At 42.2% G+C, this 72,089-nt stretch overlaps 3 protein-coding genes across 4 annotated transcripts; 1 reads left to right on the top strand and 2 right to left on the bottom strand.

Annotated features, from left to right (window-relative positions):
- Positions 1-24,227: 24,227 nt before the first annotated feature.
- rnf144aa (ring finger protein 144aa) lies at positions 24,228-57,220 on the bottom strand. 2 transcript variants are annotated; one of them, XM_085768453.1, is made up of 9 exons: positions 57,098-57,220; positions 56,551-56,796; positions 38,428-38,578; positions 37,327-37,431; positions 36,262-36,322; positions 34,292-34,508; positions 31,639-31,786; positions 31,115-31,204; positions 24,228-28,214 (listed from the first exon to the last, which is right to left on the bottom strand). In XM_085768453.1, exons 3-9 carry the CDS (start codon positions 38,560-38,562, stop codon positions 28,083-28,085), a joined length of 888 nt encoding a protein of 295 aa, XP_085624579.1. In that variant the 5' UTR covers positions 38,563-38,578; positions 56,551-56,796; positions 57,098-57,220; the 3' UTR covers positions 24,228-28,082. The 2 variants fall into 2 exon arrangements, with proteins under 2 accessions (XP_085624579.1, XP_085624578.1); XM_085768452.1 differs by lacking the exon at positions 57,098-57,220 and having other exon boundaries at positions 56,551-57,034.
- Positions 57,221-59,318: 2,098 nt separating this feature from the next.
- On the bottom strand, positions 59,319-61,694 carry rsad2 (radical S-adenosyl methionine domain containing 2). The gene is made up of 6 exons (XM_085767508.1): positions 61,358-61,694; positions 61,109-61,270; positions 60,783-61,012; positions 60,547-60,696; positions 59,727-59,759; positions 59,319-59,489 (listed from the first exon to the last, which is right to left on the bottom strand). The coding sequence occupies exons 1-6, from the start codon at positions 61,665-61,667 to the stop codon at positions 59,325-59,327; spliced, it is 1,050 nt and encodes a 349-aa protein (XP_085623634.1). The 5' UTR covers positions 61,668-61,694; the 3' UTR covers positions 59,319-59,324.
- Positions 61,695-62,613: 919 nt separating this feature from the next.
- Positions 62,614-66,342, top strand: cmpk2 (cytidine monophosphate (UMP-CMP) kinase 2, mitochondrial). The gene is made up of 5 exons (XM_085767567.1): positions 62,614-63,245; positions 63,531-63,645; positions 64,041-64,242; positions 64,468-64,701; positions 65,977-66,342. Exons 1-5 carry the CDS (start codon positions 62,640-62,642, stop codon positions 66,095-66,097), a joined length of 1,278 nt encoding a protein of 425 aa, XP_085623693.1. The 5' UTR covers positions 62,614-62,639; the 3' UTR covers positions 66,098-66,342.
- The last annotated feature ends 5,747 nt before the right edge of the window (positions 66,343-72,089 follow it).

Raw genomic sequence — 72,089 nt, 5'->3', positions numbered from 1 at the left:
TTTGCAGGATTTGTGCGAGTTCTTTCAAGAATGGAGGCTTGCGCTAAGTAACATTTAATCTGTGGGAGGTTGAAGTAGGCCTCAGGTTTGTGCCAACAGACCATGTAGTCTCTTCAACAGAACCAGCATGCCAAGAGTCTCCAAACGCCGTCTCTAAGTAGGACTGTCTTCCAGCAGCTCATTACGGGTTGGTCTGGATAAGCATGATGGGTGACTCCTGGCTGTGGCCTCGGGGGACAGGTACCACAATGCCAAACTCAGCAGAAAGACAGGTCTTAGGAGTGTTGCTACATCGTTTTCCAGGCCTGACCTTGATTCCAGGCCCACTCCTGCATGTTTCCGTATGCATGGCAGAGTACGGAGGGCTGCCAAAATCTGAGCCAGACAGGGAAGAGAAGCCCCCTGTGATTCACACACACACCAACACTCAGACACATGAGTAAACACACACACAGACATTGGCCAAATCCCATCACGAAGGTTAACTTTCATGGAAAGGGAAAGCTGAATTACTGATAAATGCAGTCTGTGATATATATAATCAATGTTTTTATTCTTTTTTATCTATCTATCTATCTATCTATCTATCTATCTATCTATCTATCTATCTATCTATCTATCTATCTATCTATCTATCTATCTATCTATCTATCTATCTATCTATCTATCTATCTATCTATCTATCTATCTATCTATCTATCTATCTATCTATCTATCTATCTATCTATCTATGAGGATAATTTATGACTTTACATAAAGTTAAATGCATGATTTAGTACGTAATACTATAATTTTTGGGGCATTTTCCCATTTCCTTTCAAGTCTGTGAGCACTGCATTTCAACCTGGGTTAAGAACATTTTGTAATGTGACGGTCTCACTCTCAGTTATTTTATTACAAAGCAACGTTTCGGTCAGGAATATGACCTACATCAGGCATTTCTTCTGAATTTTGCAGTTTGGGTTATGCCCTCCTCCTACGCACCTGTACATGTATCTTCAGGTGTGCTGAGACCTTTCACTTGTTTTAGTTTATTATAAAATTCTGACTTGTTTTTACATTCATGAAAAGAAGTGTCTCCTTTCATGCACCTCAACCGTGGCTTTAGATGTGTTACAGTTTTTCTCCATTGGTTTGGCTTATTCAGAAATGACATTTTCAAAACTCATCAAGATCATTTGGCAAAACGGTCTTACAGTTCAGCACAACACCATAGCTCACTTGCAAAAGCAGATATATATCTCCCAAAACAGTTCACAATTCCTTTCTCATATAAATAGTTAGTGCCCCCAAAATGCATCGTCCCTTTGGCATTGTTTAAGCACAGCAAGTCAAAATGTTTAGATGTTTTGTCACTATGGTAGAGGACCATTGAAATATCCCTCATGTCCACCTCTCAGTCTTAGCCCAGTCCTTCATTGACAATGGTTACTGTACTAGTTTTTTTGTCTTGCTAACAAAATACAATTGCGTATAAAACTGGAAAAAAGTAGCCTCCATGGTTTGACATCACACATTGCACTCATACTGCCAAGGAAATTGTAACCATTTTTATTCACACACACATAAGTAACTTCCATTCATCAGAGTAAAAAGAAAATGTATACAGCATATATACTGTAATGTAAACACATAAACAAAAAACAGGGACAATTATATGTAGCCTACAGTGCTGTAATAAATATATGGTATTCATATTCATGGTATTATTCTTGACTAATTTTGACAATTGAACAGACTATTTTGCATGTGATGACTTTGGAGAGATCAACCATTAGACTGAGAATCAACAATCAGTTAGATCAACAAGATCTATTCAATTGGAAATTGTGCTAAATGTAGGCTACAGTACCTGTACTTAATAATTTGCAAAGATGTACTAAGACATTTGCAATGTGATGAAATGAATGAGACAATTCTGTTGTGAACAATTGCCAAGTGGTTTGGAGGTTTGTCCATGTTGTTTTGAGAATGTAATTTCTGTTTTAAGAAATGAGCCAAATCAATAGAGAAAAACTGTAATACCCCTCAAGTGAAAAATGTCTCTTGAAGCATTTTGATTTGCACCTCTCAGAGGATGAATATCCCTGTAAGAACCTTTTGGGTAAAAGCTGTCAGACACTTACAGCAGCCTGTAGGCAGAATAAAGCTTCACTGGTCAGTGAACTAACTGAATCCTGTCTCAGGCCAGGGAGGCATAGTGACATGAATATGAATGTCAGCAGGTGATAAACAGAGTGGATTTCTGGGACGTGTGACTGTTTGCGACACATACCCCTCACACCCCAGATGTAGGCGAGCTGTGGAGACTGTCACTCAATTTGACGACATCTGAGCAGTTAACAGCGGCATTGGCTGCGACAGCCTTATTGGATGGAAGCAAGTCTCAGGGAAAACTTTAAAAATGCAGAAATGATACACAACACTCACACACATTGATGTTATTATATAATTCTGAAAGTGCAATACTGTTGTTTACCTGAACTGAAACTTTTGACAGATAAGATTATTTTTACACTCATAGTGAAAGTACTGAAATGGAATCACTCCAGTTCAATAATTTAAATCGCATCTCTTATGGCTTTTGCTTAACATTTGGATCTTGAAAGAATGGAAACTCTTTATAGACTAGTGTTTCTTAGAGACTTTTTATCAGGTAGAAATCTGGGCATAAAACTGTCCAACTAACTACAGCCATTTGGGTGCAGGCCAATCCGGGATCATTAACTTTAAGGGTAATCAATTCCAGAGCCTATTTGTGAGGGCAAATCACACAATCTTCATACACTGTAAGATGTTAAATGACCTCAAGTAATGACATCAGTGCAGAGAGTTAGCAGATGTAATTCTGGTGAAGCAGTTTGACCTGAATTGAAGGCTGCATGTTGACATAAGAAGCAGAAGAAAGGACAAACCACTGGTTAGAATTACTGCCTTGTGGTTGTATGTGTCTGCCACTATAGTTTCAGGTTACCTCCCGGCTCACCCAGTGTCATAAAATATGAACCATTTGTGTGAAATTGTCATAATTGTTGGGTGAAGTCTTAAGTAAGTGTTTTGTGAGGTCACATTGACCTTTGACCACCGGAGTCTAATCAGTTCATCCTCAAGTCAAAGTGAGGCTTTTGTTCCAAGTTTAAAGAAACTCCCTCAAGGCGTCATGGAGCTACTGACTTCACAAGGCCACGACAGACCATGACCTTTGATCTTTCTCTGCCAAATTTTAATCAATTCTCTCTTTAATCCACGTTAATCCAAATTTGTAGAAGTAGAAATGTTACAGAGATATCGTGCCCACCAGAATGGGATGGATAGACAAACTCTCTGAAAACCAACATGCTTCCAGCTCGGGCATAAATATTTGTGAGCTAAATAATTAGGACTTATTAAAATGGGAATCAACACAACACCATTGTCTTATATTTAATAGCAACTAGCAATCCAGATGTCCTAATACTTCTGATAACAGGCCATAGTTCCTGCATCTAGTAGGCAGCTTTACCTCATTGTTATTGTTATCATTAAATTGTAAAGGAGAAATGCCATGATCCCTAGGTACAAATAATGTTATGTCGCCCTCCATGCCACAGGCAACCAACAAAGACTTGTATTCAGTATACACAAGACATAGACAATGGAAATGACATCTGAAAGGCTGCCAGTGGGCATGTAGTAATAGAAAAGTGAACTGAACAGTGTGAGCCTTATGTAATGCAGTGTACAATGGTGCTCTGCAGCAAGATTTCCCTTTCAACTTTTACTTTACTTTAGTTTTTTTTCATTTTCATTTTATTTATGAATTTCATTCAGATGCTTCGGAACCAAAATGAAATTCACAGCATCTCCACTCACCGTATAATGTATCTCAGAGTGGCACAGTTTATTTCAGTCAGTCTTCCACATGAGTGTAAGCTACATACTTGTGCATCAGAGGACTGAAAGCGTATAAAATATGCCTGTGAAGTGAAATACTGGAACAAGTTTATCTCATTTTTACAACATATTTATGTGTAATATCTTTCAATAGGCAGACGTAGTTTAAAAAAAAAAGAAAAAGCAAAGAAAACAAATTCAGGATTTTGGAGCAATGTGCGCTCATTGTTCCACAACTTAGATTATATGAGAGAAAAGGCTGGAGGATTTTGGGTGATTTACACTCCTCTGTATGAAAAACAGGTAGGAATCTCCTTTTCTTCTCATCTCTATCAGGCTGGAACACCTTGGGCTGATAGAAGCTCAGAGGTACATAGCCACAAGCTGCAGTGAAATTTTACATGTTAAAAATGTGTGTATATGCGCGCACGTATCTTTTTCTACGCACCTGTGTGAGTGTGGATGAGCGTATGTTCACGCGCGCGTGTGTGTGTGTGTGGGTATGGCATATAGTAGTGGTGGGAGATATTTTCCAATCACCGCTCTGCCGGTTCCTCATTGTTCTGGGAAGCTGTTTGCCACTCTGCACGATTAACAGTATTATCTGTATGTAGCCCAGTCAGCCAGCCAGTCCTTGGGCCATTGTGTTCCCGTCAGGGGTGAGTGCTCTCGGCGCTGCGTGTCACGCCTGCCCCCCGACAGTAGGGACAGGCTTGGCTAGGCCCAGGTGGGACGTGCTGGCATTTGGGCGCTGTCCGCTGCAGGAGGGAAGGGAGAGACGGGAGATTTTTTTTTTTTTTGGTGGGGGGGATAGCCACCACCGGCAGGCATGAGGCAGAAAACTGGTCCCTTTGTGCAGCCAGAGTGCCAGTTCAAGGGTGAGGCAGGGTGAGGGAGGGGGGGTGAGGATGGGAGGCCCCCGGGGGCCACCTTCGTGTGCCCTGAGCATCAAGCTCCATCTGGTCACTCTGCAGAGAGGACAGCGTCTGTGACAAGCCTGCTTTTAGAAAACAGAGTTGCCACAGACTTTTTGGGTTTGGCTCTGGCGGACCTCTCTGTCATGTCGTCACTCTGATGTCTCTAACGTTTCCTGGTAAACATAATGAACTGATTATACTTAAAGTACATTTTCTTGACACAATCCTGAAAATACTCCCGCAAACTGTTTACACTTGCAATAGGTCATTGATTTATCCAGAAAACACGACATTTTCAATCCCCAATCAGACTACCTGATGAACGTCTGACGACTGAAATGTCATGTTTTCTTAACAAATCAACGACCTATTACAAGTGTAGACAGCAGCATTTCCTGTTTCACTTTGTCAGCCGTTGGTCCGCTCCTACACACCTGTCCATTTTTAAAAGGTGTGCATATGTTTTTCTTGCTTGATATGATCCTAACACCAAGAAGCCAAATGTAAAAAAAAACGTATTTACTTCGCAGCCAACCCAGCTAATGTCCAGTCATGACTATAAACAACAATAAACCGTAGTAGAGGAAATCCAGGAGGAAACACTCATTTGTAGCCTTTCAACCAAATATGTGTCTTATTTGATTTGGTGATGTAGTCTCCTTCCTCTGATGTAAATGCCGTATTAGCATACCATTGACAACATACGGGACTGAAGCTCTCCATCTCTGTCCCTCTTTCTCTCGCTTCCTCCCTGCCTGGCGGCCTCTGTCACCGCTGACCCCCTCTGCCTTCTCCTTTGATGAACTCATGAATTCATTGCCCCTGTTCTAGGGGGCCTTCTCTTTCCTCTGCTGCTCTTTACCCCTCTTCCCCATGCTGTATAATTGACTCAGCTGCAGCCTTTGTGATATAATAGCTAGTTTACCTGGCAGAATGACATTTCACAGGCTCTGAGCCACCATAAAGCTAATTGTTCTAGAGCGAGAGAAGCGAGTGTATGTGTGTGCAGCTGATGATAAGAGAGCGGTCGTTCCATTTGTGCTGTAGAGGCCAACAGAGGGTTAGAAGTGACATTTATCTCCACATTGGGCCTTAGACCCAGCCGTGGCCTGATGTACTCTCTGTCTCTACCTCCTGCTCTTTCTTGCTCAAATTTTCTCTCTTTTTCCTTTCGCAGACTTTTTGTAGTTTTTGCCTTTGAATAACTGTTGTGTGGATGTGTGTGCATGCAAATAGTTTAGTACATACCAACCTTAGACTTCAACCAGTCACCCTGCATATAAGAAAGATATGGTTTTTAATTAGGCCTGGTCGCTCTATTTCTCCACTCAATTTTCAGCCTAATTGTAGAAGGGAAAACATAAGTTGGTTCCTACACAGTGTTTTTCTGTCATGTTGTTCTGGTCGCTCTGTGCTGTTTGCTCTGTCCATCTGTCTTCTCAAAAATGAATATATGGTTTAAGTGAATCTGCTCTAAACAATGTCAGCCACCAAATAAGGCAGTGCTGTTTGACTGAAAGGTATCACAACATGGTTCACGGCACAGATGCAATGGATTTTTTTTGTCATGCAAAACATAACCCCCAAATTGAAAGAAATCACTTTGTGTATTATGCAATTTCTGTATGAGTCTTTTAAGGGGATAAATATTTAATTTTGCAAGTTGCTTTGTGAACGGGTTGTGGTCTTGATTTATCCTACCAAACTAGAAAACAGGGACAGTAATCCATATTGGCTAATATTTCAGATGATCCCATCATAAAATATCCCACGCTAACTAAAGTAACTCTAAAGTTTGATTTTAATTAGTGATCATTAAAGAGCAACTTAACAGAAGCAACTTCTCAGCTTGTTGCAGTGTCACTTCACTGTGACATCAGTGACAGAGGGTGATGTGGGCGATGAACATATTAGAGATGTCAACCATCATATCTGACATTGCTTATAAGTAGAAGGTTAATAAGAGTCATCTTTGGTTATGGGGAATGGCAAAGTTTCTCAAGAAGCTGCCAACACTATGGCTCAAACACACCAATTTAGAAAGATTAGATTGTTTTTGTTCCACACTTGAGATCAGTCACAGTGCCCTATAAAAGTTGTTGCTTTAATTGCAGAGGAAAACTCAGAAACTCAGAAACTTGACTAAATCTAATTGTTTTTTGATTAACATTTCAGTTTTAAATATTGTTAGCATCATTTTTGTGTTTTTATCATTATTCTGTAAATGCATCATTCTTTTGGTTACTTTATTGTCACTCTGTCTACTGTATGTTGCTTTAGTTTTACTTGGGTAAATGTGCTTGTAGATAATACTGTTTTGAAGTACAATAGTGCATCTTGTGGGGCACAGGAATTGAGATGCAGCAGTCTGACTGAGCCCATCATTCCACTGAATCAGATCCTTTATATAGAGTCTGACAACACACTCAGACCTGCCGCTGACATGTTTTGTATCGATTCTGTCTGTCTGATATTCAGATAGCCATTGTCTGGAGTTTCAGCAGAGAGAGAGAGAGAGAATGAGATGGAGGGACGGAAAGAGACCGAGAGGGGAGAAATCTCCCAGAGGGAGAGCAGCTGCTCAGCACTGCAAGAAGATACATTTCATAATGACAGCATATTGCTATTGATTCCTAGTTTGAATGGGAGCATTGATTTGATTGAACAGTCATTACATCTTGGCCGGTAACAACCATAATGTGATCAGACTAAAAGCATGTCTAATGTTATTTGCCGGGGGGACATTTTTTTCAGTGGGCTTGTTGAAATATACAAGAGTTCAACATTTCGAGAAATGCATTTACTTCCTTTCTTGCCAGAGTTAGAGTAGACCAATACCAAAGCTATGTCTGCTTCAGATTTAGAGGAAAGGAAGTGTCAGCTAACAGTACGGGAAAACAGTTAGTCTGACCCTTTTCAAAGTTTAAAAAAAACTTTTTGAGCTGACTAATTGACAGTGGCGAGCACTCATAAGCTATAAATACAGTGCATTCCCAAGCCCTTCAATAAAAATCATTGAAATGTACAGTAAGTCTCTCAGTGTGTTCTATTATAATATACCTTCGATCATTTTGGTTTCAAACCGCTAATCTATCCCATTCTGCTAGCGAAATGCTGGAAAGTTGACAGCTTGACGCGCACATGTGCTCTGTGATACCGAGTAGAACAGTTAGAAAACTACTACGTAGCTAGCTTGCTTGAATTTTTCAGCAGTCACTCACTTGACAGCTAACGTTTGCCAGTGGTTCATGTAATCACCATTGTTATAGTCAAAATGAGTGAAAATATCAATTAAATCAAGTCTTTGCTTTCAGTGCCATTTTCCCGGTCACCATTCACCACTGCTAATTGATGTGTGTTTGTGTGAACAGCAAGGCACATCTCCATTGTCAAGGTTAGCATAATCAGCTGCTTATATAACGAAGAATATTCAGCATCTAACTTTACTCAACAAAAGATGTCTCGAAGTGGTGAAAAGTAATGCCCTGTTAAAAGGTCAGCACACTAACCAGCTAGCCTTTCTTGTGAATTTCTTTCTGCAGTTTAGTGTTACCTAAAAGCCATAATGCTGATTCACAAAGAAAAAAATCATCACAGGGATAATTGAGCTGCAAGGACCTGCACTTATACCAAGGGGAGCACGTTGTTGTCTGCTTCTTTTTTTTTTCTTACAACACATAGCCCTCATCCTTACTGCTCATTGATTAACTTCTCCAATACACTCGCTACAGCTGGTTTACTTGACATTACATTAGTCACAGCACTTTGACGGCATAATGTGCACAGAAATATGGTTACAGTATTTTAAACATGAGAAGATCATGTATTATACAGGATGGTTGGCCACCTTAACTTCCACATTATCCCAGTGAAAAACTTGTTTGGTGGCAGGACAAACTTAGAAATAGCTCCTTTAATGTTAGTATACCCAGTTAGACTGATGTTTTGAACTGGCAGTGTTTCTGTAACAACACCTTGTTGCTAATATAAAGGATTTCACTGCATTTCATGTTTTGTTATTGTCTCCAAAAAAATATGGAATATAGATCAAAAATAGACCAGAAACATAATACCGTAAATTTAAAAAACTGGTTAACAGTGAGAATTTTGAGAGAAATAAAACATCAACAGCGATGGCACAACTTTACATTCTCAGGTTTAGTCATGCTCCAAGTAAACATCCTTTGATGTCATGCTAAATAATATGGCAACACATCCATCTATGCTGGCAGGTTGCAGCATGTCCGCCTGCCTCTGTGTTGAACAGACTGTGGGATGTCGCTGTAGCATCACGAGGTTTCTTCTGCTCTGTTCCTGTCAAAAAACCCACAGGCCCACCCATCCAAGATGGCCTCTCTGCTTCCCACTTAGAGAAATAGATGGAGTGTTTAAGTGTTTTTGTCGAGTCAAATGGCACCAAGCAGATGACTGCATGCCATTACCATAATTTACCCTGATCCAGGCTGTCAGGGTGTATCATCAGCAGGTCTGTTTCCTGCCCTGTGGAGCTTCCTGGAGCTTATAGACAGGTGTAGCTCTCCATAGTTACGCTCCGCGCAGGTTCAGACTGTGGCTTAGTTTGGCAAAGTTTTGTTTGTTTGTCTGCCACAGCTTGTCACGGGTAAAGTTAGCTCCACTTCCTCTTCTCTGGTGACAGCTGAGGGGTGCTGAGTGGCACTCGTCCTTCAGTCTGTCTGTATGTCCATCCCCACCTGTCTCTCTCTGCTAAAGCTTTCAGGGTCTGCCCGCGCAAATCTGTCAGGCAGATGGGGGGCCGGCTTTTTACATGTCACTTGAGGGATGCCCAGGCAACACAATCTGCGGCCCACAATGCAATGTGTTTGAACCTTGTGAAACCCAAATGGAGGATGGATGCAGAGCCATACACGGCTGAGATTCTCTGAAGAATCCCTTCGTATCCTGCCTGTCTGTGTCTACCTTCTGCCGGGTTCCTTTAGAAGAACTCTGCATCTTTTATTTATCCCTTGAAATAAGGCTGGACCCTGACGAGAGCATAGGCTGCACACGCAGACACACTCTCTCTCACACACATATACACACTCGCACACAAATGGGCCTCCTTCTGTTACTGAAAAGTCGGCAATTATGGAGAGAGAGGGGAGGGACAGTTGGGATTTGCATATGTCGCTGAGAGAAGAAACTACATCTCCCACAAGGCCCGGCGGTGGAAATGAACCAGCTGTCCATGGTTTGTAGATCAGATCCCATCCTCTTGATTACGAAATCACAGAATAATAAGGACCAAAAAGTTGTGGGCCACGCTGTTTGTTCCTCCTTTGTTGTTCCCTAGAACAGAAGTTATTTTGCTTCCGCTGCCTCCGAGCTGTTTGCCATGTGCCAATGTTTGGTGCACGGTGCTCCACTTGTTCTGCTTCTCACACAGAAAATCAGAAGGCTCCAGCCCTGCCCCTCCAAAGCTGTCATGTGAACTCCCGCCTTTTGTTTAATTTACATTTTGAGGCACAGCCCATCAATTCCCCCTCTTCCCCGCTGCCCCCTGCCAACACCGCCACCACACCACACCAACTGGCTTCATCAAAAATGCAGAGTTCAAACTAATTAGTGACATTTGGCCATTTGTGAAACTTTTCCCTCTCTAAGCTCGGCTTCTGTCAAACACAGCCTCATAGCTCATGGAGTACGGGAATACTTTTCATCAGAATGACAAATCTGAATATTATATATCAGTGACAGAAAGCTATTTCTACCTCAAAATGTCGGCATATTTGAATAGAAATCTAATACATATTCATTCAAATTAAAAGAAACAAAGGAATAAAAAATGGTGTTATATCCCTTAGTGTGATTTCAGCAGTAGGTTGTGGTGGCTCACTTTACACTTTCCATCCCTCAAAATTCAACAGCCTGGAATAAAGACTGTGAGAAACAATTGGACTCATGAAGCAAATCTAGAGAAATTAAAAATTGTCATGGAAATTGTTTGCATGTACGAGCACAAGTACACTGTGTGGGTGCCTTTCAGCAAATTTAAAGGATTGCTTTTGTCACAAGAGACATCTGTCTCACTGATTAAAAATAGCTCTTGATATGAAGGCAAACATCTGTAGAGACAGAAATAAATAAATGATGTGATAAAGTGATGACATGAAAGCTTAATTACACAGATAAGTATTGAAGTTCTAATAGCAGCTTGTGCAGAAGTGTAGAATCTGGGGACTGGAGATGTAACACACACACACACACACACACACACACACACACACACACAAACGCACGCAGGCCTATTCAATGTGACTTGGCCAGTGCAGTGATATTTTCAAAGGCCTGGTGGTTAGGTGTCTCTGTACTGCCAGCTGTTCTTCAGTGAGGGTGCAAACAGGTGCTGTGCATATAATTTCTTCTCCATAAACAGGCGTCTTTTTAGCTTGACCACCATTTATTGATGCACTGAAACGGTCGGCTATCTCTGTCTGTAAATTAATCATACCATCTAAAGTGAAATTAAAGCTCGAAAAATGAATACTTTGATATTAACACAGAATCATCTAGTGACTTGAATGTGACAAGACTTGCTGACAGTGAACCTACAGTTAACCTTACCTATACAGTTTCCCTCAGTGGTCAGCTTTTGCAATAGTGGTTGAAGGTACGGCAGTATGGGGACTTGATGATGATATATATATATGTAATGGAGGTCCCCGGGTATAGTCACAGTCACGAGGTACCAGTAAGGAGAAGTGACAGTGTGTGGCGGATAGTGGCACTGAAGTGAAACTCACTCACCCATAAAAGACATGCTAACCCACCTGCCAAGTGGCCATTGTCCTCTTGGCGTAACGGTTAGCATCGTCACCCGCGGTGCAGGAGACTAGGGTTCGAAACCTGCTCAGGGCAGGTCACAGAACAACATTGCTCATATATACAGTATATATTATATGGACACTTCCTAGCATTGCAGCCCAATACAGAAGAGGGACTGATTGGCCATAGAAGATAGAGAATCGTGCCGTCCCTTCAACTCTTGCTGCTTAAAGTCTCTATTATTGTCACCAGTGCTTCAGAATCCAATTACATGACTGCACAGTCTAGTCCTACTGTCTCAGCTCAAAGCGGGCCAGACGACCAGCTTGGTTGGAGTGAGTTCAAACACCCGAGACTGGACGGATACACAGGTTCTCTAAGCTATGAGGCTCATACTCTTTAGTAAAGCAGTGGAGAAAACATTCAGCTGCACCTACTAACTAACGCTAACGATGCTGAGCGTTGCTTTCAGTTGTTAAAATGACAAACATCACTGGTACTACATCATATCGGCTGTCACTAATTAATGTTAATTTTTTTAACAACTTGATGTCAGGCCAGACAGATACGAAAAACCTCATGTACTTCGATTTGTCATCAGTTTGGGTTTTTAGTCTGTAAATGTGTTAGGTTGAATATCTGCGTCAGGCATGGACATCCTATGAAAAGATGCTATTTGGCATTTGAATGTAATATATATCAAACAACATTTTTGGAGCTTGAGCTGTTTTGGAAGTTTCATCAGAAATTACTTGGGTAAAATTATGAATAATTGGTGAAGTTATCCATACAAATATTAAGGGAGTGATCTTTTGTCTTCCGAGGGGAGCCGAGCACACAGTGTGTAATGTCACATGTACCGGACCAACAGCCAATCAAGATGCCATGGTGACTCGACATGGATTTATACGACTCACAGTATCGGTTCCAGAGCGCACAGCGCTGCTCTTTACTCACCTCCAGCTCACGCTGTAACGCATACAGCCACACATTCCTGCCCTCTCCATGACTTTTTCCATAGTTGTTTTGTTTTTTGTGTGTTTTTTCAGACATTAATAGGCTGAAAACCACGACCATTGCATCTTTCTGTTTGTCCGCCATGTTTGTTTACACTGCAGTCACGTTTGACCACACGGGATTTGGAATATTGAGCCTAAAGACCGTGATACTCTGCTGGTTAGTGTGTGGTGTGCTCCGTAGTGCACACCACACACTATAAGATCAGAAGAGAGATATTTGTGCGATCTGTCTTTTGTTATCATCAGGTGTGTGGTCTCCAAATCTGTGAAGGTTTGAAGAATCCTGCAATGTGTGCCAGCCTAGAGTGTGTGCACCTCTGACCTCATCAGTGCTCTGCTGAAACACACGTTGCCGCTAGCTTTGTTTCCATGTTAGCTTGTTAGTCATTTTGATCCAGAACTTTAGAAATGAACAGAAAAAAGCATCGCTGCAAGGCCGACAGTTTCTGCCAAACTTTGTTCCAGCGCTGTTTCCTGTAGAGTCTCGGTGAGTGGGGAGCATTTGAAAATGAGCAAACAGCAGAACGTGGTGAGGAATGGAGCGGCACAGGTGAGGAGAGGGGAGGTAAAAAGCTGACAACGTTAATATGGAACCAAAAGGAGAGTGCAACCTGGCAGTCACTCAAATCCTGCACCTGCACCTTTATAAAACAAGCTCTCCGGTGTGCCTCTCTGGCTCCCCCTCTCTCTTTTTTTCCCCCTCATTTCTCTCCTCTCCTCACTCCCTCTCTCTCTCTTTCCTTTCCATGTGCTGTGGCTCGGGGCGTTGTCATTTTCGGCATGTTTTCTCTATACTGTGCACTCTGTGTGTGTTAATTGCGGCCATCCTTGGGGAAGGAGAGAACGATGAGGAGGACCTGTTTGAGAGTAGTCGTGCCAGGTTCTGTGGTACGACTCAGCATGGAGCTACAGACACCTGGTCTGCCTGAAGGGCAAGAGGAAGGTAGACTTGCTTTTTCTCTTCTCCCTCCTTCTGCCCACCCTTCGCTTTCTGTTCGACCTCTCTCTCTCTCCCTATCTCTGCCTCTCCCCCACTTTCACACACTCTCTGTCTCTGCTCTCCTCGAGCTTGGAGAAAACAGCTGCTGTACAGCCTGTGCACAGGCATCCCACCTTACCAGCCCAACCTATCCCATCAATCATGGCACACTACTCACCGCTGTTTGTACGGATGCAAGTGTGCTAGAATAGGAGAAACTGGAGAACTTTGTGGGTCAGTGACTTTGAAGCAGTTTATCCAGAACGCCTGAAGCCACCATACCAGCTGATAATGCCTCATAATCTGCAATAATACATCAGTGACCAACCTCAACAACTCATGGACAGTAAATCGCTTGGGAGCACCTGCACCTGCATCACTTAAGGGTGTTATTGTTGTTTGATCACCATTTCTTTCAGCCACGATGAAAACTGTACTCAGCAAAGTAATTCCGCAGATTTGGGAACATGAATCCCTGCAATGAAGTTGGACAATGCAAATGGTCACATGATCAGACAGTTTATAAACTAAAGCAAACAATTCATCTGGAGCTAAAACTGACAGAGGGTTCTGTCTGAACCCATCTTCACATAGAAAAACATTGTCAGTAAATTCCTAAATTTCAGAAGTTCAGTCAAATAGTTTTTTGAGCTGCCATGATGGTTTTGTTGCATCTAATTCTGAAATGAACCAGGCTAGTTGTTTCCATGTGTTTACAGCCTTAATGCTAAGCTATGCTAACTTACCGATGGTAGTTTCCTTCCTTTTCACCATAGAGAAATGTGACAATAGACTTGACGACTCTAAAACTGGACTGTGATCTGCGTCTGCCACCAAAGCGCGGTCTGGATTTCTAATCTGCATCTGCTTTGTTGCGTTGTCACCGCTCCTTGGCCTTTCCACTCAACTTTGACATTCACCATCAGCTTTGTGGCCATATGTGCACATGGTGGTTGAGTGATGAAAAAGTTGCCCGTTTTCATATTCAAGTCTGACATATTGAGGAATGGAAAGATGCTCGATGAGCGCTTGTGGGCAAAGACAGTGACATACGGACACAGTCTCTCTCTCACTCACACTCTTTCTCTCACTCTCTCAGTCACTCTCTCACCCTCTCGCGCTGTCTCTCTCTCCGATACACACACATACACACACAACTCTTGGTCAGCAGCACAGATGAGTTCTGGGAAAACAAGCAGCTGCAGGAGGAGGAAAGGACCATAAGGCTGGACGGGTTGCCAAATTTCATCATCTATTATGGATTGCCTGAGATGCACACTGTACTGCAACCAGGGGCATGTCTCAGATTCTCATGCAATCACAAATCTGTGCACACATAAGCATGCTCTCGTGCACACCTCTCGATACACCGTTGTGCAGCATTTTTCAATTCTTCAAACTGTAAAACTGGAGCGTAGAAGGACAAACTGGCACTTTCCTGTTATATTGCATCTCATACAGGATGTGTTATTGTTTTTCTGTTAGCACAACAAAAGATTGACATTTGTTGTGTCTTTATGTCCTAATAGCCCATTATATTTATATAGCTTAAATATCTTGAAGTCTTTTTCATGGTCACATATTGCTTTTTCAATACTATCACAGAAGATAAGTGTCTTAAATGCTTAAAATTCTATTCACAAGACCTTCAAGTGAAAATAAATTGATGCATTGGGCAACTTTAACAGAGAATAAATGTCGGGACACACAACCGTCGGCTTGGCTTAAGTGAAAGTGAACAGCTGACAAGACCACTTCACACAACCCAACACAAAAACACCTACATTAGTATCCACGCCAGATGTTAGGGAAGCAGGACAGTTTGATGAGAAGTTGGCTACTTGTGGATAAACGTGTTGCACTCCAACTATGACAGCAAACCAAATGAGGTGATACATTCTTACACACTCGCACACACACTGTTGGCTGCAGTTATGGTTATTATAGAAACAAGAAAGTCAAGAGAAGATGTGAAAGATGGATGGGGCACTTTGGAAATGTCAATAGCAAAATGTTCAGACAATAGTCTCCTGCAGATGTTGCTGGGTTTGCAGATGGGTTCATGTGAAGGCCCTGTTTTACCAATCTTCATATCATGACTAGATATAAACCACTGATCTGTGTTTCTATAAGCTGCTGCTACTCTCATTACTGCTTTTCAATATACATTACCTTTCATATAAAGTCATCCTTTGTGCTGTTTATATTTGTTATGTTACAATTAACAGGAAGAGTGTGTTTACTTCACGCCATGACATTTTGAGAATTGAATATGCTAAGTTGATGATAACCTTCTGAATAGTTAATGTGTCTTAATCTGCTGCTGATTATCAGGTAGATTGCTGGATTTACTTTTACCCTCAGCATGTAGCCTGCAAAGACTCGGGGCGTTTGTTGGGAAATGGCCACATGACTTGCAGAGAAGCTGCTCACTAGACAGTATATTCCCTTCACGAGCAGAGGTTCCTAACAGCAGAACGGCCACATGGCAGCTGGTGACTAGTCCCCATATAGTAGCCTACGTCCTATGTAACAGCTGTTGTTCGACGCACTCTCCAATGTGAGTTTGTGCTGCTCTGAGCTCGGTTGCGGGACGAGGGACGAGGTCAGAGTCTAAACACCAAATATCAGCTTTGTACACAATCTGTATCCACAAAATAAATCTGTTCTCCATGAGCTGGCTAACTGTAATGGAGCCTGCAGGCTAGTCAAAGCAGACATTTCAAATATGTACAGAATATATAAAATATGTCCAGTGCACCATGTGATATTTACGCCATACTCCACTCACTCTCTTATTTAGCTGCTCCAGTGCTAATTTGTAAACACTTGCTGTTGCAGCGGCTGCTCCCGCTGATTTTGTTCTGTACTTAACTTTGTATAGTTATTTGCTGTCAGTAGCCCCGCTACCACCCCAGAATGCACCTGTAGGAGTTGCTGTGATGCTTCATTAGAAGTGTTTGTTAGATGGTTGAACTTAAGAATTCCCCCACCCTCTTTGAAGGGTTTTTCTTTTTTTTCTTTTTTTTTCCTTACCCGCATGTGTGATTGTTCGAAAGTGATACAAACACTTTTGTCAACCAGTGTGGGTGTAAAACATGTTTTACAAAGTAGTTATTTAACTCAGCACTGAATACAAGATTCCAAGTGGGGAAGAGTGTGTTAGTAGTTCACCAAAAAATGAAATTCACCCTCATGCTCCTGTATTGCGCGCTGACGTTCACGCGCCCCAGGCAAATTCAATACAGGACTGTTTAGGCTGTAAAAATGTCCTAAATGACGTTGTGTCGAGTAAACTCTGGACTATATCCCTTCAGGACACTTGGATTGCAGCGGACGAGCAGTAAGGAGGAAGATTACAAGGTTTTTGTGTAGTTTTATGGACTTTTTGTGTCGGGTGCTATTGACTCTCATATAAGGATTTCGTCGGACTACGAATCCCCCTCCTGGGTCTCCAGATGCACTTTGAGGAATAAAAAACAACTCTGGAGTATTCATCAGCATGAGGGTGAGTCAATAATGAATGAATTTCATTTTTTGGTGAACTATTCCTTTAAAATCTGCACATTTGTACTTCACTGATCCTTTGACACTGAGATGTCCATTGTGTTTTGTTTTTGGAGTGCCACCCTTGTATACAGTATACATTTGTTTGATGGACTGAGTGCTGAAATTACACCATTGGGCATCTTTGCCCAGTGCTCTGTGGAAATGAATTGGAGTTCCTGTTTCACCATCAGGAGGGGGTTTCTTTTTTATGTGGCTCCACTTTTTTTTTTTTTTTTTTGCTTCATCCTCAGTTTTTGCACATTAACCCTACACAGTCCTTATGCTTGATTTTGACGTAGTCTTGTTTTGTCGTTTGTTTCCAGAAAGTGGAGCAATCAGGCAAGCACCTTGAACATATAGTAAATACCTCACGGGCCTCCGCAGCACTCAGCTCATCCTGTGGTTACATTTGGTCTTGGCATTCTTGGTACCATCTTCAGGAAGGGAAATGGGATAACTTGTTGTTGTGCATGTTTGTGTATCTTTTCAGAGGGAGCACTTTGGCAGGCACCATTACCGCCCAGCAGTAAATTGCCTTGTAAATTACAGTGCCGGGGTAATAAAGCCAGATTTGTATATCACCGGGAGTGGAGACTGTGTCTGTCTTGTAAATTTAATTAAACAGCAGGTGCAAAATCAGGTCATATGGCTTTGATGTGCCCCATGTGAGAATGACAACCAGACAAAGATTCTAATACGGGCAGCATTTACATATTTTTGCATGCGGCGGGCGGCTTGTACGGAGGTAGGGGGAGCCTCGCCTATCACCTTGTAGTGTATTAAATTTCCCACAAATTAAAGAGGATTCAAATTAGCTGTCACCTTCAATTTTAATAGATGTACAGCAAAATAAATGGTTAAGCTCCTCAAAAATCAGCCTCTTGCTTGTTTGGAGTGTGCATGAAATGCAGCCATTACCAACACCTAGTGCTGACTGAAACACTTGCAGACTAATTGGCTCTTATTGCCTTTCTACTGTACATTACACAACATTAGAACTAACCCGTTAGAGCGCAATTAAAATACTTCTCAAGAACCCCGGTTAAACAAGATGTGACACCAAGCTAAGCCCGTGCAGGCAGCAAAGCGTATTAGACAAACTGTGATTTTTCTAGCCAACTTGAATTGTGTTTTAATATAGATCTCCTTCTGGCTGATGTGCACTGAAGCCAAAAATCATCCTCTTATGGTTGTGCTTGACCTGTGACACTGTCAATGTGCTGTCTGGGCTCCAGAAGGCCCCTTCCTGTATGTCGGTTTGAGCTCTCTGCCAGAGAGCCCACGAACGTGTCAGCGGCATCAGTTGACCTGACGGCAACACCTTCGCTTGTTTCTTTTTTTTTTTTTTTTTTGTGTTGGGAGGAAGTGGTTGATAATTACCACCTAGGATGTAGCCATCTGTGCCGCCCTTTCACGGCCTGTTAAGCTCGCTTTTCAGAAAAGTTTACTGTTGACAGAGGGCACGCGAGAGGAGCGAACGCCAGAGCGTGTTAAAAAGACTGCACACTCAAGCAATATTAAAAGGAGCACTAAGGAGCTGATTTACAGGCAGAAGGTGGAAGGAAGAGGCAAAGGCGGAAGGGTAGAAGGAGAGGGGCGGGGCACGAGGAGTAGGTGGTAAAGTGGGGAGGGGGGTGCGGATGGAGAGATAAGGGGGTGATGTTCACTCATTAACAGGCTTGCATCAAGAATAGTAAGCCTAGTGAACATCAACATCATTTTAAAGGGATAGTTCACCCAAAATTCAAATTTCACTCATTATCTACTCACCCTCATGTCGACTAAGGGCTGGGAGAAGTTTCAGAGTCCTCCGTGCCTTCTCGGAGTTACAGGGGGCTCCGTGCAGCACTGCATGTCCATATGACGGTTGTGAACGGAGCTCACTTTTCTTCGTCCAAAAAGACACAGCTTCAGCTACAAACAAGCGTAAACATATACTTATTTAATTTTTTTTCGGAACAATTTCTCATGTTGGGGCTTTAATACAAGAGGGACATTACAGATGAGCACTATGGAGGTATTTGGATGTTTTTTGGTGTGTCTTTTTGGACGAAGAAAAGTGAGCTCCGTTCGCAACCGTCATATGGACATGCAGTGCTGCACGGAGCCCTGCTGTAACTCAGAGAAGGCACGGAGGACTCTGAAACTTCTCCCAGCCCTTAGTCAACATGAGGGTGAGTAGAAATTTGAATTTTGGGTGAACTATCCCTTTAAACCAGTGTTTTTCAATTGTGAACTCATACAAGTTCCCAATCCCAATCTTGTTTTTGTCCCAGCATGCACACTTCCCTCTTGTTCCAGCTATGTAACTTTTCATCACTCCCATCCATCACTCAGAGCTACCTATTGTCATCAGCCATGAGGGACAAGTGTGTTTCTGCAATAAGGCAGCAGTTATCATCAAGCTGTCGGATATCTGTCACCACGGCAAGATCTATGTGGAAACCTCCGCTGTCAAAACCTGTCAAATTTCACTGAGTCTTTAATGAGAAAAAGCCAAGTTGAAACCACAGGCACAGTGTGTTCATGTGTGTGTGAGAGAGGGAGGGATAGAGCAGGCTGAGGGAACAGGTGTGTGGCTGGAAGCTGTGGTGATGGTGGGAGCAGTGGGGGCTCAGTACAGTACGTCATCTCTGATAGCTGATGGTTCCAGTTCCACTGATCAAACACCGATCAACTGCCAGCGACTAAAAGACACATGACTGACACGGTATAAAGAGCAGTGGGCTGGAAATGGATCCAGCTCCATTTCACAAACTTCATGTTAGATCCACAGATGAAATATATTTTTTTGTACTGTAGCCTCGGGTGGTAAAAAAAAAAAAAAAAAAAAAATCAATTAGCACGCTGCATCAAAGAAAAAGTTTCTTTCCCAATTAAATGTAAACTGAATTTGAGAGTATTTTTGTGTGATTTCCCTGCAGTTCTCTTTACACCAGGCAATATCGTAATCAGCGACAGCCTATTTGTATTTGACTATGCGCTCATTGCGAGCCAAATCCCCGAGGTGTGTGCTGTTCTCAGGTATGTCATCGTGACAGAAAACAGAGTTTGTTACTTTCCCCGCGGCCCTCCACAACCATAATCCTCACCAAGCGGGCCTGCCATCCCAACGGGCCTGTCAGAGGCCAGGTGAGGAGGCTCAGGTGATTGACCCCAGGCAAACTTCTCCTACTGTAGATAAAATTGACAGAAAGGCAGGAGAGTGGGGAAAGACGCAGGAGGCGAGTGGAGCAGGGAAGGCAATCGCATAGAGAAGTGGAAGAAGAAGTGCGCTCAGTTTGATTGAGGGGCAAAAGTGGAAAGAGGGTCAAGCAACTGTTATGGGACAAGAGGTATGTGATGACGCATGAAGGCGAGAGAGAGGGGATGGAAGATGTGATGGAGTGTGATGTGAATCAGTCTGTTACTGAGGAGAAGCCTCTTGTGAAAATGAACAAGGAGTGACAGCGCTTTATTAACCTACAGGATACGTCTTGAAGAAGTTACAACACTTCGCCATCAATCCATCAGCTATACCTCTTATTCTTAGAGAGTCTTGGAGCTAACATATTGTGGACAGGTTGTCACAGACATGTGGAGACAAACAACCTCACTTGTGCATGTCTTTGGACTTTGGGAGGAGGCCAGAGAACCCACACAGGCACAAGGAGAACATGCTAACTCCACACAAAAAGGCTTAATATGAACATAGTTTTTTTGTCTGAGTTACAGTTACAGTATAGTTGGGTGGACATTTCAAAGGAGGTTAAATCGAAAGCAACTGCTTTCGATTTAACCTCCTTTGAAATACTATGACCATGGCAAATGAGAATATGCACCGGCTTGGGTGGACATGTTGCGTTTACATTATTTTTTACTAACAAACTCCTTGTCACTTATTTCATCACTGCCCCAGTGATGAAACAAACTGTTGTTGGAAATTTCATTGACTATTGAGTAAACTACAGAGTGTAAGTTATATAGGGAGTTGTGATTCAGGGACTGATTTTGGACATTATCTATTTTTTTGGTCGACAAACAGCAGTGACTTGAGTGATTCTCTAAAATTCCAGGAAGACATTTAAATTTTTATCAGATTAAACAAACCAAATATACAGTGTCGACTACTGAGCTTTGCAAGCGTTCAGTACAACTGAACCATAACACACCCCCGCCCCATTTTTTTGTTTTTTAAGCTAAGCCCATGGGCACAGGCAGAGACATTAGTGGCGTCAATTCTCATCCAACACTTGCAAGAATATGAATGTATTCTCTCAAGTGTTGAACTGTTCCTTTACTATGACGATATATCTTGCTAGTATGTTCATAAAGTAAAGTTCATGCTGCCGACAGCAATTTGCTATAAATGGACTTTTTTCAAGTCACAATCTGAGTGAGTGATTGTTCGAACAACAGCAACAAACATAGTCCATCCTTTGTTGTTGATTTGACAGACCAGAGCACAGTCTCGCTGAACCACAGGAAGCTAATGAGCGCTAATAGGTGTCACAGGCTTAAGGGACAAAGAGCAGTACTACTACATGCTGGGATAAAATAGATCAGAGGGAGAGGACCCTGTCATCTTATGTCAGTAACTGGCTGATGTTCAATGGCCCCTGGTTGCAATTAAGAGTCCTTTGTGCTGTGTGTGCAAGTATGAGCAAATGCACATGCCTATTATTAACCCTTAACCCCCACTGAGAGCTGGCAAGGAGCTCTTAGCTTTAAATGTCAATGTGTGTTTAGTCCACTCGTTCCGCGGTAGGTGCACACACACACGCCTGTCACTGTAAGATGTCAGGGCCGAGGAGAGAGAGCAGGAAGCAGTGCTCAGTGGGTCAGAAATCACAGTTGTATAATGATGTGGTGGACTGAGGCTCTAAGTGTTCTGAATCATACACTGCTGATGAATCTCTGGTCTGTCCAGTGGCTACCTGATAACTGTGCAGCCGTTAAAAACACGTAAAAGAAAGAAAACAGACTGAAACTTACTAAAGCTGAAAGTAGATCTACATCTTAATCATCCTTCACTCAATGTGTCACTTCTCAGTGTTGGGTGTATTTATAAAACCGATGTGTGCATCATTACTGACACACAGGCTGTGCTGTTTTTTTGCAGCACTCTGGTTCCCTCTGCTGGCAAACAGATTCACTGTTTCCCATCAAGTGGATCTTAATATCCCTTACAGCATCACTACAGAGTCATAATGGTACATGATACCCATGTGAATCTGTGTAAGACGTCTCTCACTGCCGAGCTCTGGTCATGCAACATGGGAAAATGAGGACACTTCTATCAATAAGATATTTAGATAAAGGATAAATGAGAAGACAACCATCCAATGAGGTTAAAAGGCAGGACCCTAATGAAGAAAAAAAACAAAACACTTTTAATAGGATACGTAATCCTGTACTAGTAGAAGTTTTAGTGGAAAAGATGTACAGTAATATAGATGACAATAACTGACAACTATGAGATATCTAAAGTGTGTAGTATATTTCATGTTAAGTGTTTTTGTGAAGGTGTCAACTGCCACTGAATTTATTCTTCTTCTTTTTTTATGTCTTCCAGAGACTAGATCATTCATTGCAAACCTGGGTCTTGAAAAACCAGACAGGAAGTTGCAAGATGAATCCATCGGTAAGAAACTTCCAAAGACAAATACATTTTGGTTGTTCATATTTCAGACTTTTCTGTCATCTTTGCTTCTTTTCTTGTATACTGGATGATTGTGTCTTGCTGAGGCTCATTGGACACAAGTAAATGATATAAATAGTAGTAGAGAAGTAGTAGTAACTGCTGCATAGATTCTCCTTTAGCAGTGGCATGGTATATGGGCTGGTAGTTAAGAGTTTGTTGTTGGGTTTGGAGGTGCACAGCAGCGGAGGAGAGGATGCTGATAGGGAGCAGGAGGACAAGTTGGCAGCGGGGTGTTGGAAGGTAAAGCCGGAGCGGAGCAGCCTGATCGGCCTGCAGCCAGCACTCGTGTGATAGCAGAACCTTGTGTTCTATACAGAGCAGGTGCAAAGGCCTTGTCTCATCTCTTTTCATCCATCCCTCTCCCAGCATTACAGCTTGGCTCTGCGTCTCCTGTTTCTCTGAGGTTCAGCTCTTTGTCTTCCAGGCGACATCACTCCTCCCTGTCTCTGTCCATCTCTCCCATTTCCCCTCCCTGCACCTCCTGGCTCTCTCTCCCTCCCTCTCTCTCTCGCTCTCCCTGCCCCTGTATCATACTTCATTTGCTCCAGATAACACATCAGCTTCAACGCCCATCCACAAACCCTGTCACCATGGCGCCCACAGATGGTAACTTCCTGTGGTCCTGCCCAGTGATTGGTGGAGAGACTTCCAAACAGAGAACAGCTGGTGAGGGATGATATATCACCGAGCGTTTGCACTTTCATTTTCAGGGTTGTCTTGTTAATGCTCCCAATCCAGCATCTGGCAGGAAATAGACACAAAGGCAGAGAGAGGGAGAGAACAACCTGTTCTTTGGCAGACCTTAACAAAAGGCTGACACATGTCTGATGAACAGACAGAGCTGCCATGGAACAGACATTACAGACAGAGCTGCCATGAATGTGAAGGAAGGATGCTTGACACAAGCAAAACAAAGACTGGATAAGAGCATGTGGATATTTTCAACAAAGGGTCATTGTTAAGAGCAGAGAACGACAAACACGCCTCCTCTGGTTCAGAAACTTACTGTATCACTCAAGTTCTTAATTAGGAGGATGAGTACAATTTAAAAATGAAAAACAAATTACATGCTCCTTTGACATCACTTTTTCTTTTGTGATGAGGAATTGCCTTGCTTGTCTCCATTTATTGTTGATTATCTATTATTATTATTTATCTATTATTCTGCAATTATCAGGGGAGAATAGTGTTTTGTCATTTTGTAGAATAAAGACTACACAGCTCAAAACTGCACTTCGAACTTTAAGTTTTTCTTTTTCTATTCAGTTCATGTTGAGTTTCTTTTTGTAGGCTGTATATAATAATACTGTAATCTTGTGTTTATTTGATAAAAGAGTCATGCATATATAGACTTTCAACAGCAGAGAGAGCCATTTCACACACTGATAAATATCAGTGTGAATGTAAAAATGAAGAGAGAATAATCACAAAAAACAACAACCTTTAATACCTGGTGTCACAGTGTTAGTGGAACTGTAGATATACTGAGATGCTGAGTCTAAAGTTGTACAGAACCGATCCAGATGTCATTTTACAATGTCGATTTCATTGTTATCACCCACGTCAATTAACTTTCAATTACTGATTAAACTAGAGACATTGTTTACCATCTCTAAACACAGGAGTCGTGTGTACAGACAGCATTTTCGATCCACTAACCGAGGTGACCGACTGAACTTGAACTGACCGATCGGGCCTGAAGAATTCTGTATTTTAAAAAGATAACGCAAATACAACAACTATGGTGTAACACAGGCATATTAAAAATAAAAAAACAACAGAAAAGTAACAGACTCATGAAACCAACCTGCTGAATGGAGGAAGGCTGACACATTGTACGTCAAAACATATTTTCAAAAAAAAGAAAAGAAAAGAAAAGAAAAGAAATTAGACAGCTGGGCGAAAGGGTGACAACGCTACCATTCCAAAGATCTTTAGAGGCTACAATATATTAATATTTAACAGGTAGAAGTCAGAGAAAAATCATGCAGCTTCATCTCTTGACACAACAGGTTATAAAATATAAATTGCTGCTTGTAACCAAACTTGATCTTTAGGTTAGCTGCAAAGTGGATCTGGAGTCTTTGTAAAATAACATTTTACCTTCTGTCTCATTCACGGGCCAAATATCAGAAACATTTAACTCCTGCGCTGATGTTAGGTGATTTTTTATTTTATTTTATTTTTTATAAACCTTTATATGGAGCCCTGACAAACCTGTTCTGGCCTTAGAGTTGCATAATACAGCATCTACCTGTTGAGTGGTGCCAGCAAACAAAGTAAAGAAAAATGTTGTGTGAAAAAATGGAAGTGGCCATGATTTTATTTGACTGATTTTAGCTTGTGCCTGCTCAAAACCCTTGATGACATTTTTGTGTGTTTAAATGAATATTTTTGAAAATCGTTACTTATCCTAATCCTAAAACAGACCCCTGAAAGATTAAACTGCGAAAACCCTTTCAAAGTAACAATGCAAATCTCTTTTATCTCTTGACTTTATCTGTTGGGTTGATGTTGTTTTCAGCTGCTAAACTTCTCCATTTAACACAGCAGGCACCATAACCACACACACCACAGATCATATCAAGTAAGTAAAACAATGAAACCCATATACAGTGCAGCGCTTACATAAAAGAAGCATTAAATATTTTCCACCCTGTAAAAACTGTTAATACATTACAAATACATGGTCAAAATGCACAAACAGTAGACAGCTATGTTTCCTCATCCCTTCAGGAAATCTGCTTGGCACGATTGTCATGAAAACAACAAAAGCTTCTGAAATTAAACTATTTTAGGGTTCAGGAACTAAACTTTAAAAGGTAGAAAACTGGACTGGCTGCTTTGATATCCAATTATCATGCTCAATATGGCAAGTGAGGTCAGTGAAAGCAACACAGGCTACAGGTAAGGTACTCAAAATGTAAGGCTACTGACAACAAGGGTTATGATAAGTTTATGAGAACAGAAGTGAGTTGCAGATGAATAGCTACTGTTTAGCTTCGATTAGCTACTGTTGTTATCTGTCGACCACTTTGTATGGTAACTGTAGCCACACTTCTCATGAAATGCTACATGAACACTGGTGAGTCCCACCAGGAAAACAGATAAAGGAAATGGCTTTTCGAGAACACTGAAATGGCTTTGCATGGTAGACTTAATAATCAGTTCACTGACTAAATTGTTTCACCTTCTCTTTTCTGTTACTTTTTACGGCAATAAAAACAAAAATCTGACATCAATGGATGGAAAATGACCAAATTCTGTCCAGAATCTCAAACTAGCAACCTTAAAATATCACAAAAAGACAAGAGAAGAGCAACACAGATGATGAAAGTTAATGGATAGTTTCTGAACAATTCCCTGATTAAATAAAAGCCATGATATGCACATGTATAGTGACATTCGGCAGCTTTTGCCACACAGGTTACATTGATTATGACCGATCGATAGCCTTTTACGAATGGTAATGTACAAACTTGCATAGATAAAGTGATATAGTAGAGAGCAGCTTCACAATTGTGCCCAGAAATAGAACATTCTTTTATATTTACTCTATAGGCTTTTTTTTCTCTTTTTTTTCTGACATCCCTGCACGGAATAGCTGCTTCTTGTTGGAGGTCTAACCAACCAACAAAAACGAAACATCGACACTCGGACCACTAACGTATGCAAGTTTGCAATTTGGGCCAAGGCTCAAAGAGTAGGGAGATCTGATCTGAGTTCAGTTTCAAATGGTTGGATGGATGCTGATCAACACTCCTGCTCTACGAGGCCTAGGACGTACAGGCCCTAGGTGACACGAAACATCAGGACGGTTGTTTTTGTTTTTACTTCTTTTTTTTTTTACAGTATGGCTATTAACAGTGTGGCATATGGATGACATCATAGAATCATCTGAATATAAAGGGCTTCACTGACTGTCTGTTATGCTTGAAAAATGCCTTTAAACATGCTTTCCCTGGGATTATTTGGATTTTGACTGAACTCTTTTTTTTAAAGCACAGGGGGGAAATGCCTGATTTTGGCTATTCTCAATTTAAGGCTATTCATTTCTATTTGGCTAAACCACCACCTGGGGACTGAGAATTACAGGTGTGACATCTCTTTTTAGTGAAGTATTAAAATGGTTCCACAACATGTGGGTACAAAGTCCTCTGATAGACTTCAACTTACTGCTAAACCTAAAGGGGAGCACCACTCAATTTGGGAAATCGTGTGTGTATATAGGATAATGAAATCTGTAACATCTGCGGACACATTCTCTTTCTTACAAAGATGACTCCAATGTACAACATCTGGAGGTGTGCTGAAGAGAACCAATTAGGAAAAATGGCAGAAATAGCTATAAAAAGAACATTTGGCTAAAAAAAACAAAAAAAAAAACATAAGCTGATAGGTAACAAAACTAGTTCTCCTTGTCACATGACCACAGAAAATAAGATTTGAGTGGTACTCCCCTTGAACAGGTGTACCTTACAGTTTGGAAAACACTCAAAAGTACAACACATAGACACTACTCTGAGCACAGTTCTATTAAAAGCGACAGGTTATAAAACATTGACATCATCAAGAGGACGTGCTGTACATTGAGTTGAGAGTGACAACAGCCTCCCATCTCTACCTCAGTCGTGAACATGACGGCGACATCATGTCCCGTGTGCAAAGCGAGTGAACACCAAACATGCGTGGTGCGACTCTAATGCTACTGACTGAATCTGTAGAGCTACATCAGGTGTGGTGGTGGGAAAAAAAAAGCTTTTGTTGCGTACGACAAACCGACAAAACATGGCCCAAAAAAAAAGTTTAAAAAATGTTATAAGGTGGCTCCTGCATGATATTGTCCATACAAGAAAAAGCATTTCTTAACATTTATTTTTTCCCCCTTAATGATCCGCCACAATACCACACCACAGTAACCCACAGTAAGGCCACGGAAAAGTGGCCCAGTCCTCCTTCACATCCCCAACCGCCAACGTCTTACACACACAGACACAGTGGTCCTTGAACAAGTCCGACCTCCTCTGTCCTTTGACCCTGCACCTCTCTTCAGGCCAAAGGTGTAGGGTCGCTTTTCTGCCATGCCTCTCTCATGCAGAGCGATGGATCCCGAAGCGACCGGGGGGGCAGGGGGGCTGGTGCAGGCTCAGCCCAAAAAATGAAGTACTCAAAGCTGCTGGGGAGAACAGAATGTAAAGGGGAGAGGGGATGGGGGGTGAAAAGGACAAAAAGATGGCCCATCCTCAGAGCGGCTCTCCACTCCAGCCCTTGTGGCGTGTTTAAGTTGGCAACGGGTCGTCATCGCCTTTGCTGCACTTGCACTTGCAGCACAGGACAATGGGAGTGGCCAGAAGGAGGAAGGGGGAGGCAACCAGCAGGAGCAGCCCAAAGCCAGCGAAGATGCCCACAACCTGCAAGGAGACAGCAACACAAACACAGGAATTTAAGGTTTCATGGTTTAATGTCTCACAGGGGTCCAGAGAGCTGTTTCAGCTGCACCTGGATGTTGTGGTTCATCAACACACCTGGACTTAAATCTTTTGTCAGCAATACCAGATTTTGTCCAGCAGAGGTCACCCAGTGCATCTAAATCACAAACCCTTCTCAGCACTGGCGGTTTAGACTCAGTAGATTCTATTACTTTGATAATTCAACACTTTTTAGAACAATTAGAAAACAATTAGAAAAACTTACAACAAACTACAGCAACTGAGAAAAGGTGGTGATACACATTGTAAAAGAAAAAAAAGAATAAAACAATTATTTTGCCCAAAGTTCGTGCTTGGACAAAGAGTCAGTGACAGTAATGCTTGAGGGATGCAACAACTACATTATGCTCTTAGTAATTCTTCTTTCTGTTGTTTGCTTACGTCTGAAAGCATGTTAAATTAGCTTTTCTAATTTCTATCATGATTGTTTGATATTTGGTGAGATTGGAACCACAGTTCCATATATAACTATATAATCATTTTACTCTAAAATCAACTGACACACAGGTTGGACAGAGTCTAGCTGCTCTGTGTCACAGAAATATATTCATAGTAAACACATTTGTAATTCAAATAATTGTGTGTACTCTGACAATGTATCTAAGCCACCACATGGGGGCACCAAACACCAACAAATTGAAGGCCACAAAATGAATACATAACACATAACAGGCTGTCACATGCAGAAGTGACTTATAATAGCACAATGCTTTTCCTCCTGTTGTGAGGACAAAGAAATATGTTTTTGAGCATCAGTTTCAGGCAATCTTTGTATTTCTTATTACTATAATAACAAACCACATTACTACGTGTTCTTTGTACAGTGACTGTGTTCAGTAGATGGAAGCACAGTGTGTAGAGTACAATTTGCACTTATTAACACACCCTGATGCTTTCATGTTTAGGACATGACCTTCTGTACTAGTGATGTTACCACTCTCGTGGAAACGTAGAACCTGTGTCGTCACAAACAGGCAAGATGAGGGAGGATGGTTTTTCTTTTTTTGTTTATATTAATGATGGAATCAGAGGGAGGTTTTTTTGTTGTTGTTTTTTGACGTGAAGAAGCAGAGGAGGGTGAAATGAGGAGAGCAAGAGGGAGACAAAGACAGTGAGCAGTGAAGCTGTAGCTGGCTTCCACCAGCTGAACTGTAATCATATGACTCAGCCTGCCCCACTGGGCAACAGATGCCAGTGTGTATGCAAATGTTGACAAAATAACAAGTATGTTGGACCGAGGGACGAGCCAACCCATGAATAGATTATTTGGCTAAGGAAGAAAACTGAGGAAAAATTTGGGATCTGAACAGCAGCCTCTGTCACAGATTTAAAGCACGTTATCATGTGGGAAATTACATGTCATGGCTAATCCTTCATGCGTAATCCGTCACTTCACATGTGGGAAATTACATGTCATATCCAATCCTTTATATGCGATTTGGTTACCTAAAGGTAAAGACGGACCTTGGTTATGTAAACCCTTTTTTTCTTTTTTTTAAGTGAAAAGTGTACATAATAGGCTTAGTAGGAAACAGCAGGACACTGACCACCAGACACTTGTCGCAGCACGTGGATCAAACTGTCCTTTTCCCATTGTGCTGTCAAGATAACAGTAGCCCATCTCATAATACAAAAATATGACGTGTCTTTCCATTTTTATGCTGACGACACTCAGCTGTACCTGCCCGTAAACGCCACTGACCCTGGGAAGTTGAGTGCTTTACTAGATTGTATCACTGCCGTCAAAAACTGGATGTCGCAAAATTTTCTTCAGCTGAATGACAACAAAACCGAGGTTCTCGTTTTTGGCCCCCAGCAGATAACCAAGCAAATAATGTCATCTGCTGGGCCGCTAGTGGACGCCATCAAACCCTCTGCTAGAAACCTTGGGGTCTGGTTTGATGGCAATTTAAGCTTTGAACAACATACGACTAAACTTGTACAGTCTTGTTTTTATCATCTCAGAAATATTTCAAAGATTAGATCGTTTTTATCTTTTAAAGACACAGAAATGATTTTACATGCTTTTATTTCATCACGTCTGGATTACTGCAATAGCCTTTTTACCTGTCTTAACCAAAAATCCCTGGACAGGCTTCAGTCAGTGCAGAATTCTGCAGCCAGGCTTTTAACTAGAACCAGGAAACGCGAGCATATCACGCCTGTTTTAGCCTCCCTGCACTGGCTTCCAGTACGTTTTAGAATTGATTTTAAAATTTTATTGATTACTTTTAAAGCACTCAACGGTTTTAGTCCTGCATACATTGCTGACCTTTTATCTCTGCACATTTCTGCCCGCCCTCTGCGATCCTCAAATAAAGGTTTTTTAGCTGTCCCTGGGGCCCGACTGACGACAAAAGGGGGAAAATCATTCTCAGTCCGGGCCCCAAGACTTTGGAACGATCTGCCAGAGGACATCAGGTCAGCTTCATCAGTAGCTTGTTTTAAATCCCGACTCAAAACGCACTTCTATCTAAAGGCCTTCCCTGATTTTATTTGATGTCACTTAATTTGTCTTTGTTGTCATTTTAATTGTTTTTACTGGAAAGCACTTTGTAACATTTGTTTTGAAAAGTGCTATATAAATAAAGTTTATTATTATTATTATTATTATCTCTGAGAGAGGGAGTTGAGCCAGAGGGAGAGAAAGAGGCAGAGCCAGACAGCATGTGTAAAGCCACATGCTGCAGTAAGGTTGCGGGTAGAGGGGGGGTGGAACCTGAGTGAGAGTAAGAGGATGATGGAGGGGCAGAGGTGTGTGTGTGTGTGTGTGTGTGTGTGTGTGTGTAGGGGGGTGGTTGTTAAGAAGATGGTCTTCTCACCTGTGTTCTGTGCCAGATAACAGACGCCCTGGAGTGACCCAGTTTGTTTCGACAGGGCCCTTTGTCGTAGTGGATCAGGAGAAAGTCATCCTGTCAGAGAAACACACACAAAGAATACAGATAAAGATTGACCATTAGCAGCCTGAGAGACACGGACAGCTGTTGTGAGAAAATTGCTCTTTAAAATGACCTGCGGCCATCTGCGCTCGCACAATTAAGATTACATAAGGCAGCATGGCTCAGAAGTCAACCTGTCATTTTCTTCAGCCTTCTAATGAATTAAAAAAAACAAAAACAAACATACATCTTGTTCTTATCAACACCAAGGTTAAGCTTTGGTTCCCTGATAACAAAAATCATTGCTGTCACAGGGAGAAAAAAAGAAAAAGATGTCGACATCCAAGATGATCACAGTAAGCAAACACTACTGCAATATTAAACTGTAGAGATTTTAACAGATGAAAAATAGATAATCTTGCGCTCTTTTGCAGGGAAGATAGAGAAATTAGTAAGGACCCACTCACATCCAGGGACTCCAGACAGTACCAGCAGAAGGCATGTTTGCAGTTCTTGCACATCATCTGCGCACAGCCCTCGTCCCTCTCGATGTAAACTTTACATTTAGGACAGCGTTTGATCGGTGCGTCGTCCTCTTCATTCTTATAGAAAGGGCTGAGGGAGGAAAGACAAACATAAGCTTTATGTGTTGTTGTTTTTAAATTCCATACATGATATCAAACCCAAAACTGTTCCACATTCACATTACGAGAAGTGCTGCAGATGAGATTGCTTTAGCACTGTAATCGATATTTACCATCTTTGGTGGAAAAGAGGATTGTGTAAAATGGTGGATCGCTTTAGTTCAGGAGTCGATAACTCAAAAAAAAAAAAATGCACCCGTCACTAAATGGCCTTGAACTGGCTCCCAGGATCTTACTCCTCCCTCCTGTTGGTGTCAGTTTGTCTGTATCAATTTCTTCTGTCTCAGTAAAAGCGCTGACGCGAAAGCTGCAGGCGAGCAGGTAGCTGTCATTCTGGGCATCGCCCTAGGACGGCAAATACGCCCATTCATTCATTTCCGGGCCAGTTTCTCCATGAATTGATACACTGTGCCTCTAAGTGCATTACAGCACATTCTGTACACGTCCATTCATCTGACACCTGGCAGCCATTGTGAAACTGGCCAAAAAAAACTACACGGCTCTACATTTGCTTAAAGAGACGTAGAGGACGAGATTCTTCCTCTGCATTTAAATGGATCCTTGTTTTTGTCAGCTTAAGTTCATACATAGCTTTGTCTAATTTGAAAAAAGAAAAAAAAGTTGTATAAGGAAGCAACAAAACATCATACAGAGTGTAATGTACTGTAATACTGAAGTCCAGCAGCTGGACTTTAGGCGGCATTCATGTAACAAGGTTCAGTATTTCTCCGGCATCATGAGGTCCAAAGCAGAACCAGAATCAGCTTTGAGATGTCCACCTAACAGCGAACAGATGTAGTTCAAACACCAATGCTCTTTACAACTCCTGCTAATCCTCTCTCCCTTTACTGCGGCCTCTGAACTCATTCCTGGACCTGTGCTGATAGAGGAAAGCTCTGCAGGGGCCGGTGACGCTTCCGCAGTAAGAGGATATCACAAAGAAACGGGTCAGCTGCGTCTGACACTGGACGGCCCCTCTGTCTCTTCTACTCGCAGACAGATACTGTATTCTCAAAATGCACGTTAAGCCCATCTCAGGCCGCTCGGCTGCAGTTTACTTTCAACAGATTGTTTTATGTCTGTCTATTAATTTATGCTTGAGTCCTGGCTGATGCTCAGCTGAGCGGTAGCTGCAAAACATTCAGCCAGACCAGCTGTCAAGTCTATATTTAAGGCTGCGCTGAATGAATCCTGCTGTATATTGACAAACGGTCCTGGGCTCCAGTCAGGTGAGCGTGACATGTGGATTGCTACTTCAGTTCGAAGAAAATGAGGAACACATCCAGACGGTGCATTGGAAAATGAGGCCCGATACTGTTGCAACATGGGAAAACTGAATAAATGGGTTTTATTTAAGCTGAAGAGGTAATAAAAACATTCAGGATAGAGGTATTATTACATTAGCTGGAAACTGTTGACGTATAACCTTTTTAACTGATGCTCTGAGTTAAATGCATGGCTTGAACCATTAAATTTAATTACATTGTTACTAAAAATTTCAATAATGTTTCTGTAAGTTAAACATAAGCCTATTTTATGTGGGCTAATAATCACTTTTACAATTAATTTATACCTACGATTACATGTTTCAAGTCATTTTCATTACATTTTGTATTCTGTTAGCTGGGGCATGGTGGTACAGTGGTTGGCACTGCTGTCTCATAGCAAGTTCTAGGTTTGATCTCCAGGCTTGGCGTCTTTCTGTCTGGTTTGATTATTCTTCCTTTGCCTGCGTGGGTTCTCTCGGGGCTCTCCAGCTTCCTCCTACAGTCGTAGGACATACACACTGGGTTGATTGGCGAGTGCGACTCTAACTTGCACATAGGTTTTTTTTTTTTTTTTTGTCTCCATACGTTAGCCCTGTAATAGACTGTTGGGTGTGCCCTGCCCTCGCCCTGTGTCAGCTGGGATTGACTCCAGCCTGTCCGTGACACTGCATACATTAGTAGCAAACCTTGTATGAACCACAGGATCCATCCATCTATTGACTATACAGCTAAAGATGATTTTGTAACATTGAATCTGTCAGTTATTTGTCCTAAAAATGTCCAAAAGAAATGCCCATCACAATTTTTCAAAGCCCTATCTGACATATTTATGATTTGTTTTGTGCAAAAGAGAGTCCAAAACCCAGATGTATTTAGTTGAATTTCACAGGAAACCAAGAAAAACAGCAGAGAATTTGGGGAATTTTCCTAAAAAAAAAAAAGTCCCTAATGTTTTCCAAAAAATGTTTCCCCCCTAACTGTTTCCTTAACTGTCAATCACACCATCATTTCAGCTCCATCACATGTTTGAAGAGAAGAGAGGCATGTATGATTATGGTGACTAGTGTGTATGATTCATACAGTACAGAACACAGAGGAAAGAAAAACAACATACTATCTGATCTAAAAATAAGAGTTGAGAGAGAAATTCAGAGAACAGGAACTTCAGACAGGGCGCAGTAAATAAGTAAAGAGACAGACAGCAGTACCTGTTCTCTCCTGGTAGGAAGGAGGTAATGGGCAGGTTGTTCTCCTGGCAGGCCTGCCCGGGGTGCCAGTTGGCCTTGCAGGCCGAGCAGAACTCGAGGGCACAGACGGCGCACTGGACCAGCTGGGGCAGCGCTGGAGAATCTGATTCCTTCAGTTGGCACACGGCCTGACAGGTCGAAGAGGGGCACCACGTCCGGCATGGGTCCAACAGAACCTCTGATGGCACAAAAGAAGAGCCGGTGTCAGGGACAGTCATTTTCATAAAGGAACCAATCTCACATTTATTTTGGTAGAAAGTAGCTGCTAATTCTGTGGAACTTGCTGTTTTAGTATTGGATCTAAAAACAGAGACCAGAACCATCTGTGTGTCCATACACCTCTAAATATAGCCTTTTCAGATTAGGATAGAAGGCACAATGACTGTGTCATCAACCAGGCTTGTTAACTAGTGAAAGGCTTTCTACATATACATATTTTTGTAATACTTTGCAATTCCTATAGCTCATATTTGTGGTTGGTAATGTTGGAAAATTACTTCAATAGAAATATTTGTTTTTGGCAAATCCTTCTGAATATTTTCGATGAGGCTTTAAAGTGGAGAGGATGCCAGTTTTCTGAATTTTTCGCCCGTTCTGTTTTAAGTTCATAGCGTGATGCACTTGCCCTTGTATCCTCTCCTTCCTTCCCCTCGCCTCTGTGCCAAGGACTCCGAGCACACATTCCACATGCACTCTTGGCTCAGCCTGAGAAATATGGAACGGTTACAGCAACTGTTCTGCCTGAATGGACTGGGACATTGATGAGACGGCTGACTGCCCTTATTCAGGCAGCATCAACAGCTCTTTCTGAGGCTTTCTGAGGAGCTGTATTCATTTACAGGACCCCCCACTGTGTTCATATATATATATGTTTGTTTTTGTGTTCACGCGTTTTACTTCTGCAACTGTGTTCTGCATGCTCTGTGTACAGTTTGTGCCTCTTGTGTAGGTGGAGAACCTGCAGGGAGAGCACCATCAGAGAGTGATAAGAAACACAGCTTGGTTACTGCTGGCTATCTGTAGCAGTGGAACTCTAATATTACTGATTGGCAAGTCTGCATCCACAGCATGGACCGTGGCAAACACAGTCCTGCCATTATCTTTCCAGCACCGATATCCGAGCCTCCATCAGCAGGTTAACATTTATTCTGCAAACAGTGTGAACTGCAGACACTGGATATGTAGCCACACACTGAGGCAAGAGATACAAAGGGATTTGATTTGAATATCTCTCCATGCTAAGTGACCTGGCTCTATCAGAGTCAGACAGTCTGCAAGTTTATAGTCAAACCAATCCAATTAAAATCTCTTTAAAAAAAAAAAAGTCTGGGAGTCTGGTTTTCCCCCTTTGTGTGGGTTATGTTTGATGGCAGCAGGTGTTTGATGAGGATGACAGGGTCTGGGTCTACAGTACAAATCAGACAGTTAGGCCTGAGTACCTGTCACAAGAATACTCCTCACCTGCTTGATTAGTGTAGCGCACGGATGAAGAATTTGTCAGAAATCAATTAATTCTAAAACTGGCTGACTGCTGCTGCTGGGCGCCGACGTGCTGAGCTGTACGGAAAGAAGGCGCGCCTTTGACAACATCTGTAAGTGTTGGAAGACTGAAATTTACTCAGCAAACAACATTGCTCAGATTTTTTCTATTAGCTGTAGAGCTGCAGAGAGACCCCGTGGCGCAACTCAATAGCGAAAAATATCCAGTGGGGGGTGAGTGGGTGGGGGCGGGGGGGTCGAATGATTGATTCCAGACAGAGCGAGCAACAGTTCAGCTACACGTGCAAGACAGGATTGTCTCCGTGCTTTTGTGTGCGCGCCACAGTAAAGTACAGTATCCCTGGGGGACAAGAGGACCCACGTGTCCCTCTGCGATTGACAGTCGTTGCCCACACACTGAGGAGCCGTGGCGGCTTCTGCCTCTGACTCACCCCGTTCAAATTGAAGCTTCTTGTATCTCTGCATCATTTCTGTGGCCACCATGCACTCAATCTACAGGGAGAAGAGCAGAGGAGAGGTGGGAGGGAAATAAGCAGGTCATTGTGCATATTTATAGATGGAAGCAGCAAGAAGCAATTACACATTCAGTATGCGAGTGTCATCTCCAGAACAATGTCAAATTCTAATTTCTACATGATAAGAACTTGCCACTTGCTTACCAATAAGGCCCTTTAGCCTGCTCTGAGTGAATCCAATTGCTAGAATGTATTCAAGGTGCATACTCGGGCCCACTCAAGGTTAAGTTCACTCATTTACTGGGCAATGAAACGTGTATCTGGGCTTTGTGAAAGAGCAGTCAATTACAAGGTGATGGCACTGCTGTCAGAGCAGACAGGGATGAGGCATACTTTGCCTGACTGGCAGGACTAGCTGGTCTTCCATTAAGGGCCAGTGACACAGATTGATTAGAAACATAAGGCCGTGGCATGCCGAACCACGCTGAGCCCGTGCACTTCCAAGTCTGAGTGAGTCCATCAACTAAAATGCCTGGAGGATGAAGAGCGCCTTGCCCTCGTATTGACCCGACGTGAGGAAGGCGAGCATGCAGGAACTCTCATTATAATGGAATAAACACACTAACAGGTGGAGCAGAGTGGTCATCTGGAGTAAGGCTAGAGCTTTGAGGGGAGCACAGAGGCCTTGGACTGCATGCAGGCAGTCAGATTCACCAATTCATATTTTTGTGAAAAACACCAGCATGGTAGTAGATGCATAACACAGAGATATTGATTTGTGGAGATGTTCTTCCCTTATTTTAAGTGTGCAACATTTGCTTACACATACGAATGCACATGCAAATGCCATATTGTTGTGCATGTTGCAATAATGCACATACTGTATATCAATTTAAAAATAAAAATACAATTGTTAATGGAAATTTCTGCTCTGATAAAATCCAGAGCTCAAATATAGTGGACATTATCAGAAACATGCAATCAGATGCCAACTAAAATGACAATCAAAGGAAAACTCTTGACGTGTGTTCTGGTCAATACCTCATTTTCCTGCAAATGTCCTCTTTTGGGACAGGCAGAGTCTGGGCAGCTAATTGCAGTTTCAAGGCCTTCTTTAATCAGGAGTTCCACATACTGCTTCAGGCACTGAGAGAAAAACAGACAGACAGACACAATATTGACCCAGTGCAACAACCAGTCAGTCACTTACACCAGAAAAAAAGAAAGGGAAAAACAAACAGACTACAAGCCTGCAAAGCTGGTAAATAAACACTGACCTAAGTCTCCATCACTGTCTCTCTGTCAGAGCTGAAAACTCAATATATTTTATTAACAGTGGATCAAATGACTGTAATGTGAGTTCACAAGCAGTGACAAACCTATAACAATCTTAACCTGACTCAACTGTTTTAGCTTCTTTCAGCTCATTGTTTTGGATTTAAAGCCCCACATAGAAAAACTCACACATTCGCAATCCAACTTCTTAAAGTTTAAAATATATTTACCATTGTGCTTTTGACATGATGTACACAAAACAAAAGACACACAAAACAAGACTAATACTGTATGTATTATGTTACTAATTATGTTAGATTTATTGCGTTATGTCACTAACATTTGAACCATGTCTACTCTACTACTACAGCTCTCTTAGCTCTTATTGGTCCAACAATCTGTATTCTTCTTAAATATAATCAAAACATTTCAAAATGAATATCAAATGTTCATAATAAAGAATGAGATGGGTCATAATAAAGTAGCTCAAGTGAAAAAATAGTCCATGTTTGTGTTTACATTGTGGCTGACCTCGACAATAAACTCCGCTAGCTGAACTTTGGTAATCACTGTCACCACCCAGACTGTGTTCTCGGAAGTGCCTTCTATTTTTAGTGTTCATTTTATTGTTTCCTCATCTGTGGACTAGATTTGTAAAGATCTGACAGTAAATGGGTGTTACTGTTCCTCTGTGCTGACCTTGTCACACAGAGGCCAGTGTTACACAGGCGGGATATGTGACATTTGTAAACTGATCTTGTGACCATGACTGATTTTAAGCGCAGTGAAAATCCCGTGCTTTAAATCATCTTCCTGTTGACAGCTCCTGGAAACTTGTTGCTAGTGTTTGCAGAGTGTCCTGCTCACCAGTGTACAGAAGACACATTGGCACTGTGTGATGGTGGTCATCTGCTCCAGAGGGAACTCTCCAAGGCACAGCTTACATGAGACCAGGGGGTCCACGGCCAGCTCCCAGGTGGGACGGTACCGTGCCGTGGTCATCTTCACCGCCACAGAGCTGAAACACAACAGGAAAGAAAAGAAGATATTTAATGGAGCCAGATGCATCCTGACAAGAGAATAACACCAAGGTAACACAAAGAAACTCTTAAAGTGAGAATATATATGGCCTGGTTTTGTTTGTGTCTGTCTACATGATGAACCCACGAGGTGTTTTATTTGTTGTGACACAATCAGTGTGATGGTATGAGCACCGACTGAAAATGCATTGTGAGTTGTGTCCAGTGAGGGTGCACATACACAAACAGCCCTGCTGTATGCAGAATGACACCAGCTCTCTGCTTAAATGGCCCTTGTCAGATGTGTTCATTTTTATTCCGGGCTTCATGCTTTCTGGCAGCGAAGAAAAAAGAGGAAATACAGTTCAAAGGCCCCTAAAACTCCTGTAGCTATCAGCTATCTCTGCTCCCTATGAGATTTTTCACTCGGAATGAAATAACACGTTTTTTTCTCCCCCCCCCTGCGCGTCATCACGTCTCTTTTGTGCGAATCAGAAAAGGTTATTTTAGGCCGTCTTGTCTCGCTCTCTCCTTCGCTCCGTAGCTGAGAGCAAAGAGCACCTACTCGGCTGTTTACAGGAAGTAGTCCCGCGCACACAACGTCAACACTGTCAAGCTCTCCCCGTGCTGCTTAGCAACCGGCTGAAGGAGAATTTCGGAGGTGGAGGGAGAGGAGAGGAGCTGGATAGGAGAGAGAGAGAGTGGAGATGCACGGCAGAGGAGAAGATTGCGGTTTTGCTTTCACTGGCCACAGCACCATCTCCCTCAATGTGCAGCTGCCTGTTCGGAGGCACAGGAGAAGAAGAAGAGCACAGCGAGTGGGAGGAGAGAGGTTGAAGAGTTCACACGATCGCTCAGTGGACTCTTGTGCCGTCTACATGTGCTGCCCCAAAAGAGGGGAGTGGAGAGGAAAAAACAGACAGCAAGCGTGTTCTGGTCTAGCGGAGATATGACATCACTTCATCCTGCCCCTCTTAACAACACTTTGAATCTTTTAAAGGAGGCTTGCTCCGCTGAATCCACTTCAGTAGGGTGCTAGGTAAAGGCAACCCACAGATGATACACGCTAGAGCCATAAAATAAAAATGAGACAGTTACAAATCTGTTGCGGCAAAGAGGGAAAACCTGGGAGTCATGTGATGGACTGTAGCCATTGGTGCAGGATGATGCGTCAAAACCTGTATCCCATTATTCATTTGTCCCTAAAAAAACCACAGAAAAACACAGAGTTGCCATCGGCAGGGACATCCCAGTTCTCTTACAGTAAAGCTGCTCGGCGGTGCAAGGAGGAAGGAAGGAGGAGGAATCCCAAAGGAGACTTCAGGGAGGATACATGAGAGCATCCTATGTGGAAGTCTATTATTGGAAAGATACTTCACTTTATTGGAAATCTATAAGTTAATGGATACTGCAGCTGCACTGACTACACCACAGTGTCGTCAAAATACAAGTACAGACTGAGAGGACAGACACAGCTGCACAAATTTAGGTATCAAAAATAACAAAAGGCAAAAAACGAAATAAAAAAACCCGCAAATTTCAATACACTGCTACAAATAAAACCAGTCAGTGACGATCAAGTAAAATCAGGACAGGATTTGAAAGAGGTCACTGATTCTGTTGACCTGATTTCCTCAGGCAGCTTGTTCCACAGCTTCAGGGCTTCTGACAGCGACTGCTCCGTCACCTCCATTTCAGCTGCAGCTCGGGACCAGATAGAAGACCTCTGCTCCAGCCTACGTCAGCCTACAGTACGTACTGGCTCTTATGCAACTAACACAGCACCTACTATACTATGGAGAGAGGCCTTGGACGTCAACAAAAAGACTTTTCACTAAATGGTGACTCACATATGGTGGGTTCTTTCAGCAATGAACGTGTATTGTCTGTGAATCTGGTTTCTTATTTAGTTTAGAAAAATTGAGCAGAATCATCATGATCACTAACCAAGGTTGAAAGATAATGAATTTAACGGAAAAATACAGAACAAAAAGTGAAGATTTTAGTGAAAGTATCTGAAATATTTTAGACTACAAATCTTTCAGACAAAAAGATGACACTGAGCAGATTTAAGCTCACACAGGAGTCCCAGCTGAGCACCTGTTGACGCGGAATGAAGTCGATTCAGATGATGCTTGACAGGGGAAAACGTCTCATTTGATAAAATCTGATTGCCTCGCTTCTTCCTCCTTCGTATCTTCTCATCGTGTCATGAGTAGGAGGGCCGAGGAGGAAATGCAAAAGTGAGAAAAAACTTGAGAGGACAAATGTGAAAAATGAGACGTGCCTCAAAGTCTGACTCACTCTAAATCACCTGGCATTCATCCATCCCACCACCTTCCACCACACACTGACCAGAAACCACTGAGAAGTGAAGGAAGCGCTGTTACGTAGGTGCTGAACTCGTTTACAAAAGCTGAAATTGGCAGTTTCTTATCAGGAGGATGGAGTCAAAGACTTGAAACCATGACCCCCCCAAGAGGAGGAGTGTGTGGGAGGGCATAAAAGAAGAGGTGAAAAAAGAGACTTAACCAAAGAAATACTGTAATTAAATCATGACTGAATCTCAACCACAAATGCAGGCACATTAAGTCGACTGGTACTGGAAAAACCAGGGCTGATGGCTCAATGCGCAAAACAACACAAACAATCTGACAAGGAGATGAATGGTGCAGGTGAGAGTCATAAAAACGTCTGAATGATTTCATATGGCAATGGCAAACTCAAACTTGTAAAGCTGATGAGAACGACATCAGTTCCAGAAACGAGTCAGTTTCTTTTATCTATCTCCTTATCTCAGCTACTGAACTCCATTAACCCCATGGCCGAAAAACAATGACATTAAAAAGTTAATACATGCTACACAGAGCACGATTTTAAATTTGAACGGCTTCTGCACCTCCCAGACTTTATATTGGCTGTGCAAATACTGACAGACTAGGTCGATGGGGACAAATAAAATAGTTTTGTAAGGATGGCCTCAGGATGGGAGAGGGAGAGATGGAGGGAGGAAGAGAGGGAGGAGCAACAAAGGGAAAATTAGTTTTTCACCAGTAAAGGTGGTGCAGTGTGATCTCCCTGCTGCATTATTAACTCGATGCTCCCTTATCACTGAACAACATACACGTAAACAGCGTAGTCCATGCAATGGGACTTTGCATGTGGCGCTCTCCTGCCCTCTACCTGTGTTCATTTCAAATATTACCTCCCAGAGAGTACTATAGGTCTGAGAAAGGTCAGGTCAGTGAGCTCAAAATCAATTAAACAGGAGTCAAACGTGAGTCAGAAGTCAAACATCCATCCTGATTCCTGAGCAGCGGCCACCACGTGTCAGTTATCAAGTCTGAAGGGGCTCCACTCATGGCTCGACCGGCTACAGCAGCACTCGTCTGATAATGACTCGGTATCCAAGAGACAAACACACATGCACACATGCAGTAACAATCCATTGCGTAACACGGGGTGGAAACGGTCACAGAGGAGCGGCTGAGGAGAAGTCCTTGAGGGGGAAATAAGTGAAGGCGATTTCTTCCTGCTGTATATATGATACCATCCATTACAGCTGTTTATTCAGTGAGCCAGGGTATGTAGAGCTGGCAAGAAAAGGTTAACTACAGAACACAGAGTATAAGAGACTGACATTTACACCAACACAGACACACAGATATACACACACACACAGTGAACCTATCTTTAGCCCTGCGCCATACGGTAATTCCTATAAAAACAAACCAGCCCCAAAATCACATCACAAAACTGACCTCACTCCACTGATCTCAGCTGTGAACTGGAGCTCACAGTAACACAAGTCCAGAGACTTACACACATACTGTATATTATATAAGCACTGCTTGTCTCATTATATACACGGAGGAATTTCTGCATGATGTGGCTTTATCAGACATCCTAATTTCCATAATAGGGCTGAGTAAATTTACGGATGTCGCGCTGTTTCCTAGAAATGTCTCAGAGTGTGAGAAAGTACTTGTCAACACATGCCTTCCATGAGTTAAGTGCAGGTTGGTAATGTTTTTATAAATCAACAAAGGTCACTGGAGTTCAGCCAGACCTGAAATTTGATTTCATTATGAAATCAAATTGAATTTGTTATGGCCATTTATGAGATTTCCATTAATAGAAACTTAATGGTTACTATATCGAATTCAATTTGAATGAGTGAGTCAAACAAACAGTGATTGGTTCTCGATCTTCTGTGAGATGTTTTTGCGGTTTCAATTATTTTTGGACTGTTGGTGGGCAAAATAAATAAAAAAATTCATACATTACACACATATACACATTCAGCTCTGGAAAATTGTGAAAGTCATTTTCAGCTATTTAATATGCAAAACAATTTATCAGTTATTTAAAAACTAATTGATAGATTGATGTGAACTGAAAACCGTTACCAGCTGGAGCTCTAATTTTTATTATCACACTTATTATTACGTGACGTCCGAAACAATTAAAAAGAAACTGACACTCAGCTGTTAATACAGCAGCCATAGTGTTTTTGCTGCTGCTCCCGCTGGCGTTCACACACGATCACACCCTGATCTGCATTCAAATAGACACCGCTTCCCAACATATAAAGAACAAAATAAAATGCAAATTCTGACTTGAGCAGACTCCAGCAGAGATGGCAACATGAGAGCACATTTTCATATGCTACAACATGAAGCCACACGCTGCATAGCAATGCAGGCTTTACATTCATGAGCTAAATTCAATTAACAGAACTCAATGCACCAGTGTGCACAGGCTAACCGTGTCATTTGCTCCTATGGAAGAGAGAGAAGATTGAAAAAATGTGAGATTTTCACCTGACTTCAGTTTTTCACTGTGTGTAATTATATAATGTCACATCTCAGCATTGCATAAGGTTCTATTTATATTCTGTACCACACCTATGGCTGATGGGAAAGAAAGCTGCTAACAACTGTTAGCTACCCTGGGACTGGGAGCAGCCCACACATTTTCCTCTCTCTCACACTCACTTACACACTCACACACTCAAACACTCACTCACACACATACACACACATCTTTGAAGACATGCACAGTGCTGTCCTTCAGCTGATTTCCATGAATCTTCTGACAGCCGGTTTGGCAAGTTGGAGAAAGAGCAATGACGGACGAAAACTGAAGGGTTCAGCTCAATATGGACGGAGGACAGGAAAGAGGGTTGGAACCATGTCAGGGGGACAAGCCAAAAGATGTGTCATTATTTTCTACAGCAGAATTAATGCAGTGAGAATCCTAAAATATCACTAGCTGACGCGAACAAACTTTGTTCTTACTGGCCTTATCAGCGAAAACTAATCTCGTCTCAAGTTTACTCTTGTCAACATTTCTGTCTTGTACACTGCTGCAGTAATTTTCTCATTGTCTCTCTGGAGTTGCTGCTGTAATTGCAACACACTGACAAATGTACTGTATGTTCATCTTAAATCATGTCACAATCAACAGCAGACGTCATTTGTGGTTAAGAATAGGGAAGAAGAAACCTAGATTGGCACTCAGGGTCTGTGTAATGATCCTGCCGTCTGCTCCTCCCTCCCCTGTTCCATCCTGTCTTTCCTCCCTCCAGAGCCCAGCCCTGCTCTTCATGGCCAATTAGAGGGACCTTTTAAGTCTCATCCATGCCGTATCCTCTCTGTGCCCACCGCTGCAGAGAAAAAAGGGGAGAGACAGTAGAACTGAGTAGAGACGGGGAGAGCGGCAATGTGCTAATTGCCTCCGTTTTCCAGGCTCCCTTGGCTCACCTTCACTGCCTGCGATAGCTTCTTGTCACCTTGTTGTGGAAGCTCCCGCTGGGCAACGGAACAAACAGACAGAGCACATCACTGAGGGAACACACACAAACACACTGGAGCACACAGACATGCATGCGGACAACTGGAAAACGTGCTGCAGATGTACGGGAATTATGGTGTTGCATGGAGGTCAATATCAGAGTAAGAGCTTTTGGACCAGGGATTGTGCTAAATGTCACCAGTTCTCAGCAGCTTATTAACCATCACACACTGACAACAGACAAGGCCACAGACTATTAACCCTCTGACATAAGGGACACAACAAGTAAGTTTTACTGATAACGTAGTCACCACAACTGAGACTCCTGTGTTCGATGACATCTGGCTACTGTTCATGATCTTCATGTAAGTGCACCGTATGTTGGTGTGCATAATTTGTGGTGCAACGGTCGTTAATAATTAAAAAGTTGATTTTAGTGCGAGTGGTCTGGACGTGTAGCACATGAGCATCTAAAACCTGGTTTGACTCCCGGTCAGTCAAACAGTTTACAGAATGCAGTTCTTCTGCCTCTACTGTGTCTTTTCACTCTCCTATCAAAAAGACCCAGGAGACAATTCTTCCGTGTGAGCTTGCTGCAATGCTACTGAAACAGTTGGCCCTGTTAGTTTGGGGGTATTTTAGAAGAAGAATTTTAATGGTTAAGTGGTCTGAAAATGAGAAACACTGTTGTGTGATGTTTAATGATTGTCTGGCATGTGATCGACAATCAACTGATTATAATAACATAAAATACTAAAATCTAAAAAAAAATAAAAATAAAAATTATATTAGCTATTTGGACTTTTGTTGTAGCACAGCCCAATTAAAAATGTATTATCATTATAAAAAATATAGTATAAACAATGATAATATATACATATTTTAATGTCTCTGCTGTGTTAAGCCTATTGTGTCCACTCCTTGCGACACTATTAAAGAACACTACAAGAGCATGGTTGGTGATATTACCACTGAAGGGACCAAATTACAACCAACACTTGACACCAACATCTGCTCAAATCTGGGATTATTAAATCCTGCACGTCTCACAGTGAGCACTGCAGTGAACATAGAATGAACCCTGCTAATGCTCGGCCTCGCACGCAGACAAATGAAACACAGCCGTTTCCTTTTTTCACATATACCAACACAGGGTATGACATTACTACCTTCACATTTCTAACCATGATTCTAGGCAACAACAAAAGTCAAGTCAATAACGAAATGATATACTGTATATCTATCTATACTGTATCTATCTATATAAATAACAATGACAATTGACATCGACACCAGTGTCTATTTTGAGCATATCCAAGCAGAATGTAGGTCAGTGGTCTGTATAGTGGGGCCATAGGTTAATGCAGACTATATGATGCTGAAACCACGCTCAGGTCGTACTGTGCACAGGCGTTGTCAGGGTGCTTGGCTGTGTTATTCTGTTGATTGACAATCAACTAACCCACATTCTTAACCCACTCTGCACACAGAGGGACTTTCAGCTCGGTGGCTGAATGTGAAAAGTGATGTGCCGTAGTGGAGGGACAGCGGTTGGGGACAGTCACCGTCTGTCCTTGACATGAAGGGGGGTGGTGGTGGGGGGGGATCTAAGAGGGTAGCCAAGAGTGGTGATAGGCCTAGTTTTTCCATGCCCTGAGGAGTTACACAATCACCCAGATGTATTTTGGCATTGTGGAGAAGCTGTGTGTGTGTGTGTGTTATGGTGCCTAGCAAGTCAAAGTCCATTTTGCAGTTTTGGCCAGACAGACAGTGACAGTGGTCATGCTCGGGTATATAGGGCAAAAAACCCATAGCCTCATTTCTACTTGGTGTCTTGCCATCTTTCTGCAGCGATGCAGCTAAATATTGTTAGAGTACACAGTCGGTGCAAGGGCTGTGATTAGCCTGTCCAGGCTGGTTTGTATTTACTTCGTCACGCGTGTTTGTTGATGGTGACAACAATAGGGCATGGCATTACTACTACTGTATTAAAAAAGTGAATGAGAGGAATGTAAACACAATAAATCAACACTGCTTTTTAGTGCAACAGAGCCACAGACCTGAAATAAATAGCATGTTCAATAATACATCAGTCCATATACCTCAGAAAGGTATATAGCATAACCACTGAAGCCCAAGGACAGAGCAGTGTGCTGTGACCTTCGCATGGAGGGTCTGTATGACAGGTGCTTCACCCCACTACAGAGGGAATGAAATGATTATAAGTGATGAAACTGACTAAAAAGGGCAAACGTGAAGTCAATCCAGTGGTTGCAGTGTTCATTTTGTTTGTCTTCTGCTGCCATTTGCAACAGCATCAACAGCGAGAGGAAACTCGTGAGCTCTGTGCACCCAGCAGCTCTGTCCACATTTACCACAAACACTGTCTGTCATCAGAAATAACAGTCTCACAGCTTCACTGCTGCCCAGTGATAGAAACCATACACTTGCACTGACAGGCAAGAGAGAGAGACAAAGCAGAACTAAAAAGATGAGTGAGAAGATGGGACCAAAAAAAAAGACGGAAAGAGGAAGGAAGACAGGGAAGCAAACATCAGTGACAGTGCAAAAAAAGAAAAGAAAAGTGAAATGTGTACGAAATGAGGATGGAAAACCAGACAGGAGTTAATGTAAGAAGTGATGTGTAATCGTAATTAAAAACCACAGAAACTCCTGAATTTCACCAGAGCCGATGGCAGCCACTCCAGACAATGCTTGTGAACCAGACAATTTTTGCAATGTGTTTCAGAAGCAGCTCTCCACTGTGCACTCTGCTAAAAATATGCACCCAGTCTATTTGTTTTATTTATTTATTTATTTATTTTCACGGAAGCCACATCAAGCTGTGCAGAGCAGATCGAGCCAGGCAGGAAGTCGGACAAAGAAACTGCATGGAGCATCTGGTCAATTTTCAAAATAAAACACCCTTAGCCGAAGCTTGATTGAATAGACCATCATTACATTGGTGTCATAAGTGATGGCCTCAGGCCAGAAGTCATGGGTAGTCTACATATCCATGCTGGAAGCTGTATGTTATAACTCTGCCCCTTCAGTGGACAATTAAGAAAACAAGAAGATGTCTAAATATTCATGAGATAGGCATCATTCTATATTTTCTATGTTTGTCCTTTTAAGTCGAGACTGATTCAATCTCCAGTGTTTGCCTGATGGGATGCCAAGCTGGGCCGCATTCATTGGCTTTTAAGTTCACAGAGCTCTACTTCCACTTGGTAGGAAGCCATTTCTGTGTTTTTTTTAATATCAAGATGAGTTAATTTCCACACCCGGAATGACTTATCAGTACCTGGAGGAGAGGAGATAGAGACTAACACACCACACTCTTCTGATTTCACAAGAAAGAAAGCAGACCCACACACACAATGACACACTGGTGAACAACGTGGACAGAGCTTCAAACTAGAGGCTGAAGCAAGAGGCAGCTCTTTGCTCTTATTGTTCAAGGCAACGACAGGACAAGACTGTACTGAACAAGTGACAACATACAGTTCTACAACAGAGAAAACAAAGAACATGAAAACTAGATCAGGCATCTAGAAGAATGTCCTTATTTGAGACAGCGGCAAAAGACTTCGCATCTTAGCCAATTCCACAAGTGCTTAAAACAAGGCTGTGAGCAGCGACAACAGGCTCACTCTCCCACATTAGTGTCTCAGAGGCTAAGTGAAGACGACAGCCATGCCACACTGAGCCTATTTCTATTGACAGATGCAGAGAGCCCGAGCAAAAGGTCGACTTTGCTGGCAATCTGTTGTCTCTCTCTGCTGTACACCTTCATCTTTATACACCTTCATCTTTACATGCATGTAACCTATTTAAAGTGAGTCACATTATCATCTCGACTGTGGAGCCTGAATCCTACCTGTATTTATGCAGTAGGCGCAAATTCTTCTGAATGCACTTGACACTGACTAAGACTGAGTAATGTGCCAGCGCCTCCTCGACACAGCTCGTCTGGCCATGACTATGTCCCCACTCAACTTCTCTCTCATTTGTGTCATTATGGAGTTACTTTTTCACTTGTGTTTGTCCATCCAAACTTCTCTTTGTACAGAATCCAACAAAAAATAAATTGGCATAACCAAGTGCTTCAAACTCACTCAGTTTTGTTGCTTAATGTGGCTGGCTTCATTTTAATTTTATTTATGATTTTGTTGCCAGGTTGGTGTTGTTGTTTTTTTTACCTTTCAATTTATCTTTGAAGTGAGCCTCATTAGAATTCCTTCTGATTTCCCATCCAAAACAAAATGCTAGAAAAATGCTGCAGTGGTACTTGGATCTGATTAATGGCAGCTGAGTAGATTTAGTAAATGTACAGTATTATTCTCCTACAGGAAAAAAAAATCTCCATGTGCAAGGTCACACCCACTGAGGCCACTAACAAATAAGAGCTGCATTCACAAGCAGTCGAAGAGTGACGTAACTGGTAAACACACTTCTTCATTCAGTCCATTTCAAGAGTTTTTAAGACAACTGAGTTCTGTCATGGAGAGAAAAGCTGCACAGACAGCAGCTGTTAAATGGATTCATTCTTTTGATTAATGCAACTGTCCATGATATAAAGTGGAGACATTATTATTTAAACATCAAAAAGTTGGTGACTTTTAGCACTGACTGTAGCACTGTACAGACATTCATGCCATAGATGCTGGGAGTGGAACATATATAATTCCTTTTCGTTTATATCCCACAAGGAGGTTTAACAGGCAGTGTGTGACTGGCATATATTTGCATATCTGTTATTTTAATCTGCCAGACACTGTCAGATCCCTTCAGACGACACAAGCAGGCACGCGTACACATTTATAGCCCAGGGGACAAAACTGTTGTAATGCACGTTGAGACGAAAGGAACTGTGCAAGTCACAGCAAGGCAGTCTGCTTACACATAACAAAATAGTTTGTGTCATTCCACGTGACTAAAAGGTGACTGCACAGTACAACAACCGAGACATTTAACTGGAGTCACGTTTTACCCTCTGATTGCAATTAGTTTTCGTGAGAACACTACAGAGCTGGTACTAAACTAACAAGTGTGACTGCTGCACACTGAGGACTGCTGTCACCCATCTGGACAATAGAGTTTTCATGGTCACAGAAGGAGAGAGCCACTACAACAGAGAGGCACTCAGAGCCTAATCTGTGGGTTACGGTGGCACTCTCACCAGCAGTGGGCTGAAACAATCCACAAGCAATTTCAGTAATCACTGACTTAGGGCGATGCAGACCAAAACAAAAAGGGTACACACTCGAGTATTTTGTGTGTCATCCTCGTATCTCGTGCACCCACTTCTGCCTCCGTGCTTCTTGCACTTTCTACATTGCAAAGATACTTCAATATATCATCCCATTCCTCACAATCCACACAAGGGTTGCTTCACTACACAACACCACACCACTCCAGCACATTCTATCTCTCACTCTCTGTTCTGCCCTCCAGCCTTTACCTTCCTTGCTGTTGATGAGCTGCCGCCGTCGTACTGTAAAGAAAACACAGTCGAGTCCCTTAGCAGGGGAATGGGAAGGAAGAAGCCAGAAAACGACCTCAGGAAATGCGCTGACGTCCTGTTGTTGGGTTTGTTCCAGATACACAAAGGATATAAAACCAACTTAAAATGATGAGGAGAGGAAACACTCCAAAGGCATTTGTCTCCACGTTACTTTACATATCAAAAGAGTGATAAAAAAGACATTACAACACTCTAGTGACAGGTTTAAAGAGAGTGCTACAAGCTGCAGCTGCATTTACTTTTTATCTTTTTCACTCATGACATTATGGTGCAAAGGTGTTGTAAGCTCAAACAATTTACAGCCCATGTTTAGACATGCTTTAATACACGTCAATACATTCATTTTAATGTGAACAAATGCAAATCCTCCCTTGGGTTTAAGTTTTACGAGTCAAATCTAGAGTGAAGATAGAGCTGCCAAAAGTGAGCCATTCACCGACAGGGTTGGAACATAATGAATTATCTTCATGGGAAATCGCACAGTAATACATAACGGAGGAAATCAGAATTACTGACAAAACTATTATCTTCAGATAACCTAATAGCTGGACACTCATTATCCTTCCTGCTGCTCTGACATAGTAGGCAATGATAATGTTTTCTGTTAAAGTTGTGCTCAAAACCACCTGTGGCTATTACTACATTATAATGTATGCATGCATGTACCATCACAGGAAAACAAACAGATAACCAGCCTATAATCTTAAACTACATTTTGGATAACAATTCTACTCTGCATTTCCTTCTGTCAAAGCTTCTCAGAGTAGGCTACTTACTAGTGACCGAAACAGCCATTTTGGCACCGGATTTAGCCACAGGAACACAGTTGCTAACTGCCACATTGTTTATTGTTTGGTCTCTTGACACCTTAATAGAGCTGCAACTTACAACTTGTACAAACAGAACATTCAAGAACAAGAACAGCAGTCATTTTTGGCATTTTCTAGTTAGGAGAGATGAAGATCATTACCTCTTCTATTGCGCACTACAATGTGTCTCCAAATTAACCATGATTGAAAGAGAGAGCCTATTTGAAATGTCCACTATTGCTTCATGGCCACTGTTAGCATGTTGTAACAAGAGGTACGCCCTCTGAGCTGCTCTACTTTTTCAGGGCAACCTGTACTCCACAGTAACTAGGGCCAGAGTTAGCAGGTTAGCATGCTAAGTTTAAGTAGAAGAAAAGAAGTGACAGGAATAGGGATGTCACGATTACTTGTTTTCACAATTAATCGTGGTATTAAACGCCACAATTAATTAATCGTAAAGATTCATAAATACCGTTACTTTAAAAAATAAAAAAAAGATGTTGGAACCATATTGCCAGATGTGCACTAAACTAAAGGTAAATGCACAGATACTGGTCCATTTAACGTAACATTGAATTGGTAGGAATTTAGATGTTAGCGTGTAATTTTTAATTAAAAAAGCAAAGCAAAACAAAACAAAAAAAAATAAAATAAACATAAACATTTGGTATAGATGACAATTTATGACCTGAATATTTCAAACACTTCCCCTGGGGATTAAGAATTGGTCCTATATTCCTATATTAATAGATACTGGTGTAAACAATGAGTAATGTAATTGTATTTTGACTATATTTGATCATTTTACACATTCCTAGTGTTGTGAAATTAATTAATGCATTATAATCGTGATTATTATATTATAATATTATCGGTTATCATGATTATTTCTCTGACAATAATCGTACCAAGAAAATGTATAATCGTGACATCCCTAGACAGGAATAGAATCAAACAAGAGGGTTGTTTTCCACCACTGGAGACAGCTCTTGGCTAACAAATGTGCATTTAGATAACAGAAAACCACTGGAAAATAAAAGAAATAAGCCAGCTTTTAGCTTAGCTTTAAAATTTTAACATTATGAAACTATATTTTTGATTCTATTGTTGGCAGCCTGATGGTGAACTCGCATCATTTGTTGAAGACTGTTGAGTTACAGCTACAAATGTTAAAGGGATAGTTCAACATTTTGGCAAATTGGCCCATTGCCATAATCGCTATAGTCATAGCAGTAGGTTCGTTACCATTAATTGTTGGTGTAAGCTATTTTTAGAACGGAGGAGCGGAGCGGCAGGCTGCTCAGGGCTGTGCTATGGAGGCTAAAGGAATTTCTTGGTTTCCCTCATCAAACTCATCAAATACAAAATCACAAAACTCCAAAACGCTTTCGTGGACAAGTTGTGACCTGCACAATCACCACGCTATGAGATAATAATGGAACGTTACAAAACTGAGCCGTTTTCGAGGTAAATACAGAGTCTGCTTGCTGAAAAACTGTCCCTGAACGCAACGCGCATCAGCGGTTTTGCATGAATTTACCTCTAAAACAGCTCCGTCTCGTAACGTTCCGTTATCATCTCATAGCGTTGTGATTGTGCAGCTCACAACTTGTCCACGACAGCCTTTTGGAGTTGTTGGGTTGTGTATTTGATGAGTTTGATGAGGAAAACCAAGAAATTCCCTTAGCCTCCATAGCGTAGCCCTGAGCAGCCTGTTGCTCCGCTCCACTGTTCTAAAAATAGCTTACACCGACAATTAAAGGTAATGAACCTACTGCTATGACTATAGCGATTATGGCAATGGGCCAATTTGCCAAAATGTTGAACTATCCCTTTAACTGTTGATGATGCTAACGTTGGCTAAGTAGCATTAGCAAAACTCACAAATAGCTCCTTCAAGGATTATATGATGACATCTTTTCTGTGTTTGAATGTATTTTTGATAGAACTATGCAGCTCCAGGTTCACGGAGCAAGAAAAAAAAAGTTTTCAATGTTTAGATGGAAATTGTGAAAGTAGTAGTCAAGACACAAATGCTAGCAAGAAGTTTAGCTGAGCAAAGTCCAAAGAGTGTCAGCATGCTAAAATGTCACACAACCAAATCTCTCTTGACCACAGATACTTTACACTTCACTGTGCTGTTCATCTGTGCCTTCCCCCATGACATTAGCTCATGCTTTATGCCACGCCAGGTTGCACCAGCTTCTGGCTCACCACTGGCAGCCTCAGTTCCCGGCCTACCTCCTGACTCATCTGCTTCAACTTCGGTTAGTGATTTGCAACATTTCCGAGGAAGACTCCCTGCAGAGCACAGGCCTGAACATGTTATATTCTCCTGTTTTTTCTGTGTAGGTGGGGAGCATCCGTGATAGAGACAGACATAGTAAGAGCAAAGGGTTGGCTTATTCCCAGTGGAGCTGAAGTGTGAGTTGTACCCCTTTAATGAACATGAAACGTGATTTCTTGCTGGACTACAGTCTACTGAGGCTAACGTGGGTGGAAGAACTAATGTCTCCTCCTACAAAATATTTCTCCAAATTTGTAACTTCAGAAGGAAGCCCATGCAGCGTGAATACGTGGGACGGATACCAGAACCTGAACTTTACAAGTGTTTCAGTAGGCTGAACTTTCTTGGTCCTGTAAAACTCCATTACACAGCTATTGCGTTGGAAATATCTCCACATACTGATGTTACGTCATCTAAATTTGGGCCATTTTCTACAGGAGGCAGTAAAATCTACCACCTAACAAAAAAAAATGGATCTAGAATTGCAGTGAAAGCTTTTCTTGGACACATCTTGGCTGTGTCTCTCATTAGGCAGTCAGTATATACTATGTATGGATGGTGCTGAAGAAATCACTGCTGTCAGTCAGACACATACAGGCTCTTTGTTTGAAAGTCTGAGGAAGATGAGCAACTCTGCCACTTCATTATTGCCTAAAATGATCTGTGCTTATTGCTTGTTTGTCTGGGGTTCACTCAACCCCAATGGACGGCATGCTGCAATGAAACGCTAAATCTTGGAAAGTGTCAGCCGGTCAGCAGAATCTTTTGTGCCTTTATTACATAACAGTGTCTCCCTTTACGAGCCCTACCTGTCTGAGAGAATAGAGCCTGAGAGACCAGTTCAAAATACCAAGCTGCCGTCGGGAAGAGGCACGGCACACAGGAGCATCGCATTATGCTCTCATAACAATCCCTATCTCAACCTAACGCAGCTCTAACTGGCTGGATACAAGCCATAACACAAAGAGCTAAAGCGCTCCCTGAGCAATGAACATCATTTTCAGGAGCTATTTAGAACTCAAGTGATTGCGTTGTTGACTATCTAGTGTGTACACTGCCCTCCCTCCAACCCCCACACTCAAACAAACACAGACACACAGACACACACATAGACACACTGTAGACCTGGAAACCTGGAAACCAGCACCACCCTGAACACACACTCACAACACCCTGCTGAAATGGCATTTAAGCTGTTGCATAATCCTTGGCAACCTGACTGCAGACATGCAGACTACAACCCCCTGAAATCAGATTACACTAAAATGACTTCTTCTCCGAATATGCAAATGTTACACAAATAAAGGAGCGACTCAAAAGAAAAGCACACTGTGGTAATTTACAGTTATGCCTGAGACAGTGTCTTTCGAAGTCCCTGTTACCTAACTATGGCACTTTAATATTCTGTGTCGCCTGGCCCTCACAGACCCTCCTCAGCTTAGTGAAACCGCTCAAACAAGACTTCACAGGTAATGAGGAACTGACAGTAATTGAGGTTTAATTACTGGTTAAGTGTACTTAAACTGAATGAGTGTCGCATTTCGAGCTCATCTCTGTCTCAGGCTGACTAATCTCCTTAACATTAGGTGCCGATTTGTGATGTAGGCCTGACCAGACTTCTACCTGTTGCACAGACAGATGCTGCCTTCAGGATCTGGACATTTGCCTCACACTTATTCAGGTCTGACTGGAAACTATAGCTACTTCTCTCAGACACACTTTTTCGGATTACAGCAGAAAGTATTAAGAGTACATACAGCAGGGAAGTCAGCAATATTGTTGTTAGTGACCTCACTATATTATTTTTGTCCATATAGGGCGCTTAATCCATCATCAAGCCATTCAACTACAACTCTGTCAGGTGCTTTGTTTTTGCAGAACACAGTTTTAAAAAGCCACCTGAAAAACCAACCTCAACCTGTATCTGTCAACACCGTCACAATAACACATTTGTCTTTTTCAAAATGGAGCAGTAAATACTTCTCATTTGTTCACATCCTTACTGTGAGAGGTGACGAGGATGACATCAAGAATCACGACTCCCCCTTGACTATATTAAACGCCATTCACAAGAACACGCCTTTGTATGTACGTACATGTTTCCATGTACGTTCACGTGTATGTATTTTTGACCATGTGTGTAGCCTACTCCCTCCGGACTGGAATGGCACGCCGAGTTCTGGGCATCATAACCTCATTCCTTCTCACCCTTAAGTAAACACATCTCCACTTTCCTCTGGGAACGGGCTCGACTTGCCGCCGGTCACTCTTTGGAATGTGTTGCTGTTTTGTACGGAACATCTTTCTCTTGTTTCCAGCATTTCTGTGACAGAGGGTAGGGGCTTGATGCATTTATTCCCCAATGGGAACAAGTCTCTCTCTGAGTAGAATGGAAAAAGTGCACCATGTGTAATACACAACCGATGTTTCCTACACGTGTGTTCATGTGTGTGTGTACGAGACAGAGAGTAAATGGGTTTCAATGTGTGGCTCCTCCTGTATGATGAGTAGAGGCATGAAATCTGAGAGAGAATCAATACCACACTATGGGCAGGATCTTGAAAGCCATGGTTTGTAACACGGTCGACCTTGTGTATATGTATCCTTGCATCCCCCATATGTTGAATGCATTTCATAAATCTGGCACAGAGACAAACCCAGACCCTTAAACACATCGTGAGGAGGTGAACCAGCTTTCTCCCACATATTGACACTTGACATAGTGTGTGAACAGGATGCTGACAATACCTTGGCCTCATTAGCTGAAAAGGACGGAGAAAAACACACAGCCAGGTACAAACATTTCAGCCTAGTTGAGTGTGAGCGATGGGAACATGGTGTACAGGTGGGCTACAGATAGTCAAAAGGAAATTTCATGCACCACACATACATAGACACACACACACACACACATACCTCAAAGACCTGGCCAGACCAGCGCAGACTGCGGGAATACTCTGTTTTTTTCTACTAGCCTGGTTTCATGGTTACATCTATAATCTGACTGTACCCTGAGGGGGACCTGCTGCTTAAAATGGAAATAGCAGGGCACACAGAGTGACCTTTCAGGGCTCAGTGGAGCCATCCACTCTGAGCGTGTTATCCTTGGAGTTCAGATGCAACACTCTGCAGCTGCTGCTGTACGGGAAATAAATACGATCCGAGGCTGTAGGGAACAATTACATCAACTATGATCAAGTATCAGCAGCACCAAGACCACACACACACACACACACACCTTCCTGATAAGCTACATTGCTGAAAGCAGTGCATTGTCATAAAGTCACTAGCCTACATGTAATGACTCCAAAATAAGACAGGGAGTTAGAGAGTTTGGTAATAAGACTACAGGATGTCAGAGTTGAGATCGCCTACAGTCAGCTGGCTGTGTCTCGGGTGCAACATATCTTGCTGTTGAAGCGAGGGAAATGGCGAAAAATAATGCGACAGCAGTTTCTAATTGAGACTGGCAGCTCATGAGCTCCACCAGCCTCCTTCCACTGTGCTAGGTAGCCTAGAAAAAAAAAAAAACCTTTTAAAAAAGACCCTTACCTGGCTTTCTGAGATAACGCCGTCTTGATGGTGTAACCTCAGGAAGGGCTGGAAAAGATGATCTCCTGAATTGGATTAACGAAGAAGGCGGCCAACCAGTCAGGCGGAGGAGGAGGAGGAGGAGGAGGAGGAGGAAGAGGAGGATATCTCTGAAGGGGTGATGCCCATGTTCATTATGTGTCCCTCCGACGTCGGGGTGGAAACATTTGACCTGCTACTGTCGCCCGCAGCGCCCGAGATCAGGCCCTGGTGAAACACCAACACCGGCAACCATCAGCGAAGACTAAATAAAACACACACACCGCAGGGAAAAAAAATAAGCAGAGCAAGAGGGGAAGCTGAAGCTGCAGCTGACACGCTCCTCTCTGTTTGGCTTGTCAGTAGGACTGTTTGTACGCCGGGGCAGCGGCTCTGCTCTCGGTTACTGAGGAGTAGTAACGTTAGTAGCTACGCAACGTCTCGACAAGCCGTCAGCCTGCTACACAAAAACCCTGCGTGAAGAAGTGGGCTTCCTTGTTTTAAAGGCATCCGGGGGCGGTGTGTTTACCTCTCTGCTGTTCCTGCTGCCGTCGCTCGGGAGGAAATCAGCTGCTTCTCTACTGGAGAGACGCCATTAGTCCGCGCAAGCTCTTCCCGTCTGCTGTCCTGCGCTGCCGCTTAGAGGCGAGATCAGCACCCGGCAGCCTCTCACCGACCACAGCGCCCCCTGCTGGACAGAGGCTGGAACTGCACCCCGTGAGAGGTTGACTCAAACACAATTACGGTATAGCCTACCGTATAATCTCATCTCCCTCTAGTGGTATTAACCAGGTGTTTAAATAATCATGCACAAGTAGTAGGTGAATGAATTCAAAATCATTGGGTATTCTTCCCACAAAAACATTAAGCATAATGTAATTAAAGATTTAAAGTACATAAGGATAAAAATAAAGAACGTTTTAGAATATTCTGCAAGTTGTTCTATGTTATCTAAACTACGTAGCCTACCACTGAGTGTTGCTGTCATGTACAGTAATATACAACAGTAGTAACAAATAGAGACATGTCCTCAACAGGATAGATGACAGCAGAGGCCAGTCTGCTCAGTTTAGCAAGGATTAAAATCCACATGATAGCATATAGCACCTGTTGGTGGTGACTGCATGATGCAAAGGTCATGTACTGCACCAGTTCTCATTCAAGGCAAAAAATTCATCTAATTTATCTTTCATGATGACCTCTGCTCGTCCTACTTAATAGAGAGTCACGTGTCACTCCAGCAGCTGGTGTGTCCAGTGTTTGTTTTTCTATAATAGTGGAATGATGTCAGGAAACAAATGAGTCATTTGAATATAGTTAAATCCTGTAAAATGCCATGATGGAAGAGCTGCAGCAGCAGTTAAGGATGCAGCCACAGAGGAGAGGACCTTCTTCAAACTGACCATATCACACCTGCTCTGTTCAAACTGTTGGCACTGATGCATCTCAAACACAGAGCTGCAGGGTAAGTCAGTCAGCTCAGCAACTGAACTGTGTCACTTCCAAATCTCAAAGAAAACCTTTTTCAATATCGCTACAAGCTATTTGAGGCAAACTTGCATTTCCCCTGTGTGACACTGTTACTTTCGTTTTCCCTTCTGCCTATGAATTGCCGTAAGCACTTACTATCAGTAGCACTTACTATCAACACCTGTCTAACCAGACGGGTGTTGAGAATGACACACAGCACACAATGAACAATAAGTGGCAATTCAGTGGACTCAACCCAGGACAGTAACAATGATTCTCACATAGATATATCCCTATAAATGTTATCTTTAACAAATGGTGCCTTAAGTTTTACACCACAGAATATGTTTAAGAAAATAAAAAAGTAGATAAAATCTTTGCTGTGTTCAACCCCTTTTATCATTTGCAAATTTCTATTTGGTTAGTTACACACTAATACACCATTTAGTTATATGAAATCATTTGTAGTCCACTACAATGAGTGTGGCCACAACAATAGATGCATGGCATTTTATCATTATTATTTTTATTATTATCATTACATAAGACCGTATGGACTTCACCTTCTGACCTGGTTCATCTTGTTCACTCTCTCCCCCTCTCTTTGTGTTATAAACCAAAAGGCAAAACATAATAAGCAGAGAATTTATGAGTGTCATAAATTGAGCCATAATTCAAACTCTTTATTGAACAACAGAAACTCATTAGGTTTCGGATGGCTAATATAATCACCTGAGCCTGGCTTCTTTTTTTCTTTTTTTTTGAAGGTTTAGGAATAACAGACATTTTCATTGTTTCAATTCTTCCTTTCACTGTTTAGAAAACTTACTTTAAATTATGTAAAGCTAAATTCTACCAGGACAAAAGTAAAGTGCATCAGTTTAATTAGCTTGTGGCTGGCAGATGCAGCAAACAGACTATCCGAGAGCTAACATTAGCTAATAATCCTTGTGATAGCTAATTTTATATCTGTGGTGGCCCTCAGCATCACAACACAGCAATGTGTAAAATGCAAAAAAAAAACAGGATAAAACAACTTTTTAAATCTAAAATATCTTTATTACATTTAATTTGGTTGCAAGCCTGCATATTTACAGTGCAGTAATACTATGCTTACCTTCAATAAAAATGGAAGGTGCAAAAAATACATTGAATTCTACTTTTTTCTCAAAATCTTAAGTAGAATGGTGAGTTATAAAAGTAACAGACATAAATAAAGATACACATTCATACTTAACAAATTACCAGTGCAATTATTCAGTTAAAAATATTTGGGTGAAAGAATTTCACCATTCAAGCTTCATGTCTGCTTTGCTCCACACATATTTCCCTCCTCTCTTCAGAAACATCTTTTCATCAAAGCCACTAAAGCAAATGGCATCTTTCACTCCAACATCAAGGATGGACTTGGATGGGTCCTTCCTTCCCTCTCGACAGTCCAGGAAACGCATCTAAAGATGAAGAGAAGAGTAAATCAGTTTGGGAGTCACACATTTAAATACACATCAGATGAGGTACATTACAGTACCCTTGTACTTTATTCAATCCAGTCCTCATTTAATGACTTCTAACTGCCTCAAACCTGAAGGGAAGTGATAAAGCTAACTTTTGGCATACATCATACCACGGTCACACGAGTAGATGTCTCTAGGGAAATTTAAAAACCATAAACAGTATAAATAACTTACATATTCATCCAGGATTAGGTAGGAGTTTCTCATCTGTGAAGACAAACAAAAACTACAAATTAAAATGTTGCTTTTCTAGAGCTTGATTTTTTATTCCTAACAGTGTTACATTGTTTACTGTATGTGCCACTACACTGCTGGTGTTGTGCCACTCCTATCAAAAAAAATGTCCATGCAAATATTTTAAAGTTTCATTACTGATGCTGATCTTGGCAGGAAGCCTAGATCAGACTCGACATTCTCTTTCACTTCCTCAAGAGCTTGGTCTTTTATCAATCTTCTTCCCAAGCTGAATAACAATAACCTGTCTAGTTTGTGCTCAAAATATAAGGTTTGATGGCTTTCTTATTTTAAAATTAAACCTTTAACTGTGGCGGAAAATTATACTTTCTCATCTACATTAACTTTTTACAGTCTTTGCAAATTGATGAACACACTGTGGGGTGTGTATTCATATGTAACCTGAGCCAGAAGTAAATTTGTGACCATTTTTTCAATGCATATTTATATCCTAACATTGTTGAATTGGAAAGATGGGTGGTAGAGTGCAGGACTCCTCAGGTTAGCAGTTTTACATGCTATCATTCTTTCATAGGTGAGAATTGCCAATCATAGTATCTCAGCATGAGAATATTATTAGTGTAAGATTATAAAAGAAACAGAAGATTACTGATAGAAGTGCACTTGGCGCTATGTCCAATAATTTATATCAAAGGGTGTCGTTTAAAAACGTTCAATAAAAAAAAAGATTAGGCTACTTCAAATGAGGTATAAGTTTAACATATCTACAGTCATACTTGTTGACACCTGATTCTCACACCTTCTCATTGGACTCGGGGACAAGGCAGGAGACGTTGCTGTGTCTGTCCAGAAATTCCTGAAACTGCTCGTCACTGATGACGAACCTCTCTGCCTCCCTCAGGGCTTCCTCCCCAGCGTTCTCTCCGTCAATCAACAGACATTGGAATACCTGCACACACAGTGTATGAGTATGAGTATATGCGTAATGATAATGATGATGCACAAAAATGGCATGCACTCTTTTTCTGTCATTACCTTCCAGCGGACTGGGTTGAGTTGGTCGATGTGCTCCGCCATGTCTTCGTCAATGTTGAAGGTGTTGATGACCGAGTTGATTTTGAACGCCACTTTATACTGCTGGCACCAGTTGCATATCTTGTAGAGGTTATCCAGGTGGCTCTTTCTGCCCTGGGTTCTGCCAATCAGCTGGTTGGTACCTTCGTCGAAACTGTCACATGAGATGGCCAAGATGTCCAGATAGTCACCTGAGAGAGAAGAGATGGTACAAAGAGATTATCTTACAAACAATGTGGTTAATAATTAATTTGTCTGAAAACACTGATATGCATTTGGGAACTTACCATATTTCTGGAACCACTTTTCTTTGATCATGCTTCCATTGCTGACTATGCTGACACTGGGGAGCTGCAGGTCGAGTTTACAGTACTGAACTAACTTCCCCAGGAAGTCCCCCTTGTCATGCAAGAAAGGCTCACCTCCTGAGAAGTTGATCTTCTCCATACCTGATAAGCAAACAGATCAATAATCAACAGTGTGCCAGAAGTTTGCCAGAGTATGAAAGAACAGAATATCTAATCTGATAGACCTACCTGCTTCCTTCAGAAGTGTGAGCCCCCTCTTGGCTTCCTCCAGAGGAAGGACGAATGATGTCTTAGCAGTGTGGAAACAAAATCCACATTTATAGTTACACTTGCGTGTAAAATGATAGTTGACACTTGTTGGAGTCGTTGAATTATTTTCGTCCGGGGGTCTTTCAGGTTTGTTTGCTGCTTTGCAGTCTCCTGCTGTCCATCGATGAACTGTTGAAAAGACGTGCTCAAAGATGAGATGCAGGGTGCTGATGCAGAGCTGCAGCAGCAGCTTGGGAGAGGCGACCACAGCAGACAGGACCACGTTCATGCTGACCGGTTCAACGCTTGCTCTGGTTTGCACCGTGGAAGTTGGTGTGGCTTAAATACAGTAGAGAGCTGCAGGGCGCGCCTGCAGTGGTGAAGAGGGGAAGGTGAATCAGCTGAGCGTCTCAGCTGTTTCTGTTTACAAACGTCGGAAACGAAACTAAAGCGTTTGGTGCTGGACTTGCAGAACACTGGCAGCAGTAAATGAATAAAATGTGGCGGGGGCGGGGCCACTATTGGAGGAAGATTGTAATCACAAAACTTAAAAGTACACCTTTAGTTATGTAACTGCAATAACAATCTGGCATGTCAGGGGAAGTGTGAGGGTAAAGGGATATTAATTCCTACTTTCAGCAGTTTTCAGATCCCTGCAAACGAATTTTGATTTTCATTTGTAGCCTATATTACATTATTTATATAGCCTAATGTTTATGTATCATTATTAGGCTACTATTATTATTCTAATTTAATTGAATAATTTTCACTTTTTTTTGGCAGGGCATCTTCAGTTCATCTGTTTCCTTATTATACATTTTACATCACATCTTCCTACTCGTTTTTCGAACTTGTGCATATAATTTGATAGTATAAATTGTATTATTATTTTTAATTTTAGACATCGTGTTCGAGATCAAATTCATTCATTCACTCATTGTAATCTTAGTCTATTTCATTCTGTGTCTTTTGTGTAGGCTATTTTTGTTTTATCTCACACAGTTTATGTTTCGTGGCTCCTGACAGCTATGACACAGCCAAAAATAACTACGATATCTACCTCCCAGTGTCTTTTAAGTTCATCTTTCTGTAAATATGACTTCAGGGAAAACGTTTCTCAGTAAAAGTTTCCAGGGTAAGTTTCGTTTCTCTTGTTTGGCCCCGGTTACTTTCGTTTTCCCCGCAGCTTCGTCACGCTATTACGTAACGCCGCCAACAAGCAGCAGTGGAGAGTGACCAGTAAGTGCAGCTGGTTGTTTACATGGTGTCCAGGATGGCGCGGCGCACGGCGGCTCTCCTTCCGCACTGGTCCTCTCGTGTCTTCTCGGTGGAGCTGGACGGATCCGCTCACTACTTTGCAATACAGGAGAAGCACCGAGGAGAAGAGGTACCGCGGCTTTTCAAATTAAAAGCACAGCAGTATGACCGGTGCTACGCTCTGCTGGTCTGCAGCAGCGACAGAATCAGAAGGGCCAAATTCTACGGGGAGCTGAAGGACAAGTTGCTGAGACACTTGTCCCCAGAGTGTGATTTGTCCCCCATGTCCTCCTTCCTGCCAGACGTCAAAGGTTCTCTGATCAGGGGATATTTCCTCCAAGATCGCTCTCGCAGTTCTACCCCGATTGAGTTACTTCTACAAGATTTAATACAGCGTGACCCGGTGCTTGTGTGCTCATACTTGAAAGGTGAAGATGGTCAACTGTGGACTCAGCGTCTGTGGACACCTGCAGAGAGCCAGGTGATGGAAATGTCAAAGGATTACTATGTGATTCCCTCAGAGGCGCCGGAATACCACCCATCTGTTCTCAACATCATCAACTCCGATGTCTTCTACCGTCTTGAAGAAGCCTCTGAGGTCCTCAAAAAGGTTGTCACACTCATACATAGTCCACTGAGCTGTTATAGTAACATGATGAACAAGCAAGTGTATATGAGTGGAGCTGTATTTACTAAACGTGTCAACTGGCGCCATCATGTGGCAGAGGCAGTGTAAAACCAAAGAGGCCCCCAAGGCCCTATATTCTGCCATTAATCTATTCGTGCCAGGTGGCCCACAGAAGTGTATGTGTCGTGTGTGTTCATGTGCATCACAGTCTTTGACTCCCTACTGCCTCCTCTCACTGCAGCAAACTGATTTTTATCTGTTCTGCAGTGTGGTGACATCATCCCAGAGGCCAAGTCTGTACTGGAGCTGCTGCCCAGCGGAGCGGAGGCCAGAAGTAAACCAGACTTCCCTGTAATTGTCATAGAAGGCCTGGATGCCACAGGTTAATGTCATTACCTCATAAATAAATATGTGATCAGTTTTGATGTATAGACGTCTCGCTAAAGTGATTGCAGGTTGTTGTCTGCTAAAGCCATTATCTGCCAGAGAGCTCTCGCATAATGGGATATCGTGTATCCTGACCTCAGAAAAGTTACATCACTGTGAGGATGGTTTATTTAATAGCTTGCTCATGTAATATGCTTTACCAACCTTGTGGAACCCATATTGGTAGGGTAGGGGTTTCAGGTCAACATTTCAAGACTCACATCAGTCCCATAAAACATTAATAATAGATTTGTTTTGTTCCATATTCAATGCTTTGAAACTATACCCTGTCTTTGTGTTTCTTTTTGTTTGTGAGGTGACTCTTTCTCCCACGTCTTCTTCACACCACAGGTAAGACCACTTTGACAGAGTCTCTGAGGGATGCTCTAGGGGCCGCTCTACTGCGGTCCCCTCCCCAGTGCCTGTCCCCCTGGAGGGCCCGCTTTGATAAGGAGCCACCCCTCATCCGTAGGGCTTTCTACGCTCTGGGGAACTACATCACAGCAGAACAAATAGGCCAGCAGGGCATGAAGACACCTGTCATCGTTGACAGGTAAAGGCAGCTAAGATGTCGTCGGTAGAGGGAAGTTTTGTGACCTTTTTTTCTTCTCTTGAAATAAGTTGAGGAGGATAGAGGGGACAACAGAAGAACCTCCACAGGGATCTACACCTACAACTCAGTATTTAACATTTCCTAGTCCACCAATGAGTCTAGTCACCTGAATAAAGATCCATCCATCATTCCTCCTTCAATCCACCATCCATTATCTGTCCCCAGATTCTGGCACAGCACAGCAGCCTATGCCATCGCCACAGCAGTGAGCGGTCCATTGTCCAACCTCCCAGCTGAAGGTTCGGAGGTGTACCAATGGCCCAGTGACCTGTTCCAGCCAAGCCTGGTGGTCCTACTCACCCTTGACCCTGAGGAGAGAAAAAGGAGGCTGAGGGACAGAGGTCAAGGAAAGACAGAGGAGGAACAAGAGTTGGACCACAACCGGCTTTTCAGACTCAGGTAAGATAGTTGGACTGTATGTATGTAGGATTGTATGTATGATAGCCAACCAACAAGTTAACAGTCTTTCACATGTGGTTCTAACTGTCTAAAACACAATATAACATGTACACACAAACATCAAAACAAAGTGTAGCAACACATACTGAGGTTAAAAATTAAGAAGACATTTTTCTTTTCCTCTTGAACAATTTATTGCTTCAAATGAAAATCATATTCTGGCCTTTGACTAATCCATTAATAGTCTCATTCCATTTGTACTAATACTGTCATTAGTTTTCCTAATGCAAGAGAAAAAAATCTGTCAGTTCAGTTTGAATTGTATTCAATGCAAATATTTTTAGTTTGTTGAGCATACAAGCTGAGTTATCCGTTGTGTTTCACTAGTAGCAAGTAAAACTTTTCCACCTGTTTTAGGAAAAAGCTTGACTGGAAATGATTAAAAAAAAAAAAAAAAAAAAAGCAAAAACAAACTAAAAGCCAAAATTACTGTAATTAATGTACCATAGTTTTGTTAATGTAGTTTCAGTAATGGCAACACTACTCACCGTGCTACATAAAAACACTGCAGACATGCATATCTGTGTGACTTGTGTTTCACAGTCTGTGATGAAAAAAAAGTTTTCTCTGTGTGAAAACATGAAACCACAGATGGGGTACAGACTGTACTGCACATTTCACTGAGTCAGGTCAGCTCAGTCTTAGTCTGATCCATCAAACACTTAACAATCAATTACTGTCTCATGGGGGAAGCAGCTGATGAGAAAGAACAGGTGATTAGTTGCTGAGCTGTTGTGCTCCATTAAGCTGGCCAAAACTCGAAGGCACTGCCGGCCCAGTTAGTCACTACACAGACAGGTCGATGGCTACTTTCATTCATCCTCTATCCCGATATAATGGCCTTTCCACATGGGACAGCCAGATGTTGGGCCAGCAGAAATTAGAAAAAGGAGGGAGTTGACTGTCTGCGGCTGAGACAGTGAGAGATTCTGCAGACTTGGTCAATCACTATCACACAGAGTATTGTTCATTTGTCTTAGATAATAGCTGCACTCGGAGCCATCTGTGTTGTTTCTCATACTATATTTCTCAGTTGTGGTGCTTTTTCATCACTGTTCCCACTTTTCACCAAGACTGTGATCTGGCATAAATACTCTAACCTATCCTAAAAACTGATTATACAGTGTAGTGTAAAGTGCCATTCACTCTGATTATATGTTTTTGTGTATTCCCATTTGTTGACCAGTGTGTTTGTGTGTGTATGTGTGTCTGCAGAGTGGAGGAGGCTTACAGGAGGATCAGTGGGCCAGCTTGCGTCACTGTGGATGCTAGTCCTTCTGCAGACCAAGTGCTTCAACAAGTGCTGCTTTTAATTAGGGGCAAATGCCACTTGTAAACAGTTCTCCATCTCCCCTGCTGTCGGCCAGAGCATCAAGTGGATGCAGTACCGCCTTCCACCACTGGGTGCCAGTAAGGTGTTGTGAATGTAGAAGTGGGAGCAATGGTTGCCAGATTGGAGTGTGGAGAGGAGATGCTATTCAGAATAAGTAAAGGTTGAATGGCCAGGGGCCAGAACTCCATGCTACAATCAGAAATACATATTCATGGAGAAACACACACACACACACACATGGATGCACACACAAATATACACAAACTCACACTCAAACAAAAGTATTGTGAAGAAGAAGTGTGCATTTTAACTGCCGTTGTGACCTCTCAGAAATCACACAGAGTAGCCGCACTTATTAACAGCCACTTGTACTTGGACTGACACTGAGGAAATATGAATACGAGCATCCACTCACACTGTTTTCATTTTGTTAGTTCGCAGACAGGAAAAATATAAAGTTACAGAGTAAATCCACAAAATAAAACCATTAAAAGAAACTATATATTTATAGGGTTTGTGTTCAGATGTAACATTTTAATTTAATTTTTTAAAAATCTGTTCAGGATTAAAGGAAATAAATAACACTAAACAGGTGAATGTGGTCTTTCTTACTCAAGTTCTTTCCAACATAAGTTGGTTATTTACACTTTATGAACCAGAATGTCTGTGCTTTACCTTTCATATGTAAGTGGCTGTAAACTTTATGTTTTCCATGATAACCAATAACCATAACCACTGTAGTCTGTGTGACTCACAGTGGAGTTGTGTGGAGTACATGAGCACATAATGGTGTTTATACTTGATGTTCTCATGGGCACACCTAAATGTACACATGCATACCTACTTATGTAAACACACACATACACACATAAGCACGCACATTTACTATGAGCATATACTGTAACTCATTTATATAGGGAGGAAGTGTATATTTGGCCTATGTGATGGGAAGATTAATTGGGGGTTTTAGTAATTATGAGCTTGGCAAAGCTGCGGGCTGGAGAAGACAGAGTGACCCATCTCTTTTACTGTGATGCATCAGCAGAGCGCCAACCACTGCAGACCCTATTCATATGGCAATTAATGGAGCGCTGTATATCAATGTCATTCCAATGCTCCCCCACATAAGCGCATGGATTACTCCTACTACCAATTACAGCAATTCAATGTTTTTACTGAGTGGAGAGGTGCTGTGGATGCAAATCTTACCATCACATGTAATCACATAAACTAGAATAAGGTGTCATTATGTTTATGGAGTATGGATTCCTCAATGAGGTAAGTATCTGAGGACACTTTACTGGATTCATAAGTCCTCAGCTGCACAGTGACACTCTGGATGTACTGTATGACACAAAATGAATTAAGTGCAGCCCTGTGAGGAATTTTGATTGCTATTAACACAGTAGCCTCTGTCTCAAGAGAGTCCAAAATTTATGAAGTAGGAGTGCAAAGCAATTAGGCATCGGGCCATACATCATACCTGAATGCAAAGTTGTGTGTGCCTGCGGTGTCAGCCATATTTCCGTGTCAGATGTTGTTGTGCTTTGTTATTCTTGGCAACAAAAAGTGAGTGGTGATTTCATGCTATTACTGCCCCTCAACATGGCTGTAATATGACATTAATGGCCCATAATCACAGTACATTACACATGCGTTGAAATAATTCTCTTTGCATTTGTTAATGGTGTTTTTCCTTTTTCAGACATTAGGGATTTTTTTTCGGTTGTTCTTGTCAGATGGCCAGAATACACTCAGAGGTCTTAACAATAACAACAACTCACACATTCACACACTGAATGTCTCTGTTTCAAAGCTGAACTGCGGTTTGAGGAAAAAAAAAGTTAATAACTAATGCAATCTGCTTCCAATCTGTGACCTCACTACTGAAGTTTCAAGATAAAAGTCCGAGCCACATTTAGGGAAAAACTAAGATCTGCCTTAGAAGTGCAGGAGGGGCCTCAGCTGAACACACACACATGTCCATACACAAAAATATACTGTACACATACGAGCACGCACACGCGCACATATACACATGCACCTCACCCTGTATGGGGCCACTTTGCACTACACTCCTCAACTTCAATATTTCATCTGCACAACAGAGAAGGAGCAGCAGAGAGGAGGAAAGCCCTCCATGAAATAATTAAAGATCCAGCAGGGATGCAGCAGCACAGCAGCCGCCGTCCCATCCTAAGTAATAGATCAAATGAAAGCTGTCCCTCAGATCATTAATAATGAGTGTGGTATGGAGACTGAGGGGGTAGGGGGTGGGAGGGGAGCGGGAGGGCATGAGGCTGGTACAGGTTGGGGGAGGGAGAGAGGGCATTGTGGAGTTGCAAGGTGTTTTTATGTACGTATGTGCGCGTGTGCATGCGTTAGTGTAGCTGGGTGGGTGGAGGGGTCTGAACAGTAGTCTGGGTCCCCCTGGCAAAGACCCCGGTGGACCTCACTTGGCAGCCACATGAAGCAGCATGGCAAGAGGAGTCATGCATATGATTTGGCACCAAGTGTCTGCCAAACTCTAAAGACCCAACAGCAATGTCTATATACATCCCTTGTCAAATAAACAGCATTTTTACACACCGTGAATGGGCAGGTTAGCAGGAGCTAATAATGCTCCTTTCAATCAGTGGGGCCTCGGAGCAGGGGCTGGATACGATGGTGGATTTTGGGTGAAGCCGAGCAGACAGGCAGGGATGGGCTGTCTGCAAATTGGGGGAGGGGGGATAAAAGAGACGAAAGGAGGAAGGGGGGGCGAGAGTGAGGGGAGATGCTGTGGATGTTGTCATCTGTGGGCTCAAGTCCCTCCAGATTCCTCCAGCTGGCAGGTACAGTGCATTTCCCAAATACTCTCTCTCTCTCTCTCTCTCTCAAACACACACACATGCACACACAACCAAACATGGTGTGTAGCCAGTTTGGTGTGTTAAAGACATCACATGAGATTGGATTAGAAAAATCAGATTAAAACAGACAGTCGGTAAATTCCAAACTACAACAGGGGTATTTAAAATCAAAGATTAAAATAGCCTGCTTCGTTAACCTAAATAATCAAATCATATCACTGAGTCTGTGTTATCCCCTCGATTATATTCAGTATTATAAATTCTTAGCCTTCTGTCACCTAGATTTTGGCAGCCCAGTCTCCTGTAACACACACACACACTGTACACTTCCATAGTTGCACATATAAGCACACACGACACACATACACACCACTACCTTTTCGCCTCTGAACACAGCAGGTGGTGGCAGACACCCCAGCGCCATTCTCTGTGAATGACGGGTGGTAGGATGTAAAAACATGAAGGGTGTAGGAGTTGAACTGATCAGTGGTGAAATGTTTCTCAAACACATATAGCAAAGCTCAAAATGAGGTGGAAAAGGCAAAAGCGAGGCATAGACGGAAAGGATTACTTTGTCGTCATGTTTGGAGAAAAAAAAAATAAAGTTTTGAAAATATCCCATCAAAAAGCAGATGTATAATTCAGAAGCTTTTCATCATCATGCTCACTCTTTGTCATGGTTTCTGAATACTTATTTGCGGGGGAAAAGACAGCATCTCTGTCGGTAAGTGTGGGTATTAGGCACAGCAGGCTGTCTATTCAGAATGCCATTATATATTCGGGTTGTGCTTATTTTCTGATGTTTTCAGGGGATAGGTGCTGTATATCTGTGATGATTGCATGAAACCTCACCAGTTTTTGCCTGGCGGCTGTTGGGGAGGCTTCACCAGGAACGGTTAAATATTTAAACACTGCTGTGAGATCTCATTAAAAACAACACATCAGCCCCCATAAGGCCCCTACAGCACTCCCTCACACACTCCCGAAAAACCCAGTTAGAACTCGGTGGAGTGTGACAAAACAGTTATTGTCTGTTTACTGTGGAGAACTTGTGATAAATCATCATATCCTGTCAAATAAGGCAGCTGGCAGTAGTGTTGACAAGTGGTAAGTCGTCGTATCAGGGAGGAAAATGATTGAGATTCAGTTGTGTTTTGACAGCTGCAGACAAGCAGAAATATGCCAAAAACAAAATAACATGACAACTAGACTAGACCAATATTTCCATAACACACACATGAAAAACAAGACAGAGAACAAACTTTGGCTCTCTGGAGTCTTCTTGCCTTCTCACAAAAATCCGGGCAATTAATTCCAACGCTATTGTTTGGGGCTTCCCTATTTTTAGCCGGGCTGCCCTCTCAAATAAATTGATTTCCTGTGGCGAACTTGGAATGTTCCTTGTGTGCCCCCCCACCCCCCACCCAAACATACAAATACCGTCCTTCTTCCCCTGGAGGAATAAATCAAAGGCAACGCTGCCAAGTTCTACGCAGCTGTGTGTGTGCATCTCTTTTTATACTTGAAAATGGTTTATTTTTGTTTCAGTTCCATTAATGCTTAGGCATGTCTCCTACTTCATCAGGCATCAGCAGACAGCCGAGAAGCTGCTTGACAGGCAAGTGGCTGACTGACTCTCAAAATACCTAAACTGACTGCTTCTCTCTCTCTCTCTCTCTCTCTCTCTCTCTCTCTCTCTCTGTGTCTCTCTCTCTCTATCGCTGGTCTTTCTCTTTGATTTGATCTCTCATGAGACGCTGAGGTCTGGTTTTTCGTGGTCCCTACCACAGAAATAATGGCTGGGTCAAAACAGACTAAGCTCTCAGATCGCAAGAAGATATTTAAACACCCTGCACTACACATAAATAAAAGTAGAGCAACTTGATCCTGGATTCTTGTAATGGTGTCAGGGGAGCCACTGGTCTTTGATGAACACTACCAAAGACAGATGCATGGCTGCTGGGGGAAGCTGCACTTGCAGGGAAAGAAGAAATTACAATGCACAGCCTGACAAAGAAAGTGAGAATAATACAGAGGAATATAAATCATTAAGCAGAGCAAATGTTTGCTCAACTTCACTGGGACAACTCTGTAAAAGTGCACCACATACGAGCATATATCAAATTACTTTTTAATTATAGCGCTGTTAATTCAGTGTACCAAACGCTTGCTCAAGTTGAGTGCGTATTGTAAATTCATGAGTGCATTTTCTGAAACCAGATGACCGGGGATTTGGCGAGGCTTGCGTTTCAATTTCTGTTCTCCACCGCCGTCGTCACAGGACTCATGTGAGGAGTGAATGATTGCAAATAAGACCTTTGGGGTGTGAAAACAGATAGTGATAGAGTGGGAGAGAAAGGGGGAGAAAGACAGATAGCCGGAGACACAAATGAGAGAAACATACCGCTAGATCCTTGTTCCTTATCCTGACTAAGCCACTGGAATCCCTCTACACCCATTTAGCTTGCTCACTCTATGGCTCTCCTGTGTGAGAGCTGAGGCATTTGACTACTTAACAGTCTTCTCACTGCACCTTGGAAAATATTGAGTTTATAGCCACTCATCTCCATAATCAACACCATATACCCAGCAGCCTACAGGAGGGACTGCAGGCTCAGAGGGGAAAAGGATTCACACTGGCTTTACGTCCCAGCTCTTCCCACAAGTCACTGCTGCTACCTTTTAAACAGAGTTTTGTGAGCAGTCCTCAGGGGCTGATATAAGAGTAGAAATGTTTTCCAGTCTTACTCACTTTGAAGCACTTCCAATGCTGGCCATCGCAGATAAGAAAACTTTAATAATCAAGCCCGTGGTCAATCATGTGTAGAATACGATATGGAGAATAGGCACTATTGAACCCTGATCCTTTTAAGTGTTTCGTGTTTCTTACATCTTAATTTGCAGTCACGAAAAACATAGGAGATGAAGTCAGCTCTTTGAGTTTCCACACAGGTAAGCCACACCATAATGAAGTAAACTAAAACTGTACCAGTGACACAAAAAAAGGAAAAAGGAGAAGAAAAAAGAAAAAACATCTTGCCTTCCAAACACCCTCTACAGAGCCAAGTGATGATGTAGCTGGCTAGAGCCTGGCTGGAGCAGTTATCCATCTCGCCCTGTGCTGCCAGCTGTCAGAGTACACA

This window comes from Trachurus japonicus, chromosome 22 (genome assembly GCF_045865225.1).
Source record: "Trachurus japonicus isolate A0001 chromosome 22, Traja_1.0".
Taxonomy (NCBI): Eukaryota; Metazoa; Chordata; class Actinopteri; order Carangiformes; family Carangidae; genus Trachurus; species Trachurus japonicus.
This window is presented reverse-complemented; position numbering and strand designations above follow the sequence as displayed.

Bases quoted from the DNA above. Each gene is read 5' to 3' on its own strand.
- rnf144aa (XM_085768453.1), bottom strand. From the start codon at position 38,562: ATGACCACGGCACGGTACCGTCCCACCTGGGAGCTGGCCGTGGACCCC. The intron at 37,432-38,427 runs GTGAGCAGGACA...TTTTTCTCTCAG, and splicing joins AATGTGTCTTCTGTACACTG to TGCCTGAAGCAGTATGTGGA. The intron at 31,205-31,638 runs GTGAGTGGGTCC...TTTCTCTGACAG, and splicing joins ACTGTCTGGAGTCCCTGGAT to GATGACTTTCTCCTGATCCA.
- rsad2 (XM_085767508.1), bottom strand. From the start codon at position 61,667: ATGAACGTGGTCCTGTCTGCTGTGGTCGCCTCTCCCAAGCTGCTGCTG. The intron at 60,697-60,782 runs GTAATGACAGAA...CTGTGTGTGCAG, and splicing joins TCAACCCAGTCCGCTGGAAG to GTATTCCAATGTCTGTTGAT. The intron at 59,760-60,546 runs GTGTGAGAATCA...TTGTCTTCACAG, and splicing joins TCCCCGAGTCCAATGAGAAG to ATGAGAAACTCCTACCTAAT.
- cmpk2 (XM_085767567.1), top strand. From the start codon at position 62,640: ATGGTGTCCAGGATGGCGCGGCGCACGGCGGCTCTCCTTCCGCACTGG. The intron at 63,246-63,530 runs GTTGTCACACTC...TCTGTTCTGCAG, and splicing joins CCTCTGAGGTCCTCAAAAAG to TGTGGTGACATCATCCCAGA. The intron at 64,702-65,976 runs GTAAGATAGTTG...GTGTGTCTGCAG, and splicing joins AACCGGCTTTTCAGACTCAG to AGTGGAGGAGGCTTACAGGA.